Source organism: Orcinus orca, chromosome 3, assembly GCF_937001465.1.
Source record: "Orcinus orca chromosome 3, mOrcOrc1.1, whole genome shotgun sequence".
Taxonomy (NCBI): domain Eukaryota; kingdom Metazoa; phylum Chordata; class Mammalia; order Artiodactyla; family Delphinidae; genus Orcinus; species Orcinus orca.
In genome coordinates, this window is record NC_064561.1 from 538,167 (window position 1) to 598,624 (window position 60,458).

Below are 60,458 nucleotides of genomic sequence, written 5' to 3' on the forward strand. Positions count from 1 at the left end.
GACCAACAGGAGACAGGCAGACCGCCAAGTGGATATCTGGTCTGGTTCCCGATGGTGACAATCCCACTGAAGGGCACAGTCAGGGCCTCTGAGAAAGCCCAGAGCATTGGGGTGGGGGTGTTGGTTCCTGGGGGGGGGGGTCCTATTCTGAATTGCACTGGGTGGTCAGGGAGGGAGGAGACTTTTCAGCTATGACCTGGAGCCTGAGAGAACCTTCCAGACCTACCTGCCGGCTTTCATAATCCTGGGAGCCCCACTCCCTGGAGGTGGACGGGTCTACCACAACCAGGAGGCTAAAATCATTCTCTTCCTGTTTCACAGGGAGTGCTCTGCACAGGGCCTGGCATACGGTAGGCATTCAATCGATGCAAATTATTTTTTTTTAATGAATTTATTCATTTTATTTATTTATTTTTGGCTACGCTGGGTCTTTGTTGCTGTGCGCAGGCTTTCTCTAGTTGTGGAGAGCAGGGGCTACTCTCCCTTGCGTGGGCTTCTCATTGCCGTGGCTTCTCTTGTTGCGGAGCATAGGCTCTAGGCGTGCAGGCTTCAGTAGTTGTAGCACGCAGGTTCACTAGTTGTGGCACACGGGCTTAGTTGCTCCGCAGCATGTGGGATCTTCCCAGACCAGAGCTCAAACCCATATCTCCTACATTGGCGGGCAGATTCTTAACCACTGCGCCACCAGGGAAACCCGTAAACTTTACTTTTATTGGTGTAATTTGTGTGGAAATGGGCTCGTGTGGCAAGCAGCTGCTGTGTTGGGCAGCGCCGTCTAGTGCTCACTCCCACATAGGGAAACATGCGGCCCTGGAGAGCAAGTGAAAGTCATGGTCACAGAAAAGGAGTATAGCGGGAGGTGGGGGCGGAGAGAGTTCCAAATCTAAGCCAAAGACACAAGGAAGGACCAGACCCCAGGCCCGCCCTTCTGGGCACAGTCGGGAATTTAGAAGATGGGCTGGATTTCGGAGGATGCTGTGGTCATCATGTGGTACCTGTTTGGGATGTGTGGGTGGCATTGGGACCTGGAGCCTGGGCTGGGGCTCACTGAGAAGGTGCTGGAAGGTGGACAGTGAACAGGCCAGGTGGAAAGAGTGTCAGGCGGAGGGCGCAGCCAGGACAAAGGCCCTGAGGCAGGCCTGGCGCTGATCATTAGCGGCAGAGCGAGGAGAAGCCCCCGTGTCTGGAGCAGAGTGAGCAAGGGAGAGCGTGGGGCCTGGAGGACACCTTTGTTGAGGGGGCAGTGGGCAGCCATGGAGGATTGGGAGCAAGGGAGGTTCCTGACCTAACAGGCTTGAGATTTTATTGTTACTTTTTTTTAAAATTTTGGCTGTGTTGGCTCTTAGTTGTGGCATGCAGGATCTTTAGTTGAGGCACGCGAACTCTTAGTTGCGGCATGCATGCGGGCTCCAGTTCCCCGACCAGGGATGGAACCCGGGCCCCCTGCATTGCACGAAATCTTACCCACTGGACCACCAGAGAAGTTCCTGTTGTTACTGTTATTTTGTTTTCGCTGCATCGTTGGGGCCATAGGACCCTCCGGGGTCTCACTCAGAGCCCTGACACTGCAGGGAAGGGGCCCAAGCCCCTCACCACACCTGCAGCCCCTGTGCCCAGCCACCCAGACCGCCAGGCCCCACCCCCATAGCCCAGCACCAGAGGCTGAGGCTCTGGGGTTTCCTGCAACTCCAGGTCCTCCAGCCCCTGGCCCACGTCCCTCTGGCATCGCGGAGGAGATCCTGCCCCAGAATACCTACATCCGCCCCCAGTGAGCCTGCATCATTCCACACCTCCCCTACCCCCACTGCAGTCTCCCCGGGATCAGTCCGGGACAAAGAGGTGAGTGCGGGGGCGGGAGGGGGGGGCAGGGAGAGGGTGGCTGGTCAAGGGCGGAGGACAGCTGCAGAGGCCCCAGACCTCCCTGCCACGTTCTGAGGCTAAGCCAAAATTCCTAAGATTTTGACATGTGTTGAGTCAACATGACCTTACCTCAGCTGACTGGGGATTGGAACCCAGGCCCAGGTGGGGGCCGCTGAGGTCATAGGATCATACAGAACCACATAATTCTGTAAGTTTTAGGTCCTGGGGGAGTTTCTCAAATTATAATATGACAAGCTTTTGGAATCCCAGGGTTTCAAAATCTGGGATGTCTGATCTGAATTTCTTGAGTTCCAGGAGGCTGAGAATCTAGACCATGGGTCAATAAGCTTTTTTCTTTCTTTTTTTCTTTTTTAAGCTTTTTTCTGTAAAAGGCCAAAAAGTTAATATTTTCAGCTTTGCAGCCCAGGGACTACTCAGCCACAAGCAGTCTGTACACAAACAGCTGGGCGCCAATAAATCTCTGTCCAAACATGGAAATTTGGATATTATATGATTTCCATGTGTCATGGAATAGTATTCTTCTTTTGATTCTTTAAAAACCTCTTAAAAATGTAAACACCATTCCTAGCTCGTGGGCTATATCGGGAAAAAAAAAAAATAGCATCTGAATTTGACCCACAGTCCAGAACAGCGTTGGGCAGTAGAAAAATAAGACAAACCATACACAGAATTTTAAATGTTGGCTCATGTTAAAGAACTAAAAGAGAATAGTTTTGGTCATATATTTCACTTCACTTGATATCTGGGAAATATGATCATTGCAACAGGTAATCGATATGAAAAATGATGTATGAGGTATTTCACACCTGTTTCTGTCCCGTGTCTGAAATCTGGCCTGTTTCCCGACACTGACGTTTCCTCGGAGACACTCATATGTAGCCCGACTGCGTAAAACTGACGCTGAAAAGGAAAACGCGTGCACACCCAAATGGTTTCACGTATACTCAGACATTTTCCAAAAACTGGATCCGGTGTTGGTTTGCACTTTTAAATTGGAATCAGTTAAAATCAAGGAAAGTGAAGGTTTCCCTTCCTTGGCCTTGCCAGCCACACCTCCAGGACTCAGGAGCCGCGCAGCCGGCGGGACAGGGCCCAGGAGGGCATTCTCGGTGCCATCTCGGTCCCATTGGTCACCACTGGTCTAAATGCCAAGATTTGCGTCACCCAGCACTTATGTGGTACCTACAATGTCCCAGGCATTTTTCTGGGCACCTGGTGAATGTCAATGCCTGGGAGGTAAGCCCATTTCTCAGGCGAGAGACTGAGGCCTGGCGGCATTGGGGGGCTTGTCCCGTTCACCAGAGGGAAGGCAGGCAGGTGGTTCTAAAGTTTGGAATCATCCAGGCTCAGTCTTCTGTGGTTTAGCTCCTGTCCAGCCCTGCAGAGGCCCCACAGCCGCCCGGCGCCCCAGACATGGCCGGCCCCTGCACTGGAGTATGCCTGCCTCGGTGAGTATCAGCGGGTGTCACGTGCAACTTCCCTGTCCAGAGGCCCCCAGCTCTGGATGGTGTCCCTAGAGAGTCACTGGTGGCCCCCCTGGACAAGCACCAGGGGTCAGGGCATGACAGGAGGACCATGGGCGTGTTGCCGGCAGCCACTGACCACCCCAGGCTGGAGTAGGTACTCAGGGGACTGGCTCGAGCCTCCTTCCCCACAGTACCCTGGGTCCTGCCCACCCCCGTGCCCCAGCAGGACCTGCAAGGGGTCCACTCAAACCGCCCTCTGCCCCCACAACTCCCCACCTAGACACTGATGAACCACCCATTCCCACACTCCACCTCACTGTCTCATTGTTGACCACTGGTTCCCATTTCACACATGAAGAAACACACCCAGCAGGGAAGAGACTCACCCAAGACCACCTGGCTAGGACTTGAACCCTGAAGAAAGCCTTCAGATAGATGGAATGGGAGACGTACAGTCAGGGAAAGTCAGTAGATATCCGGGGAGTGGGGTGCCAGGGAGGAGTGCTCCCAGGGAAGGACAGGGTGAATCATCTCTAAGCCCTCACAGAGCCCAACCAGCCACTTGTCAAATGTGTCAAACTCCTACTTATGCTTCAAAACCCCACATCCCACATCCCCTCTTACATGCCTCTTTCCTTCACCCCTCCAGTGGAGCACCCACTCCCTCCCCTATTTCCTCCACCGCAGGTCCCTCCTTCTGTCCTGTACCTGCTTGCATGGAGCAGGGGTGCCTATGCCTGGGTTTGTCTTCCCAGGGATGGACAGGGCCAGAGCCAAGGTCTCCTGGGAGCCAGTATCGCCTAACAAGGGGCTGGCCCAGAGGCCCCAACAGGGAGCTTTCAATGAATGAATGAATAGGTGTGTGAATGAATGAGTTACTGAAGAAATGAATTTATTTATTCTGTTATTAATTTATCTGTACAAGCAGGCAGCTCCTGTTGAGTGCCAAGTGTGTGCCTGGCCTGGTTCCCTTGGCAGCCTCAGCCCTACCCCCAAGGCATCTCCTGACTTCAACTCTCTGTTGTTTCACCCCCTTCCCTATTCCCCACCATCCCTCAGCCCAGAATTGAAGGCCCCTTCACATCCCCTACTTCCCCGACCTATCAGATTGATCTCTACACGCTTTTAACCACTGACGGTCCCTCCAGGTCTTTGCATGTTCTGCCAGGAACACTAATCCCTTTTGGACTGGCGAACTCCGACTCATCCACCAAAGCCCCAGCACCAATGGCCCCTCCTCTGAAGAGCCTGCCCTAGTTCCCTTGCTAACCACCCAGCTAGGAGAGTTCCCAGAAGGGGACCTAGACTGGGAGGCGCCTCTAAGTGGCAGAAAGGGGGTTCCTCATTAGTGTCCCAAGGGAATTAGGGTCCCACCCAACCATTCCCCCCTGCCATCATCGTGCAAAAGAGTAAACTGAGACCCAGAAAGGGTGAGAGAGCCGCCTTGGGGCTCCCAGCAGGGAGAGGGCAGGGGTGCCGGGTCTCGGCGGTGCGGGGCCCCGGTCCCTCCCTGCCTCAGTCTCCCGTGGGTTCAGAGAGGGCGGGGCCCTCCGGGCTTCTGGTGACGGGGTGCTGCGCCGGGGCGGGGGTCGGGCGGTTGAGGGGCTCAGGAAGCCCGCAGCCGCAGGAATCCGGCGCCGAGCGGCCTTATAAGGACATGTGCGCCGGGCGCCAATCAGCGGCGGGGGCGGGGCGCCGGGTCCGCGTCCCCCGCCGGCTCGCCTGCCAGCCCGGCCGTCCGTCCGTCCCGTCCCGTCCCTTCCCGTCCCTTCCCGCGGCGCCGCGCCCGCCAGCCATGAGCTCCACGCAGTTCAACAAGGGGCCCTCGTACGGGCTCTCGGCCGAGGTCAAGAACCGGGTGAGTGAGGGGCGCACCCCCGCCCCGCCAGCCCTGCCCGTCGCACCCTCCGCTGCTGCAGGGCGGGCGACCCGCCGGATCCCCAGCGTCGGGGGCGGCCCTCCTTCCTAACCTCTGGGGGGTGCTCCCGAAGCTCCCCCAACTCGGCGGAAGCAGTGAGGTCTGTGCTCTGGCAGCCCCCAACATCTGGGAGCGGTTGGGTCTAACCCCTTCCCCAGCCCTGCGCCTCCAGCCCTCCCCCGCCTGAAGCCCCCTGTCCACCGCTCTCAACCCCCCAGCCCTGGGCCCCTCCAGAGCTTCAAGGCCTGAGAAGGCCCGAGGGAACCCCAGCGGCCCCCTTCTCATCCCCCTCCCCCACTTCTGCTTTTGGGGCCACTTAAGCTTAGGGGAGGGGAGGGGAAGGGGGCGGGCCGAGTGTTTGTGAGAAGCCCGTTGCCCCCCCCAGGAATTCCCCGACCTCTTACACCTGGGAGGCGGGGCACCCAGGGGGAAGGTGGAGTTGAGGGGGCCTGCCTTCCACCCCTCACCCCCTGCTGTTCCTTTCCACATTCTCTTTGTCCCCGTCTGACAAACTTTAAAGGGATAGCTAAGGCGTCCGGAGGACCCGTGGGATCCCCTGAATGTGACCCTAAGATGTGGGTTTTGTAACTTGCAAATGCGGGCTGGGACCTAGGGACACACTTTTAAAGAAAGCACTTGTGGTTCTGGCTCAGAGAGAGGGGCAGGCACGTCTGCAAGGCCACACAGCAGGGTCAGCGCACCTAGGGAGAGAGGAGCAGAGGATGATCCCAGCCCTGAGGGAGGTCCTAAGCCTGACCCGCAAGGGTCATCCAGCCGGAAGGGGGAAGGGGAGTGTGTCATCCCTGTCCACCCGACACGCACACACCGCCACCTGGGAGTGTGGTCCCACAGCGGCAGCCGCCCCGCCGGGAGCCTGCCTGGGCACGCCGGGGACACAGCCCTGCCAGCTCCCAGGCCCCTGCCCGGTCGGCACTCCAGGGCCTGCAGACACGAGGGAGAGTTTCCGCATCACCTCTGTGAGCCCCAAGGAGCCTCCTTCCAGCCCGTTTGGGAAGTCGAGGGACCGAGCATGGTCCCTGGGCAAGCTCCCCATGATTCCCCCTTAAACACACAATTCCCCACTCCAGCAATAATGCCATGGTGAGGAGGGGGGTGTTTACGGGCCCCACCCAGCGCCAGGATGGTCTAAGACCCCTGGTTTGCACACGGGGTTCAGAGACATTGCTCAAACTGCCCAGAAGCACACAGCTGGCCAGAGGCAGAGTCAGTCAGGACTCGAACCCAGACCTGCCGCAGCCACTGCCCCATGGCCACCGGTCCTCCTGGCAGTCCAGGCATCTCCCCTGAGGCAGCAGGAAGTGGGTGAGAGTACAGCACCCCAGCGGGGTGGGGGCCGCTTCCTGCAATGGAGTCCGTGGAGCCAGATTGACAGCTGCCCTGTCGGGGATGAGGTCAGAAGGCTCCCTGTGACCAGCCCTCAGTTTGCAGGTCTGGAGAATGGGTGGGCCACCCCCGAATTGGAAACCAGGTTCCTGTGGCTTCTCAGCCACGCCCCATCCACTTTACCAGCTGCTTGAGAGGAGGAGGGAGACCCGGGGCCCTCTCTGCCCAGCCCCCCAGGCCTCAGTCCCCCACCCCCCCATGGCCCGGAGGCAGGCTGAGGTCCAGTGTATCCCTCTGAGATCCCTGGCCGGCTGGGGGGCCTAGACCACTGGGAACAGCTGGTCCCGATTTAGCAGGGAGGCAGCGGCTGCATTCCTGGCAGTTTGCGGTGGGGAGGAATGTGCTGAAGGCTGGCTGGGCAGCCACTGCGGGCGGGGCTGGGCCCTGCGAGCCGTCGGGGACGGGGCCCAGCTGGGCAGGCGGGCCAGGCGTCCAGACCAGCCTGCCTGCTTCAAGCTCGGCTCTCATAATGACACCCTCTGCTTCCTCCAGCCCTGCTGCTCCCCGGCCTGCGGGAACCAGAGGAGACCCGCGGGAACTAGAGACCCGCGGGAGCCAGAGACCGGGCAGATGGGGTTAGCAGGCCAACCTCCCGCCTTTGTGTCCCCTGTGCTCTGGGCGGCTCAGCCCTGGTCCTGCATCTGGGGCTTTATATGCAGGAAGCAGGAAGCGGCGCCCAAGTTTGGAAAGCCTTATGAAAACAATTCAAACATAAATGGGGAAACGGAGGCACAGGGTGAAAACTTTCCATGGTCACGGGGAGCTGGGGGCAGAGCTGGGAGGAGGACTTGGGGCTGCAAAGGCAGCTCTGGGTCCCTGTGCCCTCCAGGTGTGTAGAGGAGAGGAAAAGAGACGGGCAGGGATGGCGTGAGTAAAGGTGGGCAGGGGTCTGGGGTCGAAGCCCACCCAGCTGGGCAGCCAGGTCCTCAGCTTCTTCCCACCCCTCCAGGGAGCCGCCCTGGGGCTGCCCGCACACCACACCGTCCTGGGTCTCCCTGGGTGCTGTGAGATGCTGTCGTGGGGAGCAGGGAGTGTTGTGTCTGTGGACAGCAGTGAGCGCTGATGCAGGACCATGAGCATCTTTATCCAGAGACAGCCTGAGCTGGATGGCGCGGCTCGTAGTGAGGATGGAACGTAAGCTAGAAGATAGATCATATGGCAGAAGGTGGAGAAAAGCTAGAAAGAAAATAAAGGAGGGCTGGGGGTGGAGGGGATGAGGAGGGCTGTCATAGCCAGGTAGTCAGGGAGGTCCTCTCCAAGCTACAGCTGGAGTGAAGGGAGGGACCCAGCTGTGCAGACATCTGAGTCCAAAGTGACAGCATGTGCAAAGGCCCTGAGGCAGTAACTGGCCCTGTGGCCAGTTCAAGGGGCAGAGAAAGGTTTGGTGGTTCCTTAGTAAGTTAAGCTTAGGATTATCTTGTGACCCATCAATTCTACTCCCTGGTATATACCCCAAAGAATTGAAAACAAGTGTTCAAATAAAACTGGTAAATGGATGTCTATAGCAGCTTGATTCACAAGAGCCAAAAGGTGGAAACAGCCAAAATACCCATCAGCAGGTTAATGGTTAAACACGTGTCCCTCCACACACGGTAACATCACTCAGCCATGAAAATGGGTGAAGCCTGACACTCGCTACAGCGTGGATGGACCCTGAGACCATGATGCTCGGTGAGAGAAGCCAGACACAGAAGGACACACAGGGTGTGATTCCATTGATGGGAAACGTCCAGGACAGGCAGATCCACAGACACAGAGAGTGGATTCCTGGTTGTCAGGGACTGAGGGCAGGGAGGAGTGGGAGGTGGCAGCTTATAGGGACGGGCTTCCTTTTGAGATGACGGAATATTCTGGAACCAGACAGAGGGGATGGTTGCACAACCTGGTGAATGTACTAAATGCCACTGATTTATGAGCTTTAAAATGAGCTTTAAAATGGTACCTCTTGTGTGTTTCTCAACACAATTTAAAAACAACAGGGAAAGGCCAGTGTCTCTAGTGCTGGGAGACCAGGGAGGTGGCGGACGTGGGGGCAGATCCCTCCAGGGCCGTGTTGGCTGCCCTGTGGGGTTTGACACCAGTGAAAGTAGATTAGCCCCGACGATTGTCAGTGAGAGATTTGGGGTGGTTTATCTGTGCTGATGGGAAAGGGTCTGCTTGGGTGGCGTGGGGACCTCTAGGCCCCTCGGTCTTTTCTTCCCCTGGAGCCCTGGGCCCTGCCGCATTAGGAGCTTCACTGGGCTCCCGCTGGGTATGTGCTCATGCCAACACTGTGCCCTCTGCCCCTCCAGCTCCTATCCAAATATGACCCTCAGAAGGAGGCAGAGCTCCGAAGCTGGATCGAGGGACTCACTGGCCTCTCCATCGGCCCCGACTTCCAGAAGGGTCTGAAGGATGGGATCATCTTATGCACGTGAGTGCGTGTATCCGCATATGCTCATCACCCTGACTGTTCTGCACAATGAGGTCACGCTCCACGTGCTGTGTGACGCCTGCTTGCTTTTCCTGATGGGTCTCTGGTCTTTCTTGCTCTTCTTCCTTTTTCTTGTGTTACTGCTTCGTCTAGGATCTCTAATGTGGAGCATCCTCTCGGGAGAGCCTATAACATTTCTGGAAGACCTTCTTTGCTGCACCCTATTCAGCCGTGGTTCACATTCCATGGTTTGCACCTTAAAAATGTTAATGGAAATTCCCAGATTCACTCCCCAAACTCGGTGGTTCTGGACTACACTCCCAGTGCTGGTTATTGTCACTCTTTGGCATCTTTGCATCTTTGGTGGGTGAAGACTGGATTGCAAGAGGGGAAACTGAGGCCCAGGGAGAGGCAGTGAGGTTGGCCAGGAAGGCATGAATTAGTCTCTTGGGTCTCTGAAGTCCTGCTGCACTAATGGAGGTTCCCTTTTCCCCACCATCCCATATGCCCCCCCCAGACTCATGAATAAGCTGCAGCCAGGCTCAGTCCCTAAGATCAACCGCTCCATGCAGAACTGGCACCAGGTGAGGGACAGGGGGGTGGAATGAGGATGGGGCTGGGGGACCCCATCTGACGGGGGTGGGTAAGACCGAGGCCCCTCACTATCCTTTTCCTGCTTCCTCCCAGCTAGAAAACCTCTCCAACTTCATCAAGGCCATGGTCAGCTACGGCATGAACCCTGTGGACCTGTTCGAGGCCAACGACCTGTTTGAGAGTGGGAATCTAACACAGGTGCAGGTGTCTCTTCTTGCCCTGGCCGGGAAGGTGAGGCCCAGAGAGGGGCAGCAATCTGCTCAAAGTAACACAGCGAGCCAGGGGGGGATTTTCAGACGCTGTTCATTCATTCCTTCACAAAGATTTCTGAGCACCCACGAGGCGCCGGGCACTTTGGATCCAAGGGTGACCAAGGCAGACACAGTCAACCCCTTTATGGGCAGACAACGAACAAATCTCCATTTTTTTTATTTACAAAAAATTTTATGTTAGAGCATTTTTAGGTTCACAACAAAACAGAGTGGAAGGTACAGAGACTGCCCGTCTACCCCCTGCCCCCACTCATGCACAGCCCCCCCTACTTTACATAATCAGTGAACCTCCGTGGACATCTCCTTAACACCCAGAGTTCCCATTAGGGTTTGCTCTTCAAATCATTGTTTTACAAATTATAAATCGTGAGAAGTGCCTTGAAGGAGAAGAAAGCGTTAGGCCAATGTCTAGGGTCTAAAACAGAGACCAAGACGGGCTGGAACAATGTTTCAGGAGGAGGAGGTTTTCATGTCAGGGAATTGTGTTCTGAACGGTGCTTTCAGAAGCCCCCTGTGATTGCCACGTGGGTAGTGAGGTGGGGAGACCAGGAAGGAGTGGGGGACAGGCGTCCAGGGGAGAGACGATGGTCGTGGCCTGGCCGAGGGGCTGGGGCTGGGTAGAAGGAGGTGATGGAAGGTGAGAGAGATAGGAGGTGATGACGCCCCCTAAAATCCTTGGCCTTTGCAGCTGTAAGGCTGGGGCTGCCATTGCCTAGGGAGGGAAGGCTGGGGGCCACACGGCTGCTGAGCCCGAGGTGTTGGGCTGCTGGTGTGGGGGGCAGGTTGCAGCCAGACACCTGGGCCTCCCCTGGGCTCACACACCCCGGGCCTGGCTGGGGGGACCCGGCTGCCCCTCCCTGATACTCCCACCCCCTCTTTCCCCCCAGGCCAAGACAAAGGGGATGCAGAGTGGCGTGGACATCGGCGTCAAATACTCGGAAAAGCAGGAGCGGAACTTTGATGATGCCACCATGAAGGCGGGCCAGTGTGTCATCGGGCTCCAGGTGGGTGCGCGGCTGCTCCAGCCCCAGGGTGCGTGGGTGGTGGGCTTGTGATGCGACCCAGGCCCTGTCCAGCCTGGTAGCCCCTCAAGTTCGGGGCAGGGTCTGGAGGCCTGGTGGGGGCAGCCTGACCTCTCCCACCTGCATCCCTGCAGATGGGCACCAACAAATGTGCCAGCCAGTCAGGCATGACGGCTTATGGCACCAGAAGGCATCTGTACGACCCCAAGAACCATATCCTGCCCCCCATGGACCACTCGACCATCAGCCTCCAGATGGGCACAAACAAGTGTGCCAGCCAGGTGGGCCTCCCCAGTCCCCCCGGGCCCCCACCCACCTTACCAAACCCTGAGGGCTCATCCCTGTTGCTGAGAGCATCTCCCGCCGAAACCCACTCTGGGTTTCCCTCCTACCCCTCTGGCCGTGCCTGCTCTGACTCTGCCTCAGCCTGCTGTGTGTCCCAGGGGAAGTTACCAGCTCTGTGCCTCAGTTTCCCTCAAAGTTTTGCCCAGAGGCCCATCCAACTCTGATATTTTTAGACCCTGCAGTTGTCACTTTTCCTGCTGTGTTGGTGTATCAGTGTGATGCCTTTGGAGCATTCAGGTCCTGGCAGGCCTGAGCCCCAGCCTGGGGAGCTTCCTGGCTGGCAGGGAGAGAGAGCTGGACCCAAACACCAGATCAACTCAGCACAGAGTCAGAAAAGAGAGGGTTCTGAGCGGGGCTTGGAAGGATCTGTAGGAGTCTGCACTGTGAGTGTAAAGACAGGGAGGTGGGAAAAGGTGTGGGAATTTAGGGGAAGTTCTCTGGGGCCTCTGTTTCCCCTTTTCTTCCCTCCCTGACGCCTCTTCTCTCTCTCCAGGTGGGCATGACGGCTCCAGGGACCCGGCGGCACATCTACGACACCAAGCTGGGGACAGACAAATGTGACAACTCTTCCATGTCCCTGCAGATGGGTTACACGCAGGGCGCCAATCAGAGCGGCCAGGTATTTGGCCTGGGCCGGCAGATATACGACCCCAAGTACTGCCCGCAAGGCCCAGCGGCCGATGGGGCTCCAGCGGCTGCCGGAGATGTCCCAGACCCGGGGGAGGCCCCAGGGTACCCCCCCTACTACCAGGAGGAGGCAGGCTACTGAGGCGCCCATGCGGGCTGTCTCCCATCATTGCCCCATCCGGGTTTTCGGGGTTTTCTGTGTTTTTGTCTTGTTTTTCTTACATGTCTGAGTGCTGCCAGCTGAAGGTCTGGGGAGAAGGGGTGAAGGCCATATCCAGATGCATGTGGGGTGGGGGTCCCCGCCAGGGCACCTCCAGGCATGTTTCCTAACAGGCTTTGGGCCAAGTTGCAGGGGAGAAAGACGAAACCCGGGCAGGGAGGGGGACCGACCCCAAGTGGTTTCCGGTTGCTTCTTCCCTTCTTCTCTTTTCTCTGCCGATCAGTTTGTGGTTTCTGTACCCACAGAAGTTTCAGGCCGTTTTAGTGAAATGAAAATACTTTTTTTTTTCAGGGGAATGGTAGGGGGATGGTGGAGGGGGCTACTGGGAGAAGGTCAGGCCACAGTCCCAAAATATTTTAGGCCTCGTGAGGTACTGGATTTCCCTAGGACCCTCAGACCACCGGCCCTGTCCCCTGCCAGGGGCCCAGTTGGGATACTGAGGCCCAGGCAGGATAGTGCAGTTCTGAGTGGTTGAGGCAAAGCCAGAAACCCCCATACTTGTCCCCACACCCCACCAAATACTGCACAGGGACCCCCACCCAGAGGCCCTCCCGGGGACCAGCCCCTGCCCAGGAGCCCTGGGACCAAGAAATAATGTGAAATACCGACTGTGGACCAAAGGAAATAAAACCTCTTTTTCGGAAATGAAGGTGCTGGAGTTGGTGCCCAAGACAGGCTGGGGGGCGGTGCCTGGCTTGGATACCTTCTGGGGTCCTGGGATCTGGGGGTGGGGGGGACCTGGGGGTGAGGCAAAGGGCAAACCTGTAAGTAGGTCCTCAGGACGGTGGCTTCATCCAGCCTCCAGGCCTTTGTGCATTTACTCGTCCCGGAGTACCCTCCTGGCAAACTCCTATTCATCCTTAAAGGCCCGGTGCCAACAACAACACTCTCCTTTCTTTTTTTTTTTTAATTTATTGTTTATTTATTATTATTATTTTTTGCGGTACGCGGGCCTCTCACTGTTGTGGTCTCTCCCGTTGTGGAGCACAGGCTCGGGATGTGCAGGCTCAGCGGCCATGGCTCACGGGCCCAGCCGCTCCGCGGCATGTGGGATCTTCCCGGACCGGGGCACGAACCCGTGTTCCCTGCATCGGCAGGCGGACTCTCAACCACTGCGCCACCAGGGAAGCCCCCAAACTCTCCTTTCATGGAGCCCTTCCCACCCTTCTCACCTTTCCCAGCACCTCCAGAGCTGTGGATCCACACACTTGTTTCATTAGGACCTTGTGAAATATACCCAATTTTCTGGAGAGGGAAACATCTGGAGGTTTCTTCCAAATCAGGGTCACCATCGTGACCCAAGATTCTAATCTTAGGATGTTGAGGGCCCTCTCCCCCTTCTGCCATCGCCTGGCCCACTGTAAGGACGGAGGAATGTTTGTGGAATGAATGAATGAACAAATGATGACTCTAGTCGAACCCCCATTTTCTGGATGGGCAAATGGAGTCCCAGAGTATTAGGGCGAGTTTGGCTAGGGCTGGAGGGAGAGTGGGGAGAAAGGGACCTCCTGAGACCAGGAGCTGCGGTATTGCAGGTGGCTATGCAACGTGGGCCTGGCCGGTGTGTTCGGAGGCCAACCCGCGTGGGGTGAGCCGGGCGCCCCTCCTCCTTGGGGTGCTGCAGCAAGAGGCGAGCGATCCCTTTAAGAAACCCGGCTCGGCGCGGCCCGGCTGTGACCCCGCCTCCCCCGTCGGCGCGCGCGGCTCCGGTTGGCCCGGCCTCTGAGTGGCGGCTATGGAAGCCAATGGGAGCGGATGGGGCGGGGCCTGGCCGGGACGCGGGACGCCAGGTACAGGTAGCTGCCGCGGTGCCGCGCCCGCTGCGAGGTCTTCTCTTTTTTTTTTTTTTTTGTGGTACGCGGGCCTCTCACTGTTGTGGCCTCTCCCGTTGCGGAGCACAGGCTCCGGACGCGCAGGCTCAGCGTCCATGGCTCACGGGCCCAGCCGCTCCGCAGCATGTGGCATCTTCTCGGACCGGGGCACGAACCCGAGTCTCCTGAATCGGCAGGCGGACTCTCAACCACTGCGCCACCAGGGAAGCCCCGAGGGCTCCTCTTAAAGGAGCCGCTCTCCCCAGCCGCTGTCGGGCGGAGGGAAGGAGGCAAGAGTTGGGGGCTGGAACGGTGGGAGTGTCCCGGAGAGAGAGGAAGGCCCTGAGACTCGAGGATGCGGGGGTGCGGATGGGTGGGAAGGAGGCAGATTCCGTGGGAAATCAGGGGTGAGGCCCGACTCCAGACTGTTACTCACCTTCACACCCTGCCGGGGAGTGTTGGGTGCGGCAGAATTGATCACTAAGTCTCCATGGGGAGGTACGGGCATCAGACTCACCAACCTACACCTGCAGCCCCTCTCCCCATTAGTACGCCGCTAAGCTCTCTGCCCCGTTCTACCAATACAGAAACAGAGGCTGTTCCCCGCAGGTCACACTTGTAAAGGAGAGTCCTGGAGTGAGAGTCAGGGGTCCTGGGTCCACTCCCTGCCCCCCTGGCGGCCTCAGTTTCCCCATCTGTACAATGATGAAGTAGGCCAGGCTGGACAGTTCCAAGCAAGGAACAGGATCAGGAATCGCTGGTTCCAGGTGCCGCCCCTGCTCTTTACTCATTTTCTGGATCTTGTGGGTCTTCTGAGCGGAAGGATACTACGTGAGGGGAGGGCAGAGCTGGGGCCCTGCCTCCAGCTGCGTAACTTGCCTGTCTCTCTGGGGGCCTGGAGTGGCCCCTCTTCCAGCCAGTCGTGTAAAATACTCGTTGCTATTATCATTGGAGAAGAGCGCGGGGTGGGGTGGGGTGGGGGAAGGGAATCCTTCCCCGGGTTAGGGATGAGGCTGGGGGACAGGACCTGGAGGCCCCACCAGTAGGGCTTAGGGTGGAGCCTGGTGAGGAGAGATTTAAGCCTAGGCTCCACCACCTGCAGGATTATTTGATCGCCTTTGGGCCCCCAGCTGCAGCCCTGGGCCCCTCAACCAATGAGATGCGAGGATGGATTCGGGCAGGGCTCCCATTGGCTTACTCCGCCCCTCTGGGGAGACAGGAGCCCCTTTAATTAGCGCGAACTGTTTGCTCGGCTCTAAGCAGAGCTTCCAGGAACCCTGCGCGATAGAGAGATGATGAGGTTCAGAGAGGAACAGGGAGTTGCCCGCAGCCGCACAGTACGTCTTCAGCCTGACCCCTCAGTCCTGTCTCCCATCCATTCCCACCATGGCCTCCTGGATGCAGCTGATGCTGCTGCTTTGGAAGAATTTCCTGTACCGCAGGAGGCAGCCGGTAATGTCTGGTCGGGTGGGCCAGGGAGGGGCGGCCCGGGCGCCCCCAACGGTCCCCCACTCCCCCCGGCCTGTTCTGCCCCCGCAGTTGCAGCTCTTGGTGGAGCTGATGTGGCCGCACGCCATTCCCACCCCCAACTTGGGCAGCATGAATGTAAGCCTCCCAACGTCCAGCACTTTGGGGTTAGGGTTAGCAGTGGTCACCCCGTGCACAGAGGCCCCAGGGAGAGTCCGGAGCACAGGCCGGGCACTCGAATCATGGCTGAGAGGGGGCACTCTGTCGCCGGGGCTGTCATCACGCTGGGGACTCAGACGAGAAGCCCACGTCCGGCGTCCCCGCAGGCCATTTCCCCAACAAGCCGCTGCCGTCAGCGGGTACCGTCCCTTGACTCTAGGGCCTCATCTGCAACATGAGCAACACCTGTTTCCCACGGCCCATGCCCACCGAGGAGCCTGGCGTCCTCAGCACCTTCAGGGCTCCCTGTAAGCCAGCGGCAGCGGGGGCGGCCGGGTGTGTGTGGGTGGAGGGCCGCCCAGCCACCGCCTCCCGCCCTCTCTCTGTCCCCAGGGTCTCCTGGCTCCTGGCAGATGCCCACACTGTCCTGGGGGGCCCCAGGGCCCACAGGATGCTGGCTAGCCTGAGGCAGCTGATGCCTACGCTGAGGGCTGCACGTGGAGCAGGTGAGAAGGCAGGGCCCATGGCAGGCAGGGCGGGGCCGGGCTCTGAGCACGCACCTGCCTCCACTTGCTGGGCTGTGAAGCACGGGGTGGGGCGTGTCTCGGTTTAAGCTTTGCCTAACCCTGGGCTTCTGTGCTTTACTCCCTCAGCCTGGGCTCAGCTGAGTGACTAGCCCAAGGAGGGACCGTCCCTGGCCACTGAGCTGCTGGGGACACTGATGCAAGGGGTGAGGTGGGGCAGGGCAAGGCCAGCTGGAGCCCTGGACTCCCGTGGAGTCCCGCCCTGCCCCTCGTGGGCCAGCCTCCAGGCCTTTGCCTGGGCCCTCCCTGGTGCCTGAGATACTCCAGCCCTGAGACCTTGAACAAGCCCATTTGCCTCTAGCGGCCTCAGTTTCCCTGTTTGTAAAATGGGGCCTATGATAGTATGGACCCCCTGGGAACTTGGCAAGGTACTGGACCCCTGGTGAGACAGCAGTGAACGTCGTTGTCACCTTGTCATCTTTCTCCCCAGGAATCCCTGGCGTTTGTGCTGGGCCAGGCCCAGGATTCCTTAGACAGCCTTGTGGAAGCAGCAGAAGACCTGGCCCAGGAGGTAAGAGGCCCGCGCAGTCTCTACCCCAGCCAGGAAATTGGGTGGGCTGCCTGGAAGGGGAGGTGACAGGGCAGCCCCAGGCACCTATCTTTGGTAGGTTTTGGGGGGCACTTGGGCAGAAAGAGAGGGAGAGGGTGCTCCTGGCGGAGTCCCCTGCCCTGGTTAAGGCTTGGCGGTAGGACCACGTGGAAGGGAAGCCTGCCCGGGCCCTCTGGTGACCCGTCTCCAGCTCCTGGCGCCGCCTGGCCTGGTGGAGCTGTGGGCACTGCTGTGGAGACCCCAAGGGCCAGGTGGCCCCCTGGAGGCGGTGGCAGAAGCCCTGTGCGGTGCCGGGGGCCCAGCAAGCCGGTACGAGGCCAGTGACCTGAAGGAGCTGGTGTGGCAGGAGCGGCACGGGCCCTGCCACACCACAGCCTGAGTGGCTGAGCTGGCTTCCCAGCCGGGGAGGTGGGGCCAGGACGTGGGCGGGCGCAGGGCCTCATGGTGCACCCCTCGGTGCTAGGCTCCACCCGCACCGAGCTGGTGGGGGCCCTGGACGCCCACCCCCTGTCCCACCGGCTCTGGAGGCGCCTGAAGCCGCTGGTCCTGGGGAAAGTAGTGTTCAGCTCACGGCCCAGGTGACGGTGGGAGGGGTCCCACGTCCCGGCCTCAGACCAGGGCGGGGAGGGCCAGGCCAGAGGGAGGGCCCTGACCAGGAGACGGGCGGCCCCTGGGCTGGGTCCGGGAAGCGGGGTCTAGAAGGGATAAGAGTTTGCCAAGTTACAGACAGCGCTCAGAGGCACAGGATGGAGCAGAGTGGGGGAAGCAGGAGGGGTGGGCAGGGGTTCTCAGAGGAGGGGAAGGGTCGTGAACAGGCAAGGCCGGCATAGACCTCGGCGCCCGCCTCCTGCAGGTGAACCGAACCTTCCAGGGGCTGGCGCTGTTGAAGGGCATCCAGGAGGTGTGGGAGCTGCTGGGCGCCCCGCTCTTGAACTTAGCGAACGACAGCGCCGGCGTCGCACGGCTGCAGGTGGGGCCGGGACGCCAGGCAGCAGAGTCATGCCCTGCTGAGGATTTGAGCAAAGGGCAGGGCCTTCTGGGCAAGGGTGTGGAGCTGGGAAGTGGTATCCACGGTGAGCTCCGGCCGCAGGGATGGGAAGAGGGGTGACAGGCCCTGAATGCCCGAAACAGACTCCCACCTTCCCCGACACCCCCCCAGAGGCTCCTGCAGGTCACAGGAAGAAGGCAGCCAGGAGCTGGAGGCCAGGACCGGGCGGGGGGAGGCTCTTCGTGCCTTTCTGAATCCCCGAAATGGTGGCTGCAGCTGGCATGAGGCCTATGCTGATATGGGACACCTGGTGGGCACACTGGGCCGTGATGGAGGTGAGGGGCCGCCCACCTGGGGAAATCTCTCTGAGGGGAGGGGCAGCCCTGCTGTGGGACTCCTAGGAGGAAACGCGGCTCCACCCTCAGGTCCAGAGGAGGACCCTGGGACCTCGGACCCACGCCCAAGCCCCTCCCAGTGCGTGACTCTGGACGAGCTGGAGGCTGCGCCCTCAGAGGCTGCCCTGGTGGAGCGGGCCCTGGAGCTGCTCTCGGAGCCCGAGGACTTCCCGGACTCTTCGCAGTCCCCAGGCCCTGGCCATGTGCGCATCAAGATACGCATGGACATCGATGACGTCAGAAGAGCCAATAAGATCAGGGACAGGTGCGGGGCCTTGTGGGGCGGGGCCGAGGGAATGGGGATGCCAGGGAGCATCCCACCTACCATAGACCTTGGTAGGTGGAGCCCAAGACTCCTTAGACCAACTGGGGCCTGCGGTGGGCGGAGCCTATGGTGTGAGGGGCGCGGCCAAGGGCCTGGCAGACGCGGGCTCAACCCTCGGCTTCTGGGATAAGATTAGAGCGCTTGGGGCTCCCCTGATGGCGCAGTGGTTGAGAGTCCGCCTGCCGATGCAGGGGACATGGGTTCGTGCCCCGGTCCGGGAAGATCCCACATGCCGCGGAGCTGCTGGGCCCGTGAGCCATGGCTGCTGAGCCTGCTCTGCAACGGGAGAGGCCACAACAGTGAGAGGCCCGCGTACAGCAAAAAAAAAAAAAAAAAAAGAGCGCTTGGCAGGTGGGGCTACGTGCATAATTGAGGAGGCAAGTGAGGGCGGAACTAAAGTTGTGATGGGCAGGTCCCAGCCACTCCCATACTCGCCTCAGATTTTGGGACCCCGGTGCGGCTGCTGACACGCTGGTGTGGGGCGGCTTCGTGTACCTGCAGGACCTGCTGGAGCACGCAGCCCTGCGCGTGCTCACTGGAGCCGCGCCCCGCGCCGGCCTCTACCTGCAGCAGATGCCCTACACGTGCTACGTGGACGACGCGTGAGCGCCCCCTCCTCACTCATTCACCCAGATGCCAGATCCCGGGTCTCAGGGTGCGGCCAGGGTTCCGTTTGGAATATTCACGCAGTCAAGGCTGAGAACTACAGTTTAGAGGGACCACTCTCCGTGACTTGTAGCGGGAGGAGCAGGGATTCCTGAGGGTCCGGGGTCTCCGGGAGCTGGGAGAACGTGGCGTAACAGCCAGAACCCTGAGGCGCCATCAAGGGTCTGATGATAAGGGAGGACAAATGTCCTCGGCTGGCCTCACCTTGGGATCCCAGTGCGCGCACCCTCGTGCCAGATGGGGGCAGCGCGGCGTCTCCGGCCTCCACCCCAGCTGCCCACTGCCCCAGGTTCCTGCGCGTGCTGAGCCGGTCACTGCCGCTCTTCCTGATGCTGGCCTGGATCTACTCGGTGGCGCTGACCGTGAAGGCTGTGGTGCGTGAGAAGGAGACGAGGCTGTGCTGCACGATGCGCGCCATGGGGCTCAGTGGCGCCGTGCTTTGGCTGGGCTGGTTCCTCAGCTGTCTCGGGCCCTTCCTTCTCAGCACCGCGTTGCTCGTGCTGGTGCTCAAGGTGGGCGCACCCTGGCCTTCCCAGCTCCAGGATGGGTGCGCGTGTACGCGGGAGGGTAACAGGCAGGGGGCGCCTCGCGGGGTTGCGCGTCCCTGGGCGAATCCGTGCGCTCCCTCCAGCTGCCTTTGCCTCCTGCAGCTCGGGGACATCCTCCCCTACAGCCACGCGGTGGTGCCCTTCCCGTTCTTGGCGGCTTTCAAGGTGGCCACGGTGGTCCAGAGCTTCTTTCTGAACGCCTGCTTCTCCCGAGCCAACCTGGCAGCCGCCTGCGGGGGCCTCGCCTACTTCGTGCTCTATCTGCCCTACGTGCTGTGCGTGGCCTGGCGGGACCAACTGCCCGTGGGCGGCCGTGTGGCCATGGTGAGAGCCGGGTCGGGTGGGGTGCAGGGGTGCAAGGCACCCTTAGCTGCCCTTGCTTTCCACCCACCTACCTACCTGCCCCAACCCGCAGAGCCTTCTGTTGCCCGTGGCCTTCGGCTTCGGCTGCGAGAGCCTGGCACTGCTGGAGGAGCAGGGCGAGGGCGCGCAGTGGCATAACGTGGGCACTGGGCCTGCAGCCGATGTCTTCAGCCTGGCTCAGGTCTCGGGTCTTCTGCTGCTCGACGCTGCGCTCTACGGCCTCGCCACTTGGTACCTAGAGGCTGTGTGTCCAGGTGGGCCGTAAGAGGTGCACAGGCGCCAGGGAGGCTGGGCTGAGGGGCGGGGCCCAGGATGGGGCGGGGCTTAGGGGTCTGGAAGCCGGAGGTGAGAGGGTGGGGATTCCCGGCACCTGAGCGCATGCGCACAGGTGGCTGCGTTTGAGGGATGGTCTGGGGCGGGTGGGCGGGGCTTCCTGATTACTTCCTACCTGGATGCCCTAATCCCAGGGGTATGGCCAGCAGCCGGCACACACCAGGGGAATGGGCTCAAGCGGTAACTGAGTACCACTCCCTACAGGCGAGTACGGGATCCCCGAACCGTGGAACGTTCCCTTTCGGAGGAGCTACTGGTTTGGGCCTCAGACCTCCAAGTGCCCAGCCCCTTGCCCCACAGGACCCCAAGGGTGAGGCCCGACAGACCTTAGCAGCCACTTCCCTGTCTGGATTCCCAGGCCCCCCCAAAACCCAGGTTCCCGCGGATCCCAATCCTCTGGACACCCCTAGTTCTCCAGGCCCCCTGAGGCTCCCCTAACTCCTACAGAACCCTGCCCCACAAGTCCCCGACTCCACAGACTAGCTTGAACAGCCCCCAGGACCCCGGGGGCTCCCATGGCTGAGTCTGCCCTCCTTCCCCAATGCTGGTGGAAGAGGCGCCCCTGGCCTGATTCCAGGAGTCTCCATATGGAGCCTGGAAAAGCGCTTTCCTGGTAACCTACAGCCGGCCCTGCACGGGCTCAGCCTGGACTTCTACCAGGGCCTCATCACCGCCTTCCTGGGCCACAATGGGGCTGGCAAGACGACCACTCTGTGAGCAGCCGTCGCTCCCCTCCCCCCCAGTTCCTCTCTCCCCGCCCCCCAGGGCCTCAGCTTGCACACCTGTTCAAGGGGAAGGACATCTGGGGTCAGAAGGTCCCTGTCTGTACAGTGAGGGCAGGACACCCCCCTCCCCAGTTCACTTTGGGTCCCCCCCGCAAGTTCACTTTGGATACACAATAGGTAGGCGATAAGTATATTCTCTGAGCCTCACTTTCCCTCCCCTGTAAAATGGGAACATAATACTCCTTCGGTCTGGGCATACAGTAGGTGCCCTATATGTGCTGGTGCCTCTTCTCTGGGAATCTCAGTTTCCCCCTCTGAAGGAGCAGCTGCTCTGCGATCCCTGCACCCCCAGGTCCATCCTAACCGGCCTCTTCCCACCCACTGCTGGCTCCGCCTGTGTCCTGGGCCACGATGTCCGATCCAATATGGCAGCCATCCGGCCCCACCTGGGAGTCTGCCCACAGTACAGTGTGCTGTTTGACATGTGCGTCTCAGTGGGCCTGGGGCATGGCAATGGGGGGCTGGGTGCTCTCTGGGCCCCTGCCCACCATGGTAGCCACCCTGTCTTGCCCATGGCCACAGGCTGACCGTGGATGAGCACGTCTGGTTCTATGGGCGGTTAAAGGGTCTGAGTGCAGCTGCCGTGAGCCCCGAGCAGGACCGTCTGATGCAGGATGTGGGACTGGTCCCCAAGTGGCATGCACAGACTCGCCACCTCTCTGGGGAGGAGCCTTTGGGTCTGCAGAGATGAGGATGGGGAGGGGGTTAGGACTTTATCCTGAGGATGGGGGGATGTCAGAGGAGACAGGAACCGAGGTCCAGGTGGGGAGGGAGAGGCGCAGGAAGAAGGGAGGTAGCCCTGCCCAAGCCTGTGGGTCCTGTTGAGATCCCAACCCCTGTCCCAACCCAGGTGGGATTCAGTGGAAGCTTTCAGTGGCCATTGCCTTTGTGGGTGGCTCCCAAGTCGTTATCTTGGATGAGCCCACAGCTGGTGTGGACCCTGCTTGCCGTCGAGGCATTCGGGAGCTGCTGCTCAAATACCATGATGGTAAGAATTGGGGGTGGCCTGAGGTTCCCCTGGATTCTGCTTGAGAGACAAGAAGATGTTTCTGACAAAGAGGTGTTGGGGGATGGGGTTTTGAGGGATGAGTAGGAGTTCACTGCATGGGGCAGAGACCACAGCTTCGGCAGCCTGATGGCATGAGTGGGTTGGGTCCCATGCCCAGATCGCACATTGATCCTCTCCACCCACCACCTGGATGAGGCAGAGCTGTTGGGAGACCGTGTGGCAGTGGTGGCGGGCAGCCGCTTGTGCTGCTGTGGCTCCCCGCTCTTCCTGTGGTGTCATTTGGTCTCCAGATACTACCTGACACTGGTGAAGGGTCCCCCAGCCCTGGCCACCAGCAAAAAGGTGAGGGCTGGGCTTCCCTGGTGGCGCAGTGGTGGAGAGTCCGCCTGCCGATGCAGGGGACACGGGTTCGTGCCCTGGTCTGGGAAGATCCCACATGCCGCAGAGCGGCTGGGCCCGTGAGCCATGGCCGCTGAGCCTGCGCGTCCGGAGTCTGTGCTCCGCAACGGGAGAGGCCACAGCGGTGAGAGGCCCGCGTACCGCAAAAAAAAAAAAAAAGGGCTGGAGCTGACCTCATCCACTGTCTCTCAAGGCTCTGGCCAGCCCTGCCCGCAGGGTGACACTGACTTGAAGGACAACATGGATCCTGGGCAGGAAGCGGAGCCAGGCAGCCAGACCAGCACTGCCAGTGAGGGCCGGGGTGGGAGAGCCAGAGTGAAGGGCTGTTGGGTGGCAGTGGCTTGGTTCAGGGCAACAGGGCTTCACAACCCCGAGCTTGACTCCTGACCCCAGGCTGAGCTGACACATGGGCCTACTCCTGGACTCCAACCCTGGGTGGACTCTGGCTCTGACCCCGGGTCAAGTCCTGCCCTTGGGTACCTAATCCTGACGTCCTCTGCCCTCAGGGACAGGTCCCTCATGGGTCACCCAAGCCCCTTCTCCAGGGGGGCAGGGATAGGAGGGGCGGGGCAGGAGCCACAGCTGCCCACGCCTCCAGGGCCCCTGACATGCTCAGCTGCTGGCCCTGTTGCAGAGCCACGTGCCCGGGGCACGGCTGGTCAAAGAGCTGCCACACGAGCTGGTGCTGGTGCTGCCCTACCAGGGCGCCCCGGACAGTAGCTTCGCTGAGCTCTTCTGCGAGCTGGACCAGCGGTTGGGGAAGCTGGGACTGGCCAGCTTTGGGATCTCCGACACCAGCCTGGAGGAGGTGTGGCTCCTGGGGGAGGTGTGGGGGTGCCGGGAGGAGGGCTGCCTGGAGGAGGTGGTGCTTGGAAGGCTGAAGAGGAGTCTGCCTATTGACAGCTGGGTGTTCCAGGGTGGAGTCAGGGCACACACAGAAGCCTGGAGACTCAGGGGCCCTCCGGGAGGCCTGGGGACCCCCAGTGTATGAGGGGTGGTGGCTGTCAAGTTCCCCTCCCTCCCCTGTGTCCCCAGGATCTGAGCGCCCTGCTTCGTCTCCCCAGATCTTCCTGAAGGTGGTGGACTGTGCTGTGGACACAGGCCCAGGGGGTGCGGCCGCAGGTCTCTGTCTTGATCCCTCAACCTGGTCCAGAGTTGGACCTGACTTTAGACCAAGTCCCCATCCCTGGCTGACGTGGCCCAAGGCATAGCCCTGACCTCCACCCCTGATTCCTGACCCCTCCACTGTGAACCTTGACGTTAGCCCAGACCCCAGGCTGAACCCTGACCCTGACCCTGAACCTGACCCCAACACTGGTAACTCCACAGATGGTAGGCCCAGGCAGCACCCGTGCTCAGGCATTGCTCATTTGGACGCGACTGCAAGGCTGCAGATTCTGCCAGAGGAATCAGCCCTGGAGAATGGGGGCTGGGTGAGTTGTCCCCACCCGGCCCTGTGGCCCCTCCTGGTCCCCGGGGCATGAGCACTGACCCTCCTATCCCTCACAGCGGGATCTGCCCCCGAGACACAGGCCTTGCAGAGCTCTGGGCCAGACGCCGCAGGCTGTGTACATGGCTGGGTGCTGGCCCACCAGCAGCTCCGGGCCTTGCTTCTCAAGCACTTCCTGCTTGCCCGCTGCAGCCGCTGTGGCCTGTTCGCACAGGTGAGGGGGGCCAGGCACGAGGGAGGGCGTGTGGGGGACCCTGAGTGCCTGTTCTCCACTCTGTGACCTAATTCAACAGCCTAATCCCAGGTGTATCCCCTACTCTGAACACTTTTTGAGAGCACTGGGGAGCCATGGATGGTTCTAGAGCGGGATCAGGGAAGGGTGCAGGCAAGCTTGGAGGGCAGACCAGGAGGGCAGCTGATGGGCTGGTCCTTCAGATTGTGCTGCCTGCCCTCTTCGTGGGCTTGGCACTGGTGTTCAGCCTCATCATGCCTCCTTTCAGATACTACCCAGCTCTGCAGCTCAGTCCCAGCATGTATGGCTCCCAAGTGTCCTTCTTCAGGTGGGTGCAGAGGAGAGGGGCCTGGTGGTGGGAGCGCCAGGAGCCTGTGGGTACAGCCCTGACTTGTGCCCCCTTTGTGCAGCGAGGATGCCCCAGGGGATCCTGAACGTGCCCGCCTGCTCGAGATGCTGCTGGAAGAGGCCGGATTGGAGGAGGCTTACCTGAAAAATAACTCCAACAGGTGAGGGCCCGCCAGCCTGGACCTTTCTCCTCTCTGGTCTCAGTTTCCCTATCTGGGCTCTGGCCAGTGGGCCTCAGGGTGCCTCGGGTATCCCCCATGCCTGCTTGGGAGCTGGGCGCCCCCACATTCCAGGAACCCTGGAAGCCGGATGCCCCAGCCCTGCACCCACCCCCGCAGGGCACCTGAGTGCACACAGCCTGCCATCTGCCAGTTCTCGGTGCCCGAGGTTCCTGCAGATGTGGCTAAGGTCTTGGCCAGCGGCAACTGGACTCCGGAGTCTCCGTCCCCTGCCTGCCAGTGCAGCCAGCCTGGTGCCCATCGCCTGCTGCCCGACTGTCCTGCTGTGGCCGGCTGCCCCCCACCTCCCCAGGCACCGACCAGCTCGGGCAAAGTGGTCCAGAACCTAACAGGCCGGAAATTGTCTGACCTCCTGGTCAAGACCTACCCACGCCTGGTGCGCCAAGGGTGAGCACTGCCCTGGACTTGGCGTGCCCGGCCGTAGCATGGGTCCTCAGGTGGAGGAAGTGTTCTGTTCCTGGGGGAGGTTGGGGAGAGGGTGATGTCCAGCCTGGGGTTCCCAGCTGGGGCTTCCTAGGAGCCCTCCATACCTCATCATCTCTATTTATCTCACCCAACTCAACTCCCCAGCATCTCTCTATCTCTGTCTCACTCATCTTTCTGTCTGTGTGTTTGTCTCTATCACAGCCTGAAGACCAAGAAGTGGGTGAACGAGGTCAGGTGAAGAGTGTCCCCTACCTGGGCTCCATTCCTGTGCCCTCTGCCTGCCTGCTGGGAGACCTGCCACCCCATCCTCCCTGACCCTCAGCTGCCCCTCCTCCACTGCCTCACAGGTATGGGGGCTTCTCCCTGGGGGGCCGAGACCCGGGCCTGCCCTCGGGGCTTGAGGTGGGCCGCTCTGTGGAGGAGTTGCAGGCACTGCTGAACCCCCAACTGGGCGGGGCCCTCGACCGCATCCTGAACAACCTCACAGCATGGGCTCTTGGTCTGGACATTCAGGATGGCCTCAAGGTGGGAACTGGGAGTGGTGGGCTGGCGCTGCTGGGCGTAGGTCTGACCCCCGCACGCTGACCCCTTGGCCCTGACCCTACCGCAGACCTGGTTCAACAACAAGGGCTGGCATGCCGTGGTGGCCTTTGTCAACCGAGCCAACAACGCTCTCCTACTTGCCCGCCTGCCGCCAAGCCCCGCCCACCATGCCCACAGCATCACCACGCTCAATCACCCCCTGAACCTCACCAAGGAGCAGCTGTCTGAGGCCGCGCTGTGAGTCCCCCAGCTCTGTGTATCCCCCCAGCATCAGTTGGTTTCTCTGTTGTTTGGGGCGAAGGGAGTTGGATTTACGCTCTGCTACGCTCTTGCTGTGTAAATGGGGAACAGGAACTGCTCTCTCCGCTCCCTAGGCCAGGGTAATGGGACATCATCAGGCTCTATAGGCTCCAGTCTCCCCCAGCTGCCTGCACATTCTCGTCACATCAACTTTTATTCTACTAGAGACCTGGAAAACCTCTCCCTGCCTAATGACCCGAAATGGCTTAGGCCATCTCCCCCATCCATACCCAGCCCTGAGGACCTCTGTCCCATCAGTGGTGTGCACAGTTCCCCTCTGAACAGCTCATGTACCCTCGCCCCCAGAATGGCCTCCTCAGTGGACGTGCTTGTCTCCATCTGTGTGGTCTTCGCCATGTCCTTTGTCCCGGCCAGCTTCACCCTTGAACTTTCTCTGGGACATGGTGCGGGGACCGCCTGGAGGGGTGGGGGCCCCGCCACCACTTGCCACTGTCCCTTCTGGCCCTTTCTGGGCAGGGACTTGTCTAGGATGGCCCAAGTAAAGTCTTGGGGATTGTGGGAGACCTCATGTCCTGCTACCCAAGGCACAGGGAGGAGGTCAGGGTGGGGCACAGTGCCGAGGGTGCCAGTTCCCACCCCTGCACACTGAGGGGGGAAACTGCCATCTCCAGTGCAGTGTAACTACTTGGTGCCGGTGTCCATCGTGGTGCTCATCTTTCTGGCCTTCCAGCAGAGGGCGTACGTGGCCTCTGCCAACCTGCCTGCCCTCCTGTTGTTGCTACTACTGTATGAGTGAGGCCCTTAGCCCTTCAGGGCTTGTTCTTACTGACCCCCCCCCAACACTGTTGAGGGAGATGAGGCTCTGTAGCAGCTCCTAAGGAGAGGGTATGGAGCTCTGACGTGACCCCAAGTGTGATCTAATTCAGTGGTGTGCCGAGGTGGCCTTAAAAGCTCATCTTGGCTTGATCCGCGTTATAAGGGCCTAAAACACAGAATTAGGAAGGGAGATCTGTATTACTTTTAGGGCTGCTCAGCCCCTGTCTGGCAGTAACAGTGGCTCCTGTTACCCCTCAGCTGGTCAATCACACCGCTCATGTACCCATCCTCCTCCTCCTTCTCCATGCCCAGCATGGCCTACATGGTGCTCACCTGCATCAACCTCTTTATCGGCATCAACGGCAGCATGGCCACCTTTGTGCTCGAGCTCTTCTCTGATCAGGTGGGACCCGACAAGGTTGGGCCTCGGGCTGGGGTTGGACTGGGCATCGGCCTTGGCCCCTTACCCACCTCCTTCTTCCTGCCCCTGAGTAGAAGTTACAGGAGGTGAGCTGGATCCTGAAACGGGTCTTCCTTATCTTTCCTCACTTCTGCCTGGGCTGGGCGCTCATTGACATGGTGAGGAACCAGGCCATGGCTGACGCTTTTGAGCGCTTGGGTGAGAACTTCCCTCCAGGTGGGGAAGTGCCAGATGAGAGTCAATTCTATAGGGTAGGGACAAACAGTAGCCCCCAGGAAGAGACCTGGAGGTCTTAGGTGGCCCCCAAGGGCTTGAAGGCCAAGTTAGACGTACAGCAAAGCAGCCATAAAATCTAATTCCATTTGGTCACATCGTAAAAGGTCTAAGGCTGTAAATAAGGGAGGTGGTGATACCGCTGTTTTCTTCTTCTTTTCTTTTTTTCTTATATATATGTTTTAATAGATTTATTTAATTTATTTATTGGCTGCGTTGGGTCTTCACTGCTGCGCGAGGGCTTTCTCTAGTTGCGGCGAGCGGGGGCTACTCTTCGTTGTGGTGCGCGGGCTTCTCACTGTGGGGGCTTCTCTTGTTGCGGAGCACGGGCTGTAGGTGCACGGGCTCAGCCGTTGTGACTCACGAGCTCCAGAGCACAGGCTCAGTAGTTGTGGCATGTGGGCTTCATTGCTCTGTGGCATGTGGGATCTTCCCGGACTAGGGCTCGAACCCGTGTCGTCTGCATTGGCAGGTGGATTCTTAACCACTGCGGCACCAGGGAAGCCCCGATGCTGCTGTTTTCCATGCCAATTAGACCCCAGTTGAGTGGCCTATTCAGCTTGGTCCTTTCCCTTAAGAACCCAGGGTGACCTGAATGGGGAGAGGCCCAGAAACCAAACCCCTAAAATGACCCAATCCCTCCTTCATGTCCTCACAGGAGAGGGGCAGTTCCAGTCACCCCTGCGCTGGGAGGTTGTCAGCAAGAACCTTTTGGCCATGTTGATACAGGGGCCCATCTTCCTCCTCTTTACACTCCTGCTGCAGCACCACAACTGCCTCCTGCCACAGTCAGTGGGGACCACGGAGGGTGGTAGGGGCTGGGATCTGGCTTTGGGCCCACTAATGTCTCTGTCCTCAGACCCAAGCTGAGGCTGCTGCCTGCCCTGGGAGAGGAGGATGAGGATGTGGCCCGTGAGCGGGGGCGGGTGGTACAAGGAGCCACCGAGAGGGACGTGTTGGTGCTGAGGGACCTGACCAAGGTGGGTGCAGAGTGCTGGGTTGGGTGGCTCCCACTGGCCCACCCACCTTTCTCACGGACCTGCATCCCTCCCAGGTGTGCCCTGGGCAGAGGACACTGGCTGTCGACCTCCTGTGTCTTGGGATCTCCCCTGGTGAGGTAAGTCCAGGGTGGAGGTCCTGGCGCAGGGGTGAGAGGCTGCCCTACTGTGCACCCAGTGCTCTGTACTGTTTGTGCCTACCTCCTTCTACTGAACACCTACTGTGAGCCTGTTTCCCTTTATTGAGCACCTACTGTGCACTTTTATTGAGTATCTACTGCCTGCCAATATTTGAAGTCCTATTTTGAGCCAGCGAATCTCATTAAGCACCTACTGCATGCTTACATTTATTGATCCCTACTGTGTGCAATAAGGTATGAATAAGATCCTAGTGAGGACGGATTTATTACTGAGCATCTATTGGGCTCCCATACATAGGCCTGCTACCTTAATTAAGCACCTACTATGTGCTAGCACTTATTGAGTACCAGTTGTATATACTAAAGCATTACTGAGCCCCCCTTGTGTGTACCAAAAGTGTATTGAACGTCACCTTTGTGATGATCAACTTTTATCAAGTTAACAGCATTTGTTGAGCCCCTACTATATATGTGTCAAGCACTTACTAACAACCAGTATTTAGTAGGCACCTGCTTTGTACCAGTTCACGTTCAAGCAATTGCTTTGTGCAAACTTTTCTGCTGTGGGCCGTGTACTGGCCACCTGCTAGGGGCTGGCACATACCTGTGCACATGTGTGGTGTGTTAGTGTCGTAGTCACTCTTTAGCAAGTGCCTACTGTGTGCAGCCAACCTCTCCACTGTGGGCTGACTGCACACCCAGCATGAATTCTCAGCAGGTGCCATTGCCATCAGGTACCCACTGCATGGCAGGAAACATTCTGAAATCTCCTGCCTCGATATTTATGGAGCACTGGTTGTGTGTGACCTTTATAGGATACATACTGCGTGCCAGGATTGGTTAAACACATGCTGTGTGCCAACCAGAATTCCTGCTGTGTGACAGCTGTATGCCTACCCACACACCCCACCCCAGTATCTGCCCCAGGGGTCCCCTTGTCCACAGCCCTCCACGTGGAAACTGAGTAACCCACCCCCAGAAATCAGAGATGCTGGGACAAGTGTCCAGGCCTCTGTGAGTACCGTCTCTGGGTGTACCCACAGTGTTTTGGGCTGCTGGGCGTGAACGGAGCGGGGAAAACGTCCACGTTCCACATGGTGACTGGGGACACGGTGCCCAGCGGGGGCGAGGTGGTGCTGGCAGGCCACAGGTGAGGGGCTCTGGAGCCTTTGTTCCTCCCCACCCCCCGCCTTTGCATGCACGGATCGGGTGGGGCTTGAGTCCCTGACCCCCACACCTCTGCAGGGTTGACTTGGCCCTGAGACACCTTCTGTCCCTTACCAGGGTGGGTGGGCGGGCCCTGAGACCCCTGCTTGCCCCCAGTATGGCCGGGGCCCAGCTAGTTCCTGAAGTTCTCTGTTCCCCATCCCCAGCGTGGCTCGGGAACCGGCCGTAGCTCACTGCCGCATGGGCTACTGCCCTCAGTTGGATGCCATCTTCGAGCTGCTGACCGGCCGCGAGCACCTGGAGCTGTTTGCACGCCTGCGCGGTGTCTCGAGGCCCAGGTTGCCCAGGTGACACTCCCCACAACCAACCCCTCCGGTCTCCGCCCCCAACCCCGCCCCTGGACCGTAGCCTACCCTGGTGCTCCTTGGCCACACCCTGAGCCCAGGTCCACCCACGCTTAGTCCTCTGGCCCCGCCCCTGCCCTCCCCCAGCTCCTACATACTCACTTGGGTCTACCTCCCTTTCCCACTGTCCTCCCTGCTTAGGGACCCGCCCCTTCCCTCCTTGACCCTTCTGGCTATGGCCCCGCCTACTCACTTCCTGCTTAGGGCTTCCTGGTGGCTTCCTGCCCTGGGCCAGGTCCTGCCTCTCCCTTACTCTGGCCCCGCCCTCAGGTAGCAGTCCTGCCCCTGTACTCGCTCTGGCCCCACCCTCTTTAGTTACCTTCCACCCCCTTCCTCGCCCTAGCCCCTCCCACTCACCCTGCTCCCCCATGCTCACTCTGCCCCCCCTCATTCTGGCCCTCCTCCTCACTCTGGCCCCCCATTCTCTGACCCCCGCTATCCTGGCCCCCCTGCTCACTCTGGTCCCCCTACTCTGACCCGGTCCCCCCCCCACTGCTCACTCTGCTCCTCCCACTTCGTCCCGCCACAGACAGCAAGCTCGGGCCTGGGGCGCCTGGGGCGCCTGGGGCGCCTGGGCCTCCCTCAATGTGCGGACAGCCCCATGGGCACCTACAGCCGGGGCAACAAGCGGAAACTGGCGACAGCCGTGGCTCTGGTGGGGGATCCAGCTGTGGTCTCTCTGGTATGTGAGGGGGAGGGCAGGGGGCGTGTGCGCAGAGTAGGGGCGGGGCCCCGCTTAAGCATCTCCCTGCTCCCAGGACGAGCCACCACTGGCAGGGACCCTGGCGCACGGCGTTTTCTCTCGAACAGCCTTCTGGCCGTGGTGCCCACCTCACACATGTGGGCCCTGAACCGGACGGCTGGGTCTGCGGGTCCAGGTGTTCCATCCTGGGGAGAAAGGTGGACCAGGCCCGAGCTAGAGGCTATCAGAGCACAGGGTCACAGGGGATGGCATGGTCCTCGCTTGGGGGAGGGTGCCAGGCCTGAGTGGGAGAACACATGGAGGTGGTACCCGGCCCAGGGAACAGAGCAGTCTGGGCCTGACAGGTAGTGTTCAGAGCACAGTGTGGTCCAGAGCTGGAGGATGAGGGTCCCCAGCAGGAGCAGCCCAGTGCCCGGCACCGCCCGTCCAGGCCTGGCCAGAGCTCACGGCTCCGGGCTCCCACAGCATGGGGGAGAGAGGCGCTCTGCACGCACCTGGCCATCATGGTGAACGGGCGGTTCCGCTGCCTGGTCAGCACGCAGCACCTCCAGGGCCGGTGAGTGGGGTGAGGCTTCAAGGCCTGGGTGCGGGCAGATCCGGGTGGGGGTGTAGGTGGGGCCGGAGGGGAGATCAAGCGGGGTCAGGTTGGCTCTCAGTGGGGAAGAGACAAGCATCATGGACTGTCCAGGATGAGAGGGGTGATGAGGTCTGATGGCTGAGGGTGGGTCCATGGGCAGAGACACAAGAAGGTCTGCAAGTGGGTGTGGCCCAGAGGTTGGACTGGGGCGTGGCATTGCATGGGCGGGGCCTGGGAGAAGCAGGGTTAGAGAAGGGATGAGCATGTAGGAAGGGTGAGGACGAGCAGGGGTTGGGGTCAGGTGTGTTGGGCAGGGGGTCAACAGGAGCCAGGTATAGGGGTGGGGCTAGGAGAGAGCTGGAGGGTGGTGTGGGTGGGTCTTAGGGAAGAGCGGGCTGCGGGACTCCACCCCACCCCACCCCACCCCACCCTACCCCACCCTACCCTACCCTAGGTTCAGGGCTGGCCACACGCTGACCCTGCGGGTGTCCGAGTCTCAGTCCGAGTCGGTGGCAGCCTTCGTGGCAGCCACGTTCCCGGGGGCCGAGCTACGGGAGTTGCACGGTGGCCGCCTGCGCTTCCAGCTGCCTCCGGGAGCGCGCTGCGCCTTGGTGCACCTCTTTGGAGAGCTGGCGGCACGTGGCGCAGAGCACGGTGTGGAGGACTTCTCTGTGAGCCAGACCACGCTGGAGGAGGTGACCTCAGCGCCAGGACGGGGCTGGTGGTAAAGGTGGGGCTGGGGGCCAGACCCTTCAGCTGACCTCCCTTCCTGTTTCCTTGGGCTGCCCAGCACTAGGTATTCCTGTAACTCTCCAAGGATCAGGGGAAGGAGGAGGACGAGAAGGACGCAGAAGTGGGGGCGGACCCTGTGCCAGGCCCACAGAACCCCAGACTCATCACCCAGTTGCTCGAGGACCACAGCATGGCCGGGACGGTGCTCTGAGCCTCCCTCTCCTCCGTGGAGCTGGTGGGGGGCCCTGGGAGTGACCAAGGCAGGGCAGAGGGGTTGGAGCCGGGACCCAGGCTCCCTGAGGGGTTGCTGCCCTGGAGGGAATGCAGAGAAGTCATGGTGTGAAGCCCTCCGCACGTGTGTCCATGCGTCAGGCTGCATGCTTGTCCAAAAATGGCTCTCCATGTCTGGATATCGGGCCTGGCACCCGAGTGTGTGCAGGAGTTAGTCTGTGGAGACAGATGCAATCTCTAGGGGGCAGGTGAGAGTCCAGCTGCAGCCGACTGGACTCCCAGCTCTGAAGCCCTCTGTGGTGGGCTGTGGCGTGTCTCTCTGCAGGTTTGCCCTTCATAAGAGCCTGGACAATGGTCCCGGGGCCCCTAAGTGCCCACGTGGTTCTGGCGTCTGAGGGCGGTACCTGTGAGTGGCTGGTCGTGAAATGGGCCTGCGGTCAGGGCTCAGGAATGTCTGGGGCAGCTGGAGGAGCCCAGCAGGGGCGACCCAGACCTCAGGCCTCCCGACCAGGTCAGAAGCCCACCAGCCGGCCCTCGCTGCCTGCTCCTGGTCTCCAGAGCAATGAGTGGTGGGCAGAGGTTCCTTAAGGGGCTTCTGGGAGGGGTCTGTGGATGGACTCGGGCCTGGAGAGTCGGGTTTGCCATGAGGGGCTGTGGCCTGCATGCCCCGTGCCCAGAGATCACACCTGAGGTCAGTGGGGGCCAGTGTTGGGACTCTGGAGGGGTGGGGGAGGAAGATCTGGGGAGGGGAGAAGGCTCAGACTGGGGGGCTCGAAGAGAAGAGGTGGTCATGGGGGGAGGGGGCAGGAAGCTGTACACACCGCCAGCGCTCCAGATCGGGGAGCCCCACCAGGGAAGGGAGGAGGCGGCGTGGTGGCCTCAGAAGTGTTAGCAGCCCTGCTGCTGGCCAGCTGTCCCGTGGTCGTGGTCGGTGCATGTCCCTGGAATGTAGAATGGGGAGTGAGGGGTGGGAGCTGGGCTGAGGGGAGGAGACCCACTATGCCCAGCGCCGCCTGGGCCCTGGGGTCTGCAGGGGAGTCGCCAGAGGACATAGGACAGGCACACCCATGAAAGGTAGGAGGACTGGAGGGCAGGTGTCTGTGTCCAGGGGTATCCGTTACATCTGCGGAGCTGGGTGGCTTCTCAGCATGTGTCCAAGCCTATGTCCCTGCGTGTCATCGTGCTCCCGTGTCTGCACTCCTGGGTGCATCTGGGTGTGGCCGAGTGGGGGGGTCAACGTCTCTGCCGTCCCCGTGTGCCCGCCAGGGCCTTGCACGGGACGCCAGTGCCAGGCAGGGGCACCTCAACCAACGTGCGTGCGTGCGCAGAGCTCCTGAAAGCGGAAGCTGGGGGCGGAGCCTGGGACCCCACCTTCAAGCCCACTGAGCGGAGGGGCAGGCTGAGGCTGCGGAGGGTCAGGGGTGGGTCTGAGTCACCGCCTCCGGAGGCCTTTTCCTGTGGGGGGAAGCGCCCGCCAATGAGGGCTGGGCCTGTCACGTGGGCCTGACAGCTGGGGGGGGGGTGGCCAGCGACAATGTGGTCCCGAGGCCACTGACACTAGGAGCTGCAGCGCTGAGACCCCCGGCCCGCCCCGCCTCGGGCCCCTCGGGCCACTTGGCCTGGCCACAACATGTTCTCCAGGAAGAAGCGGGAGCTCATGAAAACCCCTTCTATCTCGAAAAAGAACCGGGCGGGAAGCCCCTGTCCGCAGCCTTCGGGGGTGAGTGAGCCTCTGCTGGGAGCCGGAGCGGGCGGGGATCTTGGAGCGGCACCCGGGCAGCAGGGGGACCGGGGAACACCCTGCGCTCGGGCCTGGCGGGGCAGGGCCGGGCAGTGCCATGCTGGGCCGGCGGCGCGGGGCTGGAGCCAGCTACGGCCCCAGGCTGGACTGCAGGGGCCACGCAGGACGGGCTGGGATCCCCACGTCCAGTTCACAGTAGGAGCCCTTGGGATGGCCACTGCACACCCCACCCCGTCCGGGGCTGCCTGTGGGGTCCAGGGAGTGTGGGTGCTCTGGGTCCGGGACTCTAGGGTGAGGGCTTAGGGAACTTGGGGCCTCCAGGCACAGTTAGATGTGAGAGCTACAGCCCAGCCACTGGGGGAATGTTTAGAGCAAGCAGAGTGTGCAGCGAGATCCATGGGGTGGGCCTCGTACGAAGCAGGCCTGTGGTGTCCGCAAGACTGAGGGGCCTAGCGGACCCTCAGAGTAAAAGAATCGAGGAGGCGTCTTCACCAGTGAGTAGGTGTGTCTGCAGTGGCCTCCCCTGAGGGGAGCTAAGGAGACCCTGGCCCTCCCTACCCCGCCCCCCGCCCAGGAAGTGGGTTGCCCCTCCCCCACACCCCGGCTGTGGTTTGGGTAGAGGCCGTTGTTTGTGAAAGCTCTGGGGAAGAGGATGTTGGGTAACAGGTGCGGGAGGGGCACAATACCAAATCTCAGCCCTCTGACCTGTGGCCTTTGATCCCCTGTGGGGTCAGGCTGAAGACCCTCCAGAGCCCCACTTCACTTCTGGGAAAACTGAGGCAGGGCCCAGTGGGGGCACCTGCTCTAGTGGCTCCCCCCACCCTCCCAGGAGCTGCCCAGGAGAGATGGGGCTGATGCAGTGTCCCTGGCGCCCAGCCTGGAACCACCAAGTGTGGCCTTGAATGCCAAGGCCACAGGCACACTCAAGAGGCCCACCAGCCTAAGCCGCCATGCCAGCGCTGCCGGCTTCCCACTGTCCGGAGCCAGCACCTGGACGCTGGGCCGTGGCCACCGCAGCCCACTGTCAACAGCCAGCCCAGCCGAGGGACCCATCCAGGGACCCTGCCCCGACACTGTGGAGGACATCTCCCACCTGCTGGCTGACGTGGCCCGCTTTGCCGAGGGCCTTGAGAAGCTGAAGGAGTGTGTTCTGCGTGAAGGTGAGAAGTGGCAGGGACACCGCGGCCTGGGTGGAAGGCAGTTGGACACAGATATCCCAAACCCTGTGGGGTTGAGGCAGGATGGAGGGAGGGATTTGGGGAGGCTCCAAAGAGGGTTGTAGGGAGGGCTTCACGGAAAAAGTCATTGCAGCTAGGGTTCTGAGGGATGTATAGGAGTTTGGCGGCAACCAGGAAGAGGGAATGTCACATGCACAGGCTCAGAAACATGGAGTGGAGGTGCATTTGGGGGAACAAGTTTCGGGTGTATGAAATGTGTGAGGGTGGAGGCATTGAGAATGGCAAGCAGAGGGACCCTGGATGTTATCCTGAGGGTGGTGGGGAGCCGTAGAAGGTGTTAGAGCAGAGGTGGAACAAGGTCAGATCTGCACGTTGGACTGGAATGGACTGGAGGCAGGCTGAGGTCTGGACAGAGAGAGATTCAGGACGGACAAGGGGCAGGACCAGCACGTAAGCTGCAGGAGTGAGCGGCCTGTGGGATGGCAGTTCCGTTTTCTCCACGCGTCTGCTGACAGCCCAGCTTCCTGCCGAGTTATTTTCATCTGCTTCCTGTTTGTCTTTGGCCGCCAAGGAGGGCACTATGATCTCTCCTGCCAGAAACCGCAGTGCCAGGGCCATGCTAAACACTCTGGCCTGCTCCCCACAGGTGCCCATTTTACAGATGAGGAAACTGAGGCCCAGAGAGGGGCTCTGACTCCTGGCTCAACCAGCCAAGGAGGGGCCAGAGCCCGGATTCGACCTCAGACTGGAGAGACCTCAGCTTTGTAGGAGCTAATGGGCTCTGCTGGCCGGGCCTCTGCTGGGTCGGGGGGTGTCAGCCCCCAGGATTATCTGGTCCTGGGGTGGGGCTGGAGTTGTTTCCTGGGGAAACTCTCTCTAATCTCGGTTCCTGTCCGATCCTGGTGCTTCCTTGGAGGCCAGGCCTGGGCAGGGTTGAGCCAGTGGGCGTCCTGCAGGAGGGTGGGCCAGGGCAGGGGCACCCTTCTTTGAGCATTGGGGCAGCCCTGGGCCAGGGGAAGGGTCTGGAGCAGAGAGCATGTGGGTTTGCATCCTGCTGCTGCCCCTGCCAGGCTGTGAGACTGGATCAGCTGTCCCTTCTCTAAGCCTCTGGCATTTCATCTGTGAAACGGGGCAATGATACGCCCTGGGGAGTTGCTGACTGTAACCAGATGTCCTCGGCTCACAGTGATTGTTGTGGGGACAGTGAGAGGGCTTGGGGACCCCGTGCTGTCTACCTAGGAAGCAGTGGGCGGCGGGATCTAGGTGGGCAGGGTCTCCCCACACCTCCCCACGCCCTGTACCTGGGCCTGTTTCCCTGCCTGCCCTTGGCCGGTCCCATCCCGAATCAAATTGCATCTCCCTGGGTCCCAGGCTCCTGCTACCTGAGGCTGGGGAGCTAGCAGGACGCCGGGGCGGAGCTTTCCTCGGAGGGGGGCGGGTCTTCGGACCGGCCAGAGCCGGTTTGCTTGCAGAGGACCTGGCACCAAAGACCCTGGACCAGCCAGTTGCCTAGCCCGGCCTGCGCATTCACGGTCCCTGCGCCCTGACGGCTGCGCCATGTGTATCTGCGGGACAGTGCACCCGGCGCTGGAGCAGGCGCCGGTGCGCTGCCAGGCGGGGCCCCGAGGTGAGGGGACCGTGCGGGGTGCGGGGTGCAGGGCCTGGCCAGGAGCACGTGGCACTCGGGGCATTTGCTGCCCAGCGCTTGCCTTGGCCAATGCTGAGCTGGGCATGTCCAGGCTTCTCCAGAGTCCCACCTGCCCAGGTGAGTGTGCTGCGGGGACCCAGGTGGCCGAGGCCCAGGCGACATGAGGGGCCTGGTGTGTGGGAGGAATGTCCCGGGAAGGGGCGTGGCCCGGCCTTTCCTCAGCCGGCCTTTTATGGATTCCGTAAGCTCCTTCCCACCTCCCTGAGTTGGCCTCGGATTCAAAATCCTGCCCGGTGCTGAGGCACTGGGCTGCACTCGGAGGAATTTGGGGCCGGGGACTCCGTGGGGGTCTCCCTGTCGGTGGCATTCAGTGGGGGTCCTCAGTGCTGAAAAGGGATCAGACACCTATTTTCAGATTCCGTTTTTAAAATTTTAAATTTATTATTTATTTATTTTTGAGCATCAGGTTCCAGGCACAGAGTCAGAGGCACACAGGTGAGGGAGATATACTCCCAGCTGGTGGCCAGGTCCCTCCTGGGTCTCAGGGTCGGCTCATTCCTTCCCCATCCATACATTCCTTCGGCTTTGTTTCCACTAGATGGTGCGTGTTCTGCCCACACACAGCGCTTTTTTCCAATTAAGAACATCTGAGGAGGGCATTTAAAGCCATGTTTGAAGATGCAGATCTGATCTTGACTCTCCTTTGCCCTAACACCTTCTGTGGCTCCCCATTGCCCTTATGGTAAAGCCAGGCAGTGTCCTTCTGCCTGGCATTCTCATGCCTTCAAAGCTAGTGGAGATGGAAAAGCTGCGTGATCCTTGAGAAATGACTTCTCCCCTGTATGCCTCAGTTTCCTCATCTGCAAAATGGGGGTGATGACAGCATCTGCCTCATGGGGTGGCTGGTCGGGAGAGAGTGAGGTAACGGGGTGTTTAAGCCCCAGTGCCCAGGCAGGCAGGGCTGGGAGAGAGCTGGACAGAGCCCTGAGAGTTTGGGGCAGGGAAGGGGCCGGGTGGGTTGCCTGGAGGAAGAGGCACCAGGACTGCAACTTGAAGGTCACTGGGAGTTTGTTTTCTGGAGGGACGAGGAAAGGGTGTTCTGAGCAGGACTGCCTAGACTGACATCTGACCTTTGATGACCTGGCCAGCAGTCGAGAGACGGACAGTTCCTCACACGCACACACACACCTCCCAACGAGGTCACACACTGAGCTTCAGGCAGTTATCTTCTCCCACCTTGGCCTCAATTTCCCCACCCGGGGACAGGAGCTCTGAGGAGGGTTAGGGTTAGGTGGTTAGGTGGGCAGGCTTTCCTTCCCTCCCTGCTCATACCCCCTCTGCCCGGCAGACCTCCTAGAGGCCCGCCGGCCGCTTGCCCACGAGTGCCTGGGTGAGGCCCTCCGCGTGATGCACCAGGTCATCTCCAAGTACCCACTGCTGAACACCGTGGAGTCGCTCACAGCTGCCGGCACCCTCATTGCCAAGGTCAAAGGTCAGCCAGGACAGGGCAGCAAGGGCTTTCTGTCTGGGTGGCCTTCCTGAAGGAGGGGATGTTTGAAGTGGGTTTTGAAGGATGCATAGGAGTTTGATGGGCACAACAACTCCAATGCTCCCCCTTCAGTTAGTTGCACGGGTGGTCACCTCCCAGACTGGGCCGACCCCTCTCGTCCTTGTCTGTCCCCAGCCTTCCATTATGAGTGCAACAATGATTCGGACAAGCAGGAGTTTGAGAAGGCCTTGGAGACCATCGCAGTCTCCTTCAGCAGCACGTGAGTGTGGGGGTGGGGAAGGGTGGCAGAGGGTGGGGACCCATGTGCCTCTTGACACTTGCCCCCTGCCCTGCAGTGTGTCCGAGTTCCTCATGGGTGAAGTGGACAGCAGCATCCTCCTCTCAGTGCCCCCTGGAGACCCGGGCCAGGTGAGCAGGGATGGCCTGGGTGCTGCACGGGGTCAGGCTGGCAGGGCGGATGAGTACCCCCTGCCCGCTCTGTGGACCGTGGTCTCCCGCTCTGTCCAGGGGGGGCGGTGACTGTCTCCTGCAGGGTGGGCATCAAACAGTACCCAGCCCGGACTGGACTCACCTGTCTCCCTCTGGTACAGTCAATGGAGAACCTGTATGGACAGGGGAGTGAGGGTGCCCCCCTCAGCAGTGAGGACTGTGATGAGGGTGAGTCTCTGAGCCTAGGGGTGGAGGGCTGAGGACGGAAGGAATGGTGGGCTGGGGAGGAGCCCGGGCTGAGAGGTGTCTGTCCCGCAGGCTGCCTCTCCCCGGAGGCGGTGGACACGCTGCTGCAGCGCTGTGAGGGGGGTGTGCATGCCGCGCTGCAGTACGCCAAGAACATGGCCAAGTACATGAAGGACCTCATCGGCTACCTGGAGAAGCGGAACGCGCTGGGTGCGAGCTGGGGCCCGCGGGGCGGGGTCTGGCTGGAAGGCCCCTCCCCTCCCCCCTGCGCTCACACCCCTCCCCTCCCCTCCCCCCTGCGCTCACATCCCTCCCCACCTGCAGAGATGGACTTTGCCAAAGGCCTGCAGAAGATCGTCCAGAACTGCAGACAGAGCGTCATGCAGGAGGTAGGGAACTCGAGGGAACGGGTCGGGGTCCCTCAGGCCTAGGTGTGTTTCGCCCCTCAAAGATGGGCCAAAGGAAAGGGGTTTCCCATCTCTGCAAGGGCAGCTGAGGGCGCTGGGGAGGCGGCAGGGCTTCCACGAGGGCGCCTGTCCCACCCCCGTGACTGCCGGCCCTGCCCCCACAGCCGCACATGCCCCTCCTGTCCATCTACTCGCTGGCCCTGGAGCAGGACCTGGAGTTCGGCCACGGCCTGGTACAGGCGGTGGGCACTCTGCAGACCCAGACCTTCGTGCAGGTAGGCTTCGCCCTGGAGGGTGGGTGGGGTGAAGGGTGCCCGGGTCTCCATCACACCCGTCTCCCCACCCCCAGCCCCTGAACCTGCGGCGGCTCGAGCACGAGAAGCGCAGGAAGGAGATCAAGGAGTCTTGGCACCGCGCCCAGAGGAAGCTGGTACGGCGGGGCGGCGGGGCTGGGAGGGGGCAGGGCGGGCCGGCTCGCGCATGCGCAGTCCCCTGGTGCACTCCCGGGTGGTCCTTTCCCGAGTTTTGCGGACACCTGGCAGAGTGCCCTGTGCCCGCGTGGGGCTCGCTGTGGCGTCACAGGTTGGAGCGGGTCCTGCCTCCCAACTGCTCCAGCCCCATTACCTGCAGCTGCAGCAGGAGAGGCCCTGGCCCGGGGCCCCCATCACTGTCACGGGTCAGATGTCCGGAGGGACCGGATCACCCGTGGCCGCCAGGAGCAGGTCTGGGTTAGAGGGAAACTGAGGCTCTCTCAGGTCTGGTGGATGCTCCAGGTTCCTGTGTGTTGCTCTTTTCCCACCTCTCTTTTGGGCTGTTCCAAAGGCACTAGCAATCTTTTGCACTGCTCTTTAGGCCTGCTAACAGGGTCTGCGGTGCAAAGAGCCCCCACGGCCCCTGCTCCAGCTAGTGGTGTCCTGTGGCACATCTGGCAAATGAGCCTCTCCCCCCTTTTCTACACCTGATGACAGCTTGCCGAGTACCCTGTTCTGCTTCTGGCCTTTTACAGTCACCTCCATATCCAGGGACTGGCCCCATCTCACTCCATGTGAAACTCCTCCTCCCTTTTTCTCAGCTACAAGTGCTCAGCTGCAGAGCCACAGGGCTTAGTTCACTAAATTCCTATTGATGAACAGTTTAGTTGTTGTTGAGCTGTTGCTGTTTCAAACACCACGGCTGTGACGAGCTTGTGCCCCTGTTCTCAGACATGTGACCTAGCATTTATCTCAGATCAATGCCCGAAAGGTAATGGCTGGGTCACAGATGTCATGAGCATAGAAGCTGACCTCCTGAGCCACAGCCATGCTTTTCCTCTTCTGTGAGCTCTAAGTTCATATCCTTTGCTCACCTTGGATTGGACAGTAGCCTGTTTCTTATTGACTTGCCAGAGCTCTTTACATATTAGAGAACCCAGCCCTTGATGACATGTGTTACAAACTCCCCCACCCCCAGTTTATTGTTTTGACTTTTGATTTAACCTGTTGCCTGTTTTCCCAGTTGAAACCCATGATTGTTAGTAGCAGTCTTTTATGGTTTCTGGGTTCTGTGTCACGTATGGAAAGGCCTTCCCCATGCTATGTTTAAGAAATTCTCTCATGGTTTCTCCTAGTACTCATGTGAGCTCTTTTCTTTATGTTTAAGCTTCTGATCGTGTAGACTGTGAGGTGTGGCCCCCAGAAGGCCCACTGGGTTTTGACTAAGTGCCCTTCCTGCCAACCCTGAGGGTGCCTGACATCCTGTCTGAGCAGCCTCACTGTTCTCATCTCTGAGACAGGAAATGAAAGAGATAGAAGCACAAGTCGCTCTGGCAGGTGTGGGTGTAGGTGTCAAGAGGATGATGTAGTTGGTGTCTCCTTCAGAGCTTAGCTGTGCCTCAGCTTCCCTGGCTGTGAAATGGGCATGCCAGATACTGGCTCCTCCCTGGGTCGCCCTGTAGGTGTCACCTCCTGTCCTTCCACCACTGGTTCTTGGGTGGGGGCCTCTGTTTGCTTGACTGGCCATGGGATTCTGGCCCAAGGGATGGGGGTGGCAGAGGTCCCTAACGCGGTCTCTGGTTGATGGTGCTGGTCTGGTCCTTCCCATGTCCACAGCAAGAAGCAGAGTCGAATCTGCGCAAGGCCAAGCAGGGCTACGTTCAGCGCTGCGAAGACCACGACAAGGCCCGCTTCCTAGTGGCCAAGGCAGAGGAAGAGCAGGTGGGCGCTGGCCCGGGTGCAGGGGGCGTGGCCTCCAAGACCCTGGACAAGAGGCGGCGCCTGGAGGAGGAGGCCAAAAACAAGGTGAGGGCGGGTCAGGGGGCAGGAGGTGCGGGACAAGACCCATGGTGTCAGGGCCTGACCTGTGCAGGATTGCCCACCGCCAGGCCTTTGTCTGGGCTGTGCCTCCTGCCAGGAATGCCTTCCTGTCCTTTTGTGCCTGGCTGATTTCCGTGTGGGGCCTGAAGATGCCCTGAGGGCTGAACCCCAGGCTGAGGCCTCTCTGGGCACCCCGCCCCGCCCCCACCCCCACCCCAGGCGGAGGAAGCCATGGCCACGTACCGCACGTGCGTGGCGGATGCTAAGACGCAGAAGCAGGAGCTTGAGGACACCAAGGTGACGGCACTCCGGCAGATCCAGGAGGTCATCCGGCAGAGCGACCAGACCATCAAGTCGGTGAGCACCATGCTCCCACCCCCAGCCCCCGCCCCCGTCGCTGCCCGTCCAGCCTCAGGACCTCCAGCACTTAGGGCCCCTCCCACCTGCCTGCCCGTAGGCCACCATCTCCTATTACCAGATGATGCACATGCAGACGGCCCCGCTGCCTGTGCACTTCCACATGCTGTGCGAGAGCAGCAAGCTGTACGACCCGGGCCAGCAGTACGCCTCCCACGTGCGCCAGCTGCAGCGCGGCGAGGAGCCAGACGTGCACTACGACTTTGAGCCCCACGTCTCCGCCAACGCCTGGTACCCTGCCGTCTGCGCATGCCTGGGGGAGCCGGACTTCCCTCCTGAGGTGGGGGAGGGGGCAGTGAGCCTCAGTGACCCCCATCGTGGCCCCTTATTTTGGCTGTTGGTCCCACCAGGTCCCCAGTCTTGCGCGCCCGAAAGGGCAGCTTCAACGTCAGCGATGCTGCGGTGGCGGAGGCTGCGGGCTGCCCCCCAGAGGAAGGTGGGCCTGGCGACGGGGAGCTCGCCAAGGAGCGCAGGGGTGAGTGTCCAGCAGGGGCAGGGGCGGGCGCGGGCCCCCTGCAGCCCCCTTCAGCCCTTCACTGGGGACAACTTGGCAGGTGGGCGCGGACACCAGGTGCACAAGTCGTGGCCGATCGCCATCTCAGACTCTGACGCCAGTCTGGACCCCAGCCCTGGCTCAGGTGAAGGGGCCTGGCCGGCAGGTGGGGGGGTGGGGGGCTCACAGAGCTGCCGCCCCCGCCCCCAGGTTTCAGCGGGCTCATTGTGCAGCCGGGGGCCCTTGGGGGAGTCTCTGACAACCCGTTTCCTGCTCAGGGGACTTTAAGAAGTTCGAGCGCATGTCTTCCAGTGGCACCATGTCGTCCAGCGAGGAGCTGGCCGACCAGGAGAGCAGCACAGGCGCATCAGCCTTTGACCAGGGTGAGGGGACCCCTGGGCGGGGCAGCGGGGAGGGGGGGGTTTGGACTCTCTGTGCGCCTGGCCCTGACCTGCCTCGGTAACACTGACTACCTGCCCCCCACCCCCACCAGATGACCTCAATGGCATGGCCCCGGAGCTGCCTGTGGCCATGCCCAGCGGGCCCTTCCGCCATGTGGGGCTGTCCAAGGCGGCCCGTACCCACCGGCTCCGGAAGCTCCGCTCGCCGGCCAAGTGCCGGGAGTGCAACAGCTACGTGTACTTCCAGGGCGCCGAGTGTGAGGAGGTGAGCGGCGGTCCCGGGGGAGCCAGGCACCTGCATGTGCGCCCTCAGGACGGTGCCATGCACAGCGCTGGAGGGAAGTGAAGCCAGGAGCACTTGCAGTCTCCTGGAGGAGAGCATCCCAGGCGGAGGGCTCAGCCAGTGCTGAGGGAACCAGAGGGCCGTGGGAGCAGCCCAGGCTGCACTGGTGGCAGGGGCACGTTTCCCAACCAGGAGGGGTGAAAGCTGCCCTGTAGGGGGGTGATGAGAGCAGCGGGGGTCGCGGTGGAAGGGGGAGCCGCGGGTGTCTGTGCGGAGCTGGGGCACCAGGAAGGTCTGCTCACTCCTCGCCTGCTCCCAGTGCTGCCTGGCCTGCCACAAGAAGTGCCTGGAGACCCTGGCCATCCAGTGTGGCCACAAGAAGCTGCAGGGCCGCCTGCAGCTCTTTGGCCAGGACTTCAGCCAGGCCGCCCGCAGCACCCCGGACGGCGTGCCCTTCATCGTCAAGAAGTGTGTCTTCGAGATCGAGCAGCGGGCGCTGCGCACCAAGGTGACCGACGCGGGCACAGCTGCGGGGGCTCCAGCCGAGGGGCCATGCAGGGAGGGGAGGGGTGTGGGCCCAGGCTGACTGCGGGCTCCCACAGGGCATCTACCGGGTCAATGGGGTGAAAACGCGTGTGGAGAAGCTGTGCCAGGCCTTCGAGAACGGCAAAGAGCTGGTGGAGCTGTCGCAGGCCTCGCCCCACGACATCAGCAACGTCCTCAAGCTCTACCTGCGCCAGGTGAGACAGATGGGGACAGAGCAGAGCAGATCCTGGGCTGGACCTGAGCTTGGTGGGGGGCGTGGCCAGCTCTAAGCAGGGTTGTGGTTGCTAGGCCAGGGGCGTGGTCAGTACAGGGTGGGCGGGACCGGTGGCTGTCAGGGGCGGGGCTGCTGTTAGGGGCGGGGCCAGTGCAGGATGGATGGCGTGGGGCCAGGCCCATTGACCCCCGCACCTAACCGTCACCCTGCAGCTGCCTGAGCCGCTCATCTCCTTCCGCCTCTACCATGAGCTTGTGGGGCTGGCCAAGGACAGTCTGAAGGCAGAGGCCGAGGCCAAGGCAGCAACCCGAGGCCGGCCGGATGTCACCGAGAGAGAGGCTGTGGCCGTGGCCATGGCGGGCCGGCTGCGGGAGCTCCTGCGGGACCTGCCGCCAGAGAACTGGGCCACGCTGCAGTACCTGATGCGGCACCTGCGCAGGTGAGGGCTGGCCAGGCCGGGGTCAAGGGCGGCGGGGTCCCGGGAGGCGCTCACACCTGCTCCTGCACCCTCTGACCCCCAGGATCGTGGAGGTGGAGCAGGACAACAAGATGACACCGGGGAACCTGGGCATTGTGTTTGGGCCCACGCTGCTGCGGCCCCGGCCCACTGAGGCCACCGTGTCCCTCTCCTCCCTGGTGGACTACCCACACCAGGCCTGCATCCTGGAGACGCTCATCACCCACTACAACCTGGTCTTTGAGGAGGAGCCCGAGGTGGCATCTGGGTGCCAGGTGAGGGTTGTCCACCCTGGGCGGGGGGTGTAGGGCTCTGTGAACATCATGGGGGCCGGGAATCTCACTCACCCACAGCAGGATTAGACAGAAAGAAGGGCTGGGAGATGTCTGGCTCGGACGGGGCCAGAGCCCCGTCAGGGGCACCCAAGGCATCTTTTAAGCAAAGAACTGGATGAAGTGTGGGTTCAGATCTGCGGACGGAGCCCCAGGCAGTGCAGAGGCCCTTCAGCCTTCCCCCATGTCCCCTGGAGCTCACATCAGAACGCACTAGACCCGCCGTCCTGCCCCTTCTCCCATTTCCCGTCTCTGTGCTGCCTACAGCACATCCTCTGGGTCCAGCCTGCTGCTCTCCTCAGCCGACAGGCCTTGTTTCTGTTCGCTTCCAGGCAGCATCAGCTCCCACGCTCAGTCCCCACTGTGCGTCTTTAACCCCTCATCTGGCATCTCTGGCTGTGGAGGTGACACGCCTGGGTGTGGCCTCAGGACAGTGGCTCCCACGCTGGTGTCCATGCAGGGCCTGCCTCAGCCTTTCTGGCCAGGGCCTCTGCCCGCTTTGGACGAGCTCAGCCTGCTCGTGACTTGGGATCCGGGGGCCTCACCTGCTCAGCTGCAGCGGGTGTTAAGTTTTTAGGATTTAACAAGACAGAAAAATGGAATGTGGGATGGCCGGAACTGTGGCGCTCCCTGACCTCCATTCCGCCTCTGCAGGATGTGACGTCCAACCAGGGGGCCGAGGTGGTGGTCCAGGAGCCGTATCCGGAGGCCAGCGGGGGCATGGCCTCACCCCTGCCGGAGGAAGCTGAGGATGGGGGCCTTGGTGAGCAGTGGGCCCAGGCGGCGGATGACACAGTGGGTCCACCTCAAGGGCTGCATCCCGGTTTGTCTCCCATGGAGACCATGAGTATCACCTGCTTTTTCACTGTCTTTAACGTGTTACAAACTCTTGCAAAGAGACACCCTTTCGAGGTGTTTTTTCCAACGCCGAGAAATGGGCACCCCGAAGTGGAAACGACCCCAGTGTCTGAGACCCTGCACCTCCGCCTGACCCGGGAGGGTTCTAAAGGGGAAGCTGGGCCTGCTGGGGGGAGGCGGACGCCCAGTCCTCCGCCTAGTGCCCCCCACCCTGCTCACAGGCTGTCCATCTTTTTCTCTCTCTCTGTCCCTGTCCCTCTCCCTTGGACTTTCCAGAACCCCACGTTGCCTCCAATGACTCCGACTCAGAACTGGAGGAGGCCTCGGACCTGCCATCCCCAGCGGGTGGGGCGGCCCTGCACCGCCTTGGCTTCCTGGAGAAGTTGGGCGGCGTGGAGGGTGGCCGGGACAGCCGCAGTGGCAGTGAGGAGCAGCTGGGCACTGCTACCGGGGAGGAGGAGGATGGGCCCGGGCCTGGGGTCTGGGAGGACCTCGGGGAGGAGCCGGCCCGGCGGCTCGCCGAGCACAATACCAACCAGTGCAACAACGTGGCTGTGGCCCGCCTGCCAGCCGTGAGGCTCCGTGGCGGGCGGCTGGCAGGGGGCGCGGGCTGGGAGAGGCAGCCAGAGTTCGTGTAGCTGGGGCAGCGGGCAGGTCTGCTCCAGGCTCCTGTCCCTGTGGACACGTCACCGAGAGGCCTCTCCTTCCGCCCACAGCGGCAAGGGCATCACTGGCCAACTTTTCCAGAAGCTTCTGCCCGCGCTGCTCCGCACGCCCACCAGGCCCCACTCCTCTGAGCTGGGGGATTCTGCTCTTGGAGTCGCCCCGGCTGTGATGGAGGGACCCTGCCCACCCTGGCGCTGGGCCGTGGAGGCCACACGGCAGCTGGGAGGAGGGCTGGACACCTTTGTGGATGGTGGGCGGGTGGCCTTGGGATGCCCTGGCTTTTACGGAAAACTGGGTTTGGATACCTGGGGCTGAGGATGCAGTGAAGTTCCACGATGGAGTTCTTTGACAGGCACATTCCTTTTGCATAAAATAAAGTCTTTAACCTCAGCCTGTCTTCTCTGGCAGCAGTGGCCTAGCGACCCAGACACACAGGGCACTAAGCGCCATCCCCAGCTCCTCGCTGGGCTTGAGGGGCAGGGCAGGGAGCTGTGAAGAAGAAATTCCACCACAAGGCAGCCCCGTCAGGCGCGGGAGCCCAGGTGGCCATGGGGCCCAAGTCCCATTGACTCCTGACTCGGGCCGCCAGCCCCCGGTGGCTCCCGAGCACTGAGGTGTGGCTGCTGTGCTGAGGAGCCGCAGCTGAAATCTACTTGCACCAAAGGCCTCTGGAAGACAGCGGCCACCACGTGGAACGGCACAGCGAGGAAGAGGCGAACACCCCTCACCCAGCTCAGAGGCCCCAGTCGGGTTTATCCCAGAGGGCTGGGGCCGGCTCAGCAGAGACACAACTATTCATTCGAGGAATTAGATGGAATTCACACCCAGTCATGGTAAAAGCTGCTGGGCCTCCATTCCTGATACAGAACAGCTCACCCCAAACTTCAGTCCCCCACCCAGGCTTAGATAAGACCCACTGTGGCAGTCAGGGCGCTTTGCCCCTGCACACGCTTCCTAAGAGTGAGTGGGGGAAAAGCAGCCAGCAAACTACCAATGTGTTTTGCAAACAGAGATAATGGGCCGGGGGGGGGGGGGGGCACACCCTCTCGGTTACACGTGGCCTGTGGCCACTTCTGCCCTGTAGAGTTGAGCAACTGTAGCAGGGCCACCTGGCCAGCAAAGCCAACATATTGACCGTCTGGCCCTTTACAGCAAAACGTTGCTGACCCCATCTATGTTTTTTAAAAAAATGCTCAGAAGAATGAGCAAATCTATTAACATTTCAGAGTGCTCAGCAGGACAGGTAACGGCAAGAAAGCGCCCCACTGTCAGGGGCCAAAGCATCTCTAAGGAGCCTGGCGGATCATGCCACACAACTTCACAGGTTGCACCGCCTTCAGACAAGCCTGGCCCAGGCTCACAACATGTCCTGGTGGCCGGAGTGGGGGACTGGGGGTGCTGCGTGAAAGCCAGCCCCTGCCTCCAGACCCGGGGGGGCCCACTTCCTGAAGCCCCGAGGCACAATCTCAGGGACTCAGAACAGGCTGTGCGTGGTTGCGCAGGCAGAACCGGTGCCCCAGCAACAAGCAGGGGACCCCAAAGGGGAGCTGGTGCCACTGGATGGAGGGCGTAAGGGGCATCCACACCTCGCACCTGAGACCCCGCACCCGGGGACAGGTCTGTGCCCAGCCGGGAGAACAAGCACCCTAACCAGGAGCAGAAAGAATTAATACTCAAGAACAGCCAAGACAATTTTTTAAAACTGTAAATTATACATATTTACCATTTTTGCCACTTTAAACCGCACAGTTCACAGGCACTAAGCAACTTCACATTGTCGTGCAACCATCTTCACCATCATCTCCAGAACTTTCTCATCTTCTCAAAGAGAGACTCTGTCCCCGTGAAACCTGACTCCCCATCCCGTCCCCCCCCACCTGCTTCCTGTCTCTGTGGACCTGATTCCTCTAGGGACCCCTGTGAGTGGAATCGGACAGGATTCATCCGTCCGTGTCTGGCTCCTTTTGGCCAACATCGTTTTGGAAAACGATATATGTCTATCTGGGGGAAAGGGAGACCTGTTCTCCTATCAGATGTACTATAAAACTAAGATTTTAAAACCTAAATTCATCAATGGAAAAGAAGAGGATCTCAACACAGACCCACATGAACCCACATGCTACGAGAGTGGCAACTCAAGGCAGTGAGGAGAGCACCTTTGGTTCTTCACCAAACAGCGTCAAGACCGCTGTCTGGGGGGGAGTGACAGCCTCAAGTCATATGATGCCCAGAAGTAAATCCCAGGATTCGAGTCTTATGTATAAAGGCTACAAGGGGCTAGCTAAGAAATACAAAAGGTGGGAAAACATTTTTGTAAAGCGTATATCTAATAAGGAACCTGAGCCTAGAATATATAAAGAACCCCTAAAACTCAGCAGAGACAACCCAGTTAAACAAGGGGCAAAGGACCTGTGCACAGACACATCTCCGAGATGACCGGCGGGTGGCCGGCGAGCCGGGGAAAGGTGCTCACCACCCTCAGCATCAGGCAAGTGAATCTGAACCACAGCGGCTCACCCCCGGCCATGATTTGGTGAGGAGGTGGAGACGCGAACAGGAACCGGGGCAGCCGCGGCGGAGACAGCCTGTCTCTCCAGGAAACAAGAGCTTCTGCAGGACCCAGCAATTCTACTCCGAGGCACACCCACAGCCAGAGAAATAAACACAACCACACCACCTCGTACCTGGACGCCCACAGCAACATGACGCACAGTCGCCAACAAATGGAAACAGTCCATCAACTGAAGAATGAACACGTGTCCCTCCACACACAGGAGCATCACTCGGCCGTGAAAAGGGGTGAAGCCCCGACACTCCTACAACGTGGACAAACTGTGAGAACACGATGCTCCATAAGAGAAGCCAGACACAGAAGGACCCACGGTGTGTGATTCCACTGATGGGAAACGTCCAGAACAGGCAGATCCACAGACACAGATTCGTGGCTGTCAGGGGCTGGGGGCAGGGGGGGTGACTGCTGACAGGGACAGGCTTTCTTTTTAGAAGGGTGGAATGTTCCAAAATTGACTGTGGTGACGGGTGCCCGATTGTGCATATACTAAGAATCATGGAACCATACACTTTAAATGGGTGAACTGTATGGTATATAAATCCTACTTCAATGAAGCTATTAAACAAAAACACAGACAACTGCGCTTAGCCTGGGCAGGAGGCCTCTGAAATTAGTAGAGGGAAAAGGGGGTAGTTTGATCCCAAACTTCTATGCAAGAAAAGCACCAAGAAGCAAAGCTGAAGGCGGCACTGGAGCCCCTCCCTCACAGCTCCACCAGGGGGAAGTGGGCCGAGACCCCGCTGAGGGGACAGAAGCCCGAGCAAGGCTGCTCACAGCAAACCGGGGAGACATTCCGCCTTGGTCTTTCAGACAAGTGAACTTATTTACTCAAGATATTTTTAATTCGTTAAGATATCCAGCATTCCGTAGCAATCGGTCTCACTCCCCACTGCCCTCGGAGCACCCAGACAAGCAGCATCAGGGCCACTGTGTGGGGGACACGGCGACAGAAGCCCGGGCGGTATCCTGTCCCCTCCCAAAGCACCATCAGGTGGGATCCAGGGTGGGGCTCAGCGTCCAGGAGCCCAGGAGAGGCCACGGGGACCCTCAGGCCAGGAAAGGCAGGCCCAAGGCGGGCCACCCTGCGGCCCAGGGGAGCAGAGGCAAGGTTCCCAGGAGGAGCGGACTCCCCCGGGCAGCCAGCCACCACAATCCCAGCCTGGTGGGTCGTCACAGCCCATCTTTCCATCCCCCGGGGGACTTGCCGAGAGAGAGGGGGCAGCCAGCAGTGTGACCTGTCTGTCGCATGAGCTGGGCGCACAGGCTGGATGTAAGCTCCCTCCAGAGCACGTAACAGGCGGGGCTCACTCACAGGGCTGGGACGGCCGCCCACATCCGGCCCTCGGCGCCCTCTCGCCTCGTCTGTCTGTCGGGCCGCTACTGCACCAGCCGGTAGGTGATGTACCTGCCTGCAGTCTCGCTGGGCCGGATGATCTTCACCACCTGCAGAGGCAGGAAAGCAGGTGGGCTGGCTCCCGGGACCCGGGGTCTCTCCTGCCCTGCTCAGAAGCCTGGGCTCTGAAGGGGGCTGGAGGTGGGCCCAGCTCCTCCCTGGGAGGGGCTTCTCACCTGCCCTCGCTTTATCCCAAAGTAACGTGCCACGGGGTCTCCCGCCTGGATCCTGGGCAGCTGGTTCTCTCGGAGTTTACTGAGAAGCAGGTCAGGGAAAAGGTCTTGCTGGACTGACTGGGGGCGTTGTGGGAAGAGCTGTAGGGGAGAGGAGCCGGGCCCGGCCGGGGGCCAGAAAGGATACTACCGGGCCAGCAACTCCGTCACCTCCTCCTTGGTCATGACAACGTGCTCTGGGACCAGCTGTGAGAAGAGAACCTGGGTCTCCACAGGGCTGCGACAGACCCCACAGGCCCTCCAGAGGAGGGGTGCAGCGTGGGGGCCCCAGGCATCTGCACAAGTCCTGACTCCACACTGGGACGGGGGTCCTAGAGCCTACATCCCTAGACATGCAGATGGGCCGCAGGGCACAATCCCGGAGCTCCGAGGCTCCTGGGGACATGCAGATTCCACCCACCCCAAGCTCCTGACTCTGCAGGCTGGGTGGGCCTGGGAACCTGCCCTCCTAGCAAGGCCCCAGCTGCTCCTGGCCCAAGGGCCACACACTGAGACCCCGGCCCACCTTTTTTCCACCATGAAGGGGCTCCCGGACTCGCCTCCCCAAGACCTGGATGTCCGCCAACCCCGAACAGGTGAGGGGCCTGGGGGGCAGGAGGCGGGTCTCCAGTCTCATCCTCCACCCCTACCTCATGCTCCGTGATGTTGATGAGCAGCTCCTGCTGGAGAAACTGCTCCAGGATGTACTTGGGGGCCATGTCGACCAGGGACTGGAAGAGACACCGACCCTCAGGCACAGCTGAGGCGGCCACCCGCCCCCTGCGCTGGCCCCGGGCCCACCCACCACGCCCTTCCTCGCAGGCAGCTGGCACCCGGGAAGCTGCGCGGGTCCTGCGTCACACATCAGAAAAACCCACCTCAGTGGGTAGGGTTTCCACTTGGGGAGAGGCCCACCCTGCCCCTCCCAGGCATTCAGCACATTACCGAGGCCTCGGTCTCATTGCAAAAAGGGTGAGGGCCCGTCTGTCAAAATGCTCCCACGGTTGCCGGGAGCTGGTGCAGCAACCCCTCCCTGGACCCCACAGCCTGTGTCCCCTTGTTCACACGGGGACAAAGGTGCTCGCCAGCTGCCTATCCCAACCACCAGCCTCCACTTAGGCCAGTCCAACCCACAGCCGGGGACCAGAGGCAGCGGGCACCCACCTGCTTGGCGGAGGGTGTCATGCCCTGCTGTACCACAATGAGGGCCCGCGTGATGTTCTCCTCCTGCATCCGCTGGCAGTACACCTTGATGGTCTTGATGCCCACCTTGGGCTCCTCTGCAGACCAAGTACAGGCTGGTGGATGCTGGCCGCCCCCCCTGCCCTCTGCCCGGCACCTGGGTTCTAGCCCACCCCTGCCAAGGTGCTGCAGTGCCGCTCCCCCACTGGGGCCTCGGCCTCCTGTTTGCAGAGTGAGAATCCAGCTGCCAGTCCCAGAACGGGGTGCTGGCTGCCTGCATGTCACATGGGAGCTGAAAGGTGCCCTGGGCCCCGGACCTAAGGGACCTCTTTCTGGAAGTGGGGTCTGGGAGTCTGGGTCTGCGCAGTGCCTCAGCGGTTCTGAGGTTCGGGAAGTCCCAGACTAAGCAGTTTGTTTAGTCCAGGGGCCCACGAGACAAGGGCTGGAGTGTTCAAAGTTGAGTGGAGGCAAGATGACCCGGGGAGCACGGTCCCAGCACAGAGACAGCCCACCCAGCTCCTTGCTGCCAGCACCGGGGGTCCTCACGGTCTCGGCAGCACGCGGGGCCTGGGGCCTGACACGAGAGAACGCTGGACCCTAGTAGCCCAGCAGGTTGGCGGCTGGGGCAGCCCCGGAGTCCGCGTGCAGCACGTCCGCTGCCTCTCGCCATTCTCCTCACACCCCACTCCACCGACCGGCAGTGCCCTGTCCCCGAAGTCCCTCTGTTGGAGTCCTGACCCCCAGGAACCTCAGAATGAGACTGTGTTTGGAAATGGGGTCTTTAAAAAAGTAATTACGGTAACACAAGGTTGTGAGGCTGGGGTCCTTAAGAGATCAGGACACAGACACACAGGAAGGGACGAGCACGTGAGGACACAGGGAGAAGACAGAGGTCTACACACCAGTGAAGAGGCCCCCAGCACTGGGAGAGAAGCACTGTCTGTTTATGCCCCTGGTCTGTGGGGTTTTGTTATAGCAGCCGTGCAAACTAACACAGGCAGGGACCTCAACCCTGTGCCACGGCCCATCTGAGACAGCAGGACACCCCCATTGTCAGTAAAGACCAGGAAGTGAGGTGGCCCCACCCCCGAGATGGCACCACGGGAGGCACGTGCTTAGGCACCAAAGTCTACAATAAATACGTTTCACACACAAGGGACACTCTTCTTAAAAGTGCCACCTAGATTCATCCCAGGGTCACAAGGATGCTTCAATATATGCAAATCAATGTGATACACCACATCAACGAAAGGAAAGACAAAAACCACACGACTGTCTCAACAGATGCAGAAAAAGCATTTGATAAAATTCAGCATCCATTCATGATAAAAATTCTTATGAAAGTGGGTATAGAGGGAATATATCTCAACATAAAAAAAGCAATTCGTGGATCCGCAGCTAAAACCCAGCACAAATTACCCATGACATTTTTCACAGAACTAGAACAAATACTCTTAAAATTTACATGGAACCATAGAAGACCCAGAATTGCCAAAGCAATCCTCAGGAAAAAGAAAAAAGCAGGAGGCATAACTCACCCAAACTTACAATAATACTACAAAGCTACAGTTTTCAAAACAGCATGGTATTGACACATAAACAGACATGGATCAATGGAACAGAATACAGAACCCAGAAATAAACCCACACAGCTACGGTCAATTAATCTTCGACAAAGGAAGCAAGAATGTACACTGGGGAAAAGACAGTCTCTTCAGCAAGTGGTGTTGGGAAAGCTGGACAGCCACATGTAAATCCATGAAGTTAGACACTCCCTCACATCATATACAAAAATAAACTCAAAATGGCTCAAAGATTTAAATGCAAAACATGAGGGGACTGCCCTGTGGTCCAGTGGTTAAGAATCTACCTTCCAATGCAGAGAACGTGGGTTTGATCCCCAGTCAGGGGACCAAGATCCCACATGCCGTGGGGCAACTAAACCCGTGCGCCACAACAGAGACCTCACGCACCTTAGCTAGAGAGCCTGCGTGCCGCAAACCACAGTGCCACAGAGCACTCTGTAGCCTACATGCCACAACTACAGAGCCCACGCGCCCTGGACCCTGCATGTCACAACTACAGAAAAGAAAACCCGCATGCCACAACTAGAGAGAAGCCCACGTGCCGCACTGAAGAGCCTGTGCACTGCAACGGAAGACCCCGCATGCCTCAATGAAGATCCCACATGCTGCAACTAAGACCCGACGCAGCCATAAATAAATAAATAAACAAACAAATCTTAAAAACAAACAAACAAAAAAAACCAACTAAAAACAGTGTTGCCATATGACCCAACAAGCCCACTCCTGGGCATATATCCAGACAAAACTATAATTCAAAAAGATACATGCACCCCAGTGTTCACAACAGCACCATTCACCATTGCCGAGACATGCAAACAATCTAAATGTCCAGATGAATGGATAAAGAAGATGTGGTACATATATACCATGGAATACTACTCAGCCATCAAAAAGAATGAAATACTGCCATTTGCAGCAACATGGATGGACCTAGAGATTACCAAACTATGCCAAGTAAGTCAGAAAAAGAAAGACAAATATCATATATCACTTATATGTGGAATCTAAAAAGATGATACAAATGAGCTTATTTACAAAACAGAAAGAGACTCCCAGACATAGAGAACAGATGTGTGGATGCCAAGGGGGAGGGGGCTGGGGGAGGGACGGATTGGGAGTTTGGGGTTAGCAAATACAAACTATTATTTGTAAGATGGATAAACAAGGTCCTACTATACAGCAGAGAGAACTATATTCAGTATCCTGGGATTAAACCATAGTAAAATAGAATACGAAAAAGAACATATATATATGTATGTATATATATTTATAACTCAGTCACTTTGCTGTACGGCAGAAATTAACACAACATTGTAAATCAACTGTACCTCAATAAAATGAATTTTTTAAAAAAGTGCCACCTGGGTCTGTTGAACAAGCCTTTTCTGCCCACCCCTTTGATTCACGGTGCTGGGGGAGGCCCCCAAGGTGCTCATGACCCAACAAGGCCCCCTAACCTTTGGGGCTCTAGAGCCAGGCTGCCTCAGTGTAGGACGTGCAAAGACAGAGGAACACAGGGGTCCTGGGACACCCTTGGTGCTGGGGGGGTTGTCTTCACTCAACCCAGGGCTCAGAGGGGGTTCCCAAAGAGGAGGCACTTGAGCTCGGTCACCAGGGACGATGGATGGACACTGACCAGGCAGGCGAGGGGGGAACCGGCAGGGACGAGACAGGGCAGGAGTCCTGCAGCAGCGCAGGAAGGGCAAGCGCTGGGAGCAGAAGCTGGGCTGACGGGTGAGGGCAGGGAGGACCCAGGGGCCCAGCTGGGAGGCCTGTGATAACCTTGGTCAGAGAAAAGGGTTGAGGAAGAGAGAATGGGGAAGGTGACCAAGAAGAGGAAGCTGGAAAAGGAGTCCCCACAGCAAGGAGGGCAAGGGGGCAGAAGGATGAGAGCAGGCAGACTCTGGGTCACAAGGCAGGTGGCTGCTAAGAGCTGGCCCTGAGCTGCCCCTCACCTGGGAAGAAGACGAACATCTGGTCAGTGGGGTCATCGTTGTGGGCCACCAGCACCGTGAGGTCTGTGCGCCGAGGCCTCCCTTCACTGGGCTTGTCCCCAAACTGGGCCTTGAACTCCTCCAGCGTCTGGTCCAGCTCGTCCTGGGTCACCAGGTAGCCACGATCGTGGCACAGCTGCAAAGAGAAAGGACCAGGTGACCCCAGGGCGGAGGGGGGACGGCAGCAAGAGCTCGGGGTAGGCGAAGCCACTGCGGAGGAGACCGGGACAGAGCTGGGACATGAGGAGGGCTGTTGAATGCAGAGCCAGGCCCCAGGGTCTGGGGCAGACAGGGACGGCTGGCTGGGCAGACAGTGGTTGGAAAACCAGGCAAAGACCTGAGGGTCAGCAGTTCTAGGTCCTGCCTCAGAAACTGGGGCTCTGAGTGCGTGCACTAGATGAGGACCCAGACAAAGAAAGGAAGGTTGGAATCGCTACCCAGCCCAGCCCTGCCCGCACCCACTTTCCTCGGCCAAGTCTCCCTCCAGAGCCCTGGGTCTCCTCTCCCAGGGACCCCTGACACTGTCAGCCAGAAGAAGCACAGTTGCTCCGGCCCTGTCTTTGGGCAGCTTTGCAAAGTGGCACAGAGGCTGGGGGCCACCACCCGGCCTTAGCCCAGCAGGATTCCCAGGAGAGTGGGTGCTCTTGATCAAGGCGGCAAGCCTCCGTGGCATCACACTGGTCCCCTCCCACGGGGTGGATTAAAGAACGAGGCACACAGAGAACGCTGGTATGACCCGGCCCCGGCCCGAGTAATTCAAAGTTGGTGGCTGGGACATCTAAGTAGCCACCAGACAGCGGTCAGACAAGCCCACCAGGGTTCCTTCCACCCCCACGACCCCGGGATTCTGCGATATGCACTTGAGGTGGTGCCGATAAGGCAGTCTGGGACCTGGGACCTTTTGCTGTAGCCCTTGCACCTGGGCAAATGTCTCCTCCAGCAACAAAACACCCAGAAACTATATCTAAGCGACTAGAAATAACTACGCACATGCGCAGTTCGGGCAAACAAGAACCAAGATATAAAAAGGCCGAGAAACAACAAAAAAAAAAACCATAAGGGCTTCCCTGGTGGCGCAGTGGTTGAGTCCGTCTGCCGATGCAGGAGACACGGGTTCGTGCTCCGGTCCGGGAAGATCCCACATGCCGCGGAGCGGCTGGGCCCGTGAGCCATGGCCGCTGAGCCTGCGCGTCCGGAGGGAGAGGCCACAGCAGTGAGAGGCCCACGTACCGCAAAAAAAAAAAAAAAAAGGCCAAGAACCTAACTGCCACTTCTGAGGAGCCGGGAGCAAAAGCAGGGTACTGGGCATGATCCCTGCACACAGCACCACCAAGGGGGTGGGCAGACCCCTCCAAGCCACCCCTCCGGCCTGACCCCTGGACCCGTCCCCACCCTCACCCCATTTAAGACACCAACTCGTCCTCCTTGGAGCAACGGCACCTGTTGCTTGTTTTCGCTACTTCACGCTGCAGCACAAACTCCAATAAAGCCTGGCTTAAATTTCTCGTCTGGCCTGCTATCAATTTCTACTGATTAACGAATTCAAGAACCCCGGCAGGTAACATCAGAACCTTCCATGGACACAAACACGCGCCGGCCTAGCGTCTGCCGTCCTCCCTCTCTCCAGCTCGAGCGAGACCCTGACCCCCTCCCGGGGGGCTCTTGGACTTGCGACTCCGTCCCCCGCAAACCCCCGCCCCGGGGGCCCAGCCTGAGCCCGACCCCTCCGCTCCAGCCGCGCGGCCGGGGGTGGGGAGGCTCATTTCTACCTCCGGGCCTCGCACCCGCCGTCCGCGCTCCGGCTGCTGCGTGCCCGTCTCGCCTGGGGGAGCGAGGCTCGTTCTCACCACGTTCCCCAAGCGCGCTGCTCACCTGCATGATGGTCTTGCGGATTTTCCACAGCCGGTACGTCTCCTCCTCGTCGTCCATGGCTGCCGCCGCTTGCACTCACTGCGCCTGCGCCGAGCCCCGGTCAGGCCCCCTCACGTCGCCCTCCCCTTGCAGGGCTGTCGCCGGCGAATGCCTGAATGAAGCGACCTTCGGGAGCGGCAGCGCCAAAGGCAGCCCGAGCCTTACTAAAGCGACGGTTGGCTGCGCGAGAAGCGTGCGACCAGCACCGCCACCCGCGCCTCGGAAGTTCTCGCGAGGCTTTGACCGCAAGGCCCCTCGGGAGTTGTAGTTTCCGCTCAATGCTGGTCTGGGAGGGCCGTTTAGAATCCAGAGAACAGAGGCGAAGTGTGGGCGGGGAAACTGAGGCCTTGACTGGGTCAGGGGTCTGCTCAGCTCCCGGGGACCGTCGGGCGGCCTAAGAGGCGCTCCATGAGTGTTTGTGCGTCCAATTGTGGGGGGTTTTCTCAGTTGGCTCAGGGCTACGTACAACTTAATGCCCCCGAGCCTCAGTTTCCCCTCTGTACAATGGAAATAAAGTGTCCCCATTTTAGAGGGTTAGCTGGGGATCTAAGGAGATGGTCGTACTTGGGAGGAGCTTGGAATAGTTCCTGGTGCTTATGAAATGCTTCCACCTCTGTCTTCTCCCTCTCCTGTCCCGTGAGCCCCAGCCCAGCCCCTGCCTGGATACCCCACAGCCCCCAAGACTGCATGTTTTTACAGTCCGCATCTGCCCCTGCCCCCGAGTTCGTACAGGAGGTTTGCCCACGCCTGCCGAGCCCAGTGCCTCTGCATTGGTAACTTCTCATTCAGTAATGCATTCATTCAATGATTCAATGTTTAATGAGCAACCACAGGGACAGTGAAAAAAACAGGCCAAGCACCCTTACATGCCAGGGAGAGACAGGACAGAAACAGTGAACATAATAAGTAAATGATAAAGTATGTTAGAAGGTGACAATGCTGTGGAAGAAGAAATATACCAGGCTGAGGGAGACGGGAGGTTTGCAGTCCCAAATGTGGTCAGGGAAGGGAATTCCCTGGTGGTCCAGTAGTTAGGACTCCGTGCTTTCAGTGCCGAGGGCCCAGGTTTAATCCCTGGTGGGGGAAACGAAGATCCCACAAGCCGCTCGGCCAGAAAAAAACAAGAAAAACAAGAAAAAAAGAATTCAGTAGTTGTGGCATGCAGGCTCAGTAGTTGTGGCGCACGGGCTTAGTTACTCCGTGGCATGTGGGATCTTCCCAGACCAGGGCTCGAACCCGTGTCCCCTGCACTGGTGGGATTCTTAACCACTGCGCCACCAGGGAAGCCCAGTGGCCTGATTTCTGAACCTTGGGCTCTGCCAGTTGGGCTGCATGGTGGCGAGGTTCCAAGGAGAAAGTTAACACTCCATGTGCTGTTGCTGAGGTCACACGGTCACAGGCAGGATTCTGAGTCATGGGCCTTGGGGTTGGGCCCGCCTGCTACTGTGAGCCCTTTCTCCTCTCTCTTCCCTGCCCCCAAGAACAGCAAGGGTACCTAATGTCCCCTGTCACTCGCACCTGGGCCCTCCGCCCTTACCATCTAGGCCACCCTCTGGATCCTCCAGCAGTTCTGCCCCCTCCCCCACCCAGATTTGCCCATCACCTAGGCAGACACCCTTTGTCCTGTCTTAAACCCACTCTGGACCCTCTCCCTGTTCCCCCTGCTACATCCACATCTCCAATATCTTTCCTCTCATAAATGCCTCCCCCAGCTGGGCCCCATCCTTGGATCTGCCCTCTGCGGTCACAAACAGTGTCCCCTTGGCCAATCCCCTGCTCAATCCTCAGATCTGCTTTGACAGCTGCTCTGTCCCTCCTCCTTCCAACAGCTGCTTCACTGGGCTCCTGGACACCTGGCTTCCACCCACCCTCTATTTTTTTTTAATGTTTATTTACTTATTTATATTTGGTTGTGTTGGGTCTTGTTGCTGTGCCTGGGCTTTCTCTAGTTGCGGCGAGCGGGGGCTACTCTTGTTGCAGTGCGTGGGCTTCTCATTGTGGTGGCTTCTCTTGCTGCGGAGCATGGGCTCTAGACGCATGGGCTTCAGTATTTGTGGCTCACGGGCTCTAGAGCTCAGGCTCAGCAGATGGGGTGCACGGGCTTAGTTGCTCGAACCTGTGTCCCTGTGTTGGCAGGCAGATTCTTAACCACTGCACTGCCAGGGAAGTCCCTCTATTCTATTTAAGAAGCACTTAAGTATTGCCAGCGCTGCAATCATCAGCCACGTACCTATGCAGTGGGCGCTGTTCTTGTCCCTGTTCTACAAGTTGGGGGGGGACATCGAGGCACAGAGAGGTTAAGTAATGTGCCCGGGTCACACAGTCAGGACTGGAGCCGAGATGGCCACACCCCTCTACCTTCTGCTCTTTCCTCCCCTCCTCCCGGCCTCTGAACAAGGTAGGCAAGCCTCGCGCCTAGCCTCCGATCTGCTCAGTGATCTCATCCAGGCTCCCAGCTCCTGTCTCCACTGTACACCCACAACACCCACGTCTGTCTCCACTCCAAGCTCATCCCGAGTTCCAGACTTGTATCCCACTGCCCCCTGGATGTCTCCCCTTAGGGTCCCCTGGGAACCCCAAGCTGACCACGTCCAAGACCCCCTCCCAAGCCGCCCCACACCTTCCCACCCCAGTCGCTCTCCCTCCTCTGCCCGCCTCTGCATCTCTCATCTCCACGTCCTGTCCACCTTCAGATCCTGTGGGCACTGCCCTCCGGACACCCTGGACCTGCCCGCTGCTCACCCTTCCCTTGGAGCCATACCTATCTCTGGCCAGAACGGTCTTCCTCAGCCCCCTCCCTGGTCTCCCTGCTTCTGCCCCGCGGAGATGCTGAAAATGGCTGCAAACCTGAACTTTTCAACCCAACCAGCAAGGCCTCCCAGGATCTGCCCCACCTGACCTCTGACCTCTTCTCCCACCCCTCCCCCACCACCGGCCTCCTTGCTGCCAACACAACCAGGCAAGGTCCAGCTTCAGGGCCTTTGCA

General features: G+C 60.0%; 4 protein-coding genes across 7 annotated transcripts; 3 read left to right on the top strand and 1 right to left on the bottom strand.

Annotated features, from left to right (window-relative positions):
- Nucleotides 1-3,302: 3,302 nt before the first annotated feature.
- On the top strand, nt 3,303-12,807 carry CNN2 (calponin 2). 2 transcript variants are annotated; one of them, XM_033416744.2, is made up of 7 exons: nt 3,303-3,329; nt 8,961-9,082; nt 9,600-9,666; nt 9,770-9,907; nt 10,836-10,952; nt 11,105-11,251; nt 11,809-12,807. In XM_033416744.2, exons 1-7 carry the CDS (start codon nt 3,318-3,320, stop codon nt 12,082-12,084), a joined length of 879 nt encoding a protein of 292 aa, XP_033272635.1. In that variant the 5' UTR covers nt 3,303-3,317; the 3' UTR covers nt 12,085-12,807. The 2 variants fall into 2 exon arrangements, with proteins under 2 accessions (XP_033272635.1, XP_004285923.2); XM_004285875.4 differs by lacking the exon at nt 3,303-3,329 and adding an exon at nt 4,990-5,205.
- A 297-nt stretch (nt 12,808-13,104) lies between these two features.
- On the top strand, nt 13,105-33,169 carry ABCA7 (ATP binding cassette subfamily A member 7). Its single transcript, XM_049707299.1, is given in 49 exon segments — nt 13,105-15,425; nt 15,513-15,540; nt 15,543-15,578; nt 15,767-15,911; nt 15,993-16,125; nt 16,282-16,329; nt 16,614-16,694; nt 16,924-17,080; nt 17,083-17,112; nt 17,197-17,333; nt 17,587-17,703; nt 17,893-17,949; nt 17,951-18,381; nt 18,882-19,043; nt 19,397-19,979; nt 20,071-20,272; nt 20,556-20,661; nt 20,727-20,769; nt 20,835-21,064; nt 21,429-21,560; nt 21,659-21,813; nt 21,987-22,124; nt 22,303-22,601; nt 22,761-22,833; nt 23,150-23,352; nt 23,609-23,666; nt 23,874-23,972; nt 24,054-24,208; nt 24,430-24,554; nt 24,637-24,735; nt 24,913-25,200; nt 25,441-25,473; nt 25,587-25,764; nt 25,850-26,019; nt 26,389-26,575; nt 26,720-26,835; nt 27,118-27,262; nt 27,355-27,478; nt 28,212-28,341; nt 28,413-28,533; nt 28,608-28,670; nt 29,735-29,841; nt 30,065-30,183; nt 30,186-30,205; nt 30,792-30,969; nt 31,027-31,087; nt 31,393-31,521; nt 31,997-32,237; nt 32,339-33,169. Coding segments are annotated over 49 exon segments (6,885 nt in total). The 5' UTR covers nt 13,105-15,359; the 3' UTR covers nt 32,486-33,169.
- An 832-nt stretch (nt 33,170-34,001) lies between these two features.
- Nucleotides 34,002-47,012, top strand: ARHGAP45 (Rho GTPase activating protein 45). Of its 2 annotated transcripts, XM_049708443.1 has the most exons (23): nt 34,002-34,225; nt 35,076-35,406; nt 38,421-38,564; nt 38,757-38,841; nt 38,918-38,990; nt 39,173-39,239; nt 39,330-39,467; nt 39,582-39,646; nt 39,829-39,939; nt 40,014-40,094; nt 41,752-41,940; nt 42,175-42,312; nt 42,413-42,603; nt 42,723-42,847; nt 42,927-43,010; nt 43,144-43,248; nt 43,359-43,531; nt 43,869-44,057; nt 44,152-44,289; nt 44,522-44,748; nt 44,831-45,041; nt 45,753-45,861; nt 46,233-47,012. In XM_049708443.1, exons 1-23 carry the CDS (start codon nt 34,136-34,138, stop codon nt 46,592-46,594), a joined length of 3,426 nt encoding a protein of 1,141 aa, XP_049564400.1. In that variant the 5' UTR covers nt 34,002-34,135; the 3' UTR covers nt 46,595-47,012. The 2 variants fall into 2 exon arrangements, with proteins under 2 accessions (XP_049564400.1, XP_049564401.1); XM_049708444.1 differs by lacking the exon at nt 42,927-43,010.
- Nucleotides 47,013-50,014: 3,002 nt separating this feature from the next.
- Nucleotides 50,015-57,996, bottom strand: POLR2E (RNA polymerase II, I and III subunit E). 2 transcript variants are annotated; one of them, XM_004285906.4, is made up of 7 exons: nt 57,434-57,962; nt 55,523-55,697; nt 51,964-52,079; nt 51,450-51,530; nt 50,948-51,006; nt 50,764-50,842; nt 50,015-50,637 (listed from the first exon to the last, which is right to left on the bottom strand). In XM_004285906.4, exons 1-7 carry the CDS (start codon nt 57,488-57,490, stop codon nt 50,572-50,574), a joined length of 633 nt encoding a protein of 210 aa, XP_004285954.2. In that variant the 5' UTR covers nt 57,491-57,962; the 3' UTR covers nt 50,015-50,571. The 2 variants fall into 2 exon arrangements, with proteins under 2 accessions (XP_004285954.2, XP_033272682.2); XM_033416791.2 differs by lacking the exon at nt 50,948-51,006 and having other exon boundaries at nt 50,764-50,901; nt 57,434-57,996.
- Nucleotides 57,997-60,458: the final 2,462 nt, after the last annotated feature.

What these genes read in the sequence shown, in the direction of transcription:
- CNN2 (XM_004285875.4), top strand. Translation starts at nt 5,005, where the DNA reads ATGTGCGCCGGGCGCCAATCAGCGGCGGGGGCGGGGCGCCGGGTCCGC. An exon ending in TTCTTGCCCTGGCCGGGAAG is followed by an intron (nt 9,908 to 10,835) that starts GTGAGGCCCAGA and finishes CTTTCCCCCCAG; the next exon opens with GCCAAGACAAAGGGGATGCA. An exon ending in CAAACAAGTGTGCCAGCCAG is followed by an intron (nt 11,252 to 11,808) that starts GTGGGCCTCCCC and finishes CTCTCTCTCCAG; the next exon opens with GTGGGCATGACGGCTCCAGG.
- ARHGAP45 (XM_049708443.1), top strand. Translation starts at nt 34,136, where the DNA reads ATGTTCTCCAGGAAGAAGCGGGAGCTCATGAAAACCCCTTCTATCTCG. An exon ending in AGGTGGCATCTGGGTGCCAG is followed by an intron (nt 45,042 to 45,752) that starts GTGAGGGTTGTC and finishes CCGCCTCTGCAG; the next exon opens with GATGTGACGTCCAACCAGGG. An exon ending in AGCTGAGGATGGGGGCCTTG is followed by an intron (nt 45,862 to 46,232) that starts GTGAGCAGTGGG and finishes TGGACTTTCCAG; the next exon opens with AACCCCACGTTGCCTCCAAT.
- POLR2E (XM_033416791.2), bottom strand. Translation starts at nt 57,490, where the DNA reads ATGGACGACGAGGAGGAGACGTACCGGCTGTGGAAAATCCGCAAGACC. An exon ending in TCCGCAAGACCATCATGCAG is followed by an intron (nt 55,698 to 57,433) that starts GTGAGCAGCGCG and finishes TTCTCTTTGCAG; the next exon opens with CTGTGCCACGATCGTGGCTA. An exon ending in TGACACCCTCCGCCAAGCAG is followed by an intron (nt 51,531 to 51,963) that starts GTGGGTGCCCGC and finishes TGTCTCTTCCAG; the next exon opens with TCCCTGGTCGACATGGCCCC.